At 39.3% G+C, this 72,089-nt stretch overlaps 4 protein-coding genes and 1 long non-coding RNA gene across 5 annotated transcripts in view; 2 read left to right on the top strand and 3 right to left on the bottom strand.

Moving 5' to 3' along the window:
* The window catches only part of LOC114663225 (tapasin-related protein-like), a 19,354-nt gene extending 14,306 nt beyond the window's left edge, over window positions 1-5,048 (top strand). Inside the window, exon 6 of the mRNA XM_028816977.2 lies at window positions 4,281-5,048. Within this exon, the coding sequence (XP_028672810.2) occupies window positions 4,281-4,287 (7 nt within the window). The 3' untranslated portion in view covers window positions 4,288-5,048. The remainder of the gene's footprint in view (window positions 1-4,280) is intronic.
* Window positions 5,049-19,438: 14,390 nt separating this feature from the next.
* Window positions 19,439-24,251, top strand: LOC114644315 (killer cell lectin-like receptor subfamily B member 1B allele B). Its single transcript, XM_028792456.2, has 4 exons — window positions 19,439-19,487; window positions 20,086-20,240; window positions 20,798-20,907; window positions 23,455-24,251. Exons 1-4 carry the CDS (start codon window positions 19,439-19,441, stop codon window positions 23,573-23,575), a joined length of 435 nt encoding a protein of 144 aa, XP_028648289.2. The 3' UTR covers window positions 23,576-24,251.
* Window positions 24,252-26,894: 2,643 nt separating this feature from the next.
* Window positions 26,895-48,899, bottom strand: LOC114661805 (uncharacterized). Its single transcript, XM_028815004.2, has 8 exons — window positions 48,811-48,899; window positions 46,693-47,034; window positions 41,073-41,369; window positions 38,320-38,595; window positions 36,657-36,725; window positions 34,301-34,360; window positions 28,820-32,608; window positions 26,895-28,788 (listed from the first exon to the last, which is right to left on the bottom strand). The coding sequence occupies exons 1-7, from the start codon at window positions 48,842-48,844 to the stop codon at window positions 32,199-32,201; spliced, it is 1,488 nt and encodes a 495-aa protein (XP_028670837.1). The 5' UTR covers window positions 48,845-48,899; the 3' UTR covers window positions 26,895-28,788; window positions 28,820-32,198.
* Window positions 48,900-55,096: 6,197 nt separating this feature from the next.
* LOC127529821 (uncharacterized) lies at window positions 55,097-65,298 on the bottom strand. Its single transcript, XR_007936442.1, has 3 exons — window positions 65,202-65,298; window positions 62,581-62,622; window positions 55,097-57,485 (listed from the first exon to the last, which is right to left on the bottom strand). It is a non-coding gene; the product is annotated as an uncharacterized LOC127529821 (long non-coding RNA).
* A 1,465-nt stretch (window positions 65,299-66,763) lies between these two features.
* The window catches only part of LOC127529813 (uncharacterized), a 13,192-nt gene continuing 7,866 nt past the window's right edge, over window positions 66,764-72,089 (bottom strand). The window contains exons 3-4 of the mRNA XM_051934717.1: window positions 70,515-70,805; window positions 66,764-68,028 (exon numbers count right to left, since the gene is read on the bottom strand). Coding sequence (XP_051790677.1) covers window positions 67,736-68,028; window positions 70,515-70,805 — 584 coding nt within the window. The 3' untranslated portion in view covers window positions 66,764-67,735. The remainder of the gene's footprint in view (window positions 68,029-70,514; window positions 70,806-72,089) is intronic.

Raw genomic sequence — 72,089 nt, forward strand, 5'->3', positions numbered from 1 at the left:
ACCAAGCTGGACCCCCTCAACACCCTGGCTGCGCCTAGAAATTCTGTCCATAAAAGTTATGAACAGAATCGGTGACAAAGGGCAGCCCTGGTGGAGTCCAACTCTCACTGGAAATGGGTTTGACTTACTGCCGGCAATGCGGACCAAGCTCTGACACAGATCGTACAGGGACCGAACAGCTCTTATCAGGGACTCCGGTACCCCATACTCTCGGAGTACCCCCCACAGGATTCCCCGAGGGACACAGTCGAACGCCTTTTCCAAGTCCACAAAACACATGTAGGCTGGTTGGGCGAACTCCCATGCACCCTCCAGGACCCTGCTAAGGGTGTAGAGCTGGTCCACTGTTCCGCAACCAGGATGAAAACCACACTGTTCCTCCTGAATCCGAGGTTCGACTATCCGACGGACCCTCATCTCCAGAATACCCGAATAGACTTTTCCAGGGAGGCTGAGGAGTGTGATCCCTCTGTAGTTGGAACACACCCTCCGGTCCCCCTTCTTAAAGAGGAGGACCACCACCCCAGTCTGCCAATCCAGAGGCACTGTCCCTGATGTCCATGCGATGTTGCAGAGGCGTGTCAACCAAGACACCCCTACAACATCCAGAGCCTTGAGGAACTCAGGGTGTATCTCATCCACCCCCGGGGCCCTGCCACCAAGGAGTTTTTTGACCACCTCGGTGACCTCAGTCCCAGAGATGGGGGAGCCCACCTCCGAGTCCCCAGGCTCTGCTTTCTCATTGGAAGGCATGTTAGTGGGATTGAGGAGGTCTCGAAGTACTCCCCCCACCGACCCACAACGTCCCAAGTCGAGGTCAGCAGCGCACCATCCCCACCATACACAATGTTGACACTGCACTGCTTCCCCCCTCCTGAGATGCCGGACAGTGGACCAGAATCTCCTCGAAGCCGTCCAAAAGTCGTTCTCCATAGCCTCCCCAAACTCCTCCCACGCCCGAGTTTTTGCCTCAGCAACCACCAAAGCCGCATTCCGCTTGGCCTGCCGGTACCTATCAGCTGCCTCCAGGGTCCCACAGGACAAAAGGGTCCTGTAGGACTCCTTCTTCAGCTTGACGGCATCCTTCACCGCCGGTGTCCACCAACGGGTTCGGGGATTGCCGCCACGACAGGCACCAACCACCTTACGGCCACAGCTCCGGTCTGCTGCCTCAACAATAGAGGCACGGAACATGGCCCATTCGGACTCAATGTCCCCCACCTCCCTCGGGATGTGGTCGAAGTTCTGCCGGAGGTGGGAGTTGAAGCTACTTCTGACAGGGGGCTCTGCCAGACGTTCCCAGCAGACCTTCACAACACGTTTGGGCCTACCAGGCCTGACCGGCATCCTCCCCACCATCGAAGCCAACTCACCACCAGGTGGTGATCAGTTGACAGCTCCGCCCCTCTCTTCACCCGAGTGTCCAAGACATGTGGCCGCAAGTCCGATGACATGACACTTACGGCCACAGTGGTTTTTCGTTTAATATGGCTGGGGCATTTTGTTATGATGCAAAGCTCATAAAACTCTAAAAGAGGCCTGAAATGCAGAATTGAGTCTGCACTTTCTACAGACCTGAACATGGCAGTTAAGCTTCACAAACACAAAGAAACTCTGGAAACGGTCTTTACAGTAACAAAAATAGGCCAAAGCTTACAAATCTTGAAAGGCCCAAATAACAACGATTTCCTTAATATTCAATAAGTTTATAAACTATGATTCAACAAAGTAAGAGCAACAAAAAAATCAAAAGGAATAAAAAGATTAGCAATAAGTTGCCCAGAAGGTGCAAACCAAAATAGAACAGCAACCAAAACAAAAAAAGAGTTCAAAACCTGAAGAAGTAAAAATGAGCACTTAGAAGAAAAACAAAAGTCCAAAAATGAGACAAGCAAGAGGAACAGAATAACTCCAAAGCATCAAAAATCTTATATAGGGCTAAAGGTGGTCCAAAAACTGCCAACTCTCTTAAATTCAAAAGACAAGGTGTAACAGTCGTCTGGAATATGTGTGCGTCACTGTGAGTTTGTACTTTTCCCATTCTTGTTATTAGTGGAATGGCTTAATTTGTAAGGCCGGCCAGTGGTAAAGGGTGAGGGGAGCACCTGGATTGGAGAGCCAACAGACTGTAAGGGGAGGAGCCAACGATATGTAAATGGGCGATGGGAAAAAGGAGAGGAGAAGCGCAGAGCCAAGAGAGAAGTGGACGCCATCATAGGAAAAGGCAAGAGGGAAAGGATGGAAAACATCAAGTGAAACCGGGTTAATTTCAAGGCGAATTATATTTACTTTCTGGTGAAAGGTATTTGGGAGGGGGCCTGACGGACCAACACAAGGAACTGTTAATCTGTACATTTCCCGGAATAGGAGGAATGGTTCCCCACCGCAGACTGAGCTCGACATTCCGTACAGATAATATTTAAAGGACCACAAATACATTATTTTTTTTCCTCTTGCTCAAATTTCTGTATTAGCAGCTTACAGTATGTGTGTAAGTGTTTTGTGCCATGATTTGTCTTGGGTGGGAAGTGCTGCAGCGTGATATTATGTATATAGTGTTTTTTTTATTACAATAAGTGAGTGTATTGTCTTCCAATAATAATTTTTTACTTAACCCTGCTTTCACTAGTGTGTCTCTGTACTCGGGGTGGTGTAGTAGGAAAGTAGTGTTGGTCACTCGCGCCCCAGATTCTTTTTTTTTTCTTTGTCCTTTGCTGCCACTCTAGGAGGGCAGTGCATATTATAATCGTGCCGGTTCTAAGAGCAGTACAAAGGAACGTCAAGGAGACAGTCAATATAAGAAAACCATACAATATAAGACAATACTCATTAAGAAATAATACAAAGCAAAAACAGCAGAAACAAAAATGTGTATAATAGCATAAATCACAACAGGAGTCTCAAAAACAACAGAATGAACAAAAAAAATTTAAACTAAATTCAGGAAGGAAAAATAGCCAAACCATAATACTTAGGGCCTCAGTGTACACCCTTCTGTGGGGATTATTACTGCCTTGTGCCCAGTGCATGCTGGGATAGACTGCAGCTTCCCCCTGTGACCCTTCTCTGTATAAGCAGGTTTGGAAGAAGGTTGGATGGATGGTCAACTGAATGGTTGTTTACGAGAAGTCACGTTTAATAAGTAAAATGTAATGTTTAACACAGTTCCTTTAATATAACTTCATAACTTAAAGTTAAGTAAAACTGAGAGTAACTAAATGGACTTGAAAATTAAATTCAATAGACAACAGATCTAAAATATGAGAGCAGAGAGGGAGGACCTCGGGAATATTAATTTTCTGGTGTAAGGAGATAAAGTATTCTAATTAATTTTGACACAACTTGTATTATGGGTGGCCTGGAAGACAACGAATTGAGGACAGGAAACAGTGGCACCAGACTGTGGCCAGCATCCTTTGGCAGAAAAAAGGAAATGGGCTGGCAGTGACAATGCACGTCATATTGTCAGTGGGGCACCTATAAAGGACAGTATACCCCATAAATGAATGGATGACTTGAAGGGCTACAAATGGAGGCGGCCCATTTCTCTGCTTCCAAAAAATCACCTTCAAGAACTGACTGTTCACTTGCTGATGGATATACTGTATCTATCTACTTGACAAGTGCCAGTGTAACAAGATGGTGTTCACTTCACCTGGCAGTGGTTTAAATGTTGGGGCTGACTGGTGTGCTTGTCAAGTCAGTCAGTGATTCTGATACTGGGATCGCCTATTGTAATAATAATTGAAGGCTTTTTATTCTTGGTTACCACAAATGACAAAACAAGCCAGTTTAATAAATGTTCTTAATAATAGAAACGCTATTTTGAGTCACAGAAAACTTAAGCCTAGTGTATTTGACACAAAACTAAAATTTACAAGGAACTCTGTGATTAGAAGGTAGAAATCTGAACATGCCTTCACCTTTTGTTTTCATGCATAATCCTTTATATCCAACTGTGTGTCCTCCAATAATGTTTTCTAATCTTCCTCCAGGCCAAGTCAAAAATTAGTCAGACATGAACTATATACATGGTGGAGTTTGCTATTAATCTGTTTTTGACTCGTGCCATCTGCCATATTGTTGTCAAAGGCGTTTTTATTAATCCTTTTTTCATGTGGATGGGAATCAGTTCAAGGGGGTGCTGAAAAGTTTTTGGCTTTCCCTATCTGACTAATTTTATGAATAACCTAACCAATATTATATCAAAGCTCATTGTTTTAAATGTCTCTGACTTAAATGTCATCTTTGTAACCTTTTGTTTTTTTTTTCCTGTGCAGGATTTAAATGAAGATGTCACAAAACAACAGAGATTTCATGTGAAAAAATGTTTAATGGCGATGATGTATTTGTTCTTAAAAGGGAAGTTGGTCAAACAAATTTATGATGATATGTCAAGTACATCAGATGAAATGTGCCCTTCCTACTCTACAGTGAAAAGCTGGGATTGTTTGATTTAGGACCGGGCAATTCAGCACAGATGATGAAGAATGTCCAGGGAAACAAATTGTTCAGACAGAAGCTATCACCATACCTGCTGACTTCTGTGCCTCGAACATCTGTTGATGTGAGGAACCACTGCGTCTAAGACCTCATGAATCAAGTAGCCTACACAAAGTGCTAGGTTTGTTTTGGTTTTGATCTTTGTTTGATTTTGACTCTGATTTTTGGTTGCTAATTATTTTTTGATCTTGCGGTTTTGACCTTTGCCTGACCCAGACTACAATTTTGCTGCTTGTTATTATGTCCTGGTCCTTAGTCACTCACAATAAATCTAGACACTTTGTCTCATCACAGTTTAGTAATGAGCAGAAGAAAATATTATTATTTGATTGGCTTCTTTTTGAGTTAAAGGGACTGTGCTCAGAGAATTAATACAGTTTATGACAACTGTTGGAGCTTGAAACTGGCCTATGGACGGTCTGAAGACATTGCTCTGCTGTGTTTCAGAAAATGCCTCCAAGTTACTGAAGACGGACAGCCATGATGTCCTGTGGACTGTATGTACATATGAACAAGAAAGTTAAATAAAGCTAAATATTTTGCCAGAGTCTTTAAAACTGTTAGGTGATTGGAGCAATCAATGCTATCATCAGAGGTAATGAATATAAATGTATTAGGAGAAGCTTCTTTGTTATTATCTTTACAGGAGTGCATTGTGCTGTTTGCATGTTGTGGTGAGCATCTTTGCAGTGTAACCTTTTGTGGTAATCGTTTTATACTTTGGTCTGAGCTGGTTTCCTCAGGTCACTCTGTTAAACATTTCCTGTAAACGCTTCCTCTCTAGTGATAGCCATTATATTTTGTCTTTAATGCTTGTTCTTCAGAAAAAAGGATGGGCAGTTAAGTGGTTTCTGAAGGACTAACTGACCGGTGCCCTGCTTATTAACACCTTGTATCTGGTGCTGCCAAGATACTCCGTCACAGCTCCTCATTCAAATAAGAAGACACAAAGAATGAATAAAGAAAAAACAACAGATGTTTTAGGAAATCCTTATTTCTTCAGCTTAGCAAAGCACATCAAAACTTCTCAAGCATGCCGCACATACTCTTTATAATTCTGGGGGAAAAAAAACAAAATGTCATCATGTTGTACTGCAATTATCCAGGAGACTGCAACAATGCAGTTTCAGCAAAACTGAAATGTTGCAGGAGCATTGGTGAGCACAAATGGAATAATAATAATAATAATAATACTAATAATAATAATAATCCATCCATCCATCCATTATCCAACCCTATATCCAAACTACAGGGTCACGGGGTCTACTGGAGCCAATCCCAGCCAACACAGGGCACAAGGCAGGAAACAAACCCCGGGCAGGGCTCCAGCCCACCGCAGGGCACACACACACACACACACCAAGCACACAATAGGGACAATTTAGAATCGCCAATGCACCTAACCTGCATGTCTTTGGACTGTGGGAGGAAACCCGCACGCAGACACAGGGAGAACATGCAGACTGCACGCAGGGAGGACCCGGGAAGTAAACCTGGGTCTCCTAACTGCGAGGCAGCAGCGCTACCACTGTGCCACCGTGCCGACAATAATAATAATAATAATAATAATAATTAAGATACACTTATATAGCGCTCTTCTGTGAACTCAAAGCACTATACATAGCCAGACATACTCATAACATAACATAAGAAGACATTCATGGTGCTCTGTAAATCTTTGAAAAATCATTTTCCACTCATCTTTTTGTTTTATATACAAATAATGAATAATTCTTAAATTTACTTAGATACAAATATTTCATTACCTGAATGTATTTAATAAAACAGAGTTACATGTAAAATGGAAGTGACTTAAAAGTTTGATTGGTTTATATTGATGTCTGTAAAATGAATACATGATATTAGTGATAATCCTTTTTGGAAGTTAAAAGAACAAAAGTAAAACTAATCTGGTGCCCAGTGGAAGATTTGGTGAACAAATACATCCGTGTTCGACATTTTGCATGACATAACCTGCTATAGACTTTGTTTTTTTACTGAAATTAGACATAAGTTACTCTTGGTAATGACATAAGATAGAATAATGCAATTGAATGAACAGTCACATGAGTTTTGACATGGAAGTGATGAACACATCAGTAAAAGTTGAAAAAGATAAAGCAATTGAGGCGATGGGAAAAATGATGATGTTACTGTGTTCAAAAGACAAAGAAGAAAAAGAAGAAGAAGACATTTCATTCATGTAGCGTTACTCAAAGCTCTTTTTCATAGTGTGTTGAGAGCCACTTCCACCACCACTGATGTTCAGCATCTTCCTGGATGATATGACTGCAGCCATTTTTGTACCAGTACACTTGCCACACGTTAACTGTTAGGTGGTGAAGGGGCGAGAGAAACAGGGGATTATTAGGGGGCTAGAATGACTAGGCTGTGGTGGGAGATTTAGCCAGGACATTGGCATACACCTCACACTTTACACAAGGGATCTTGTATGGTAATAGAAAGTCAGGACCTCGGTTTTACATCTCATCTGAAGGACGGTGCCATGTTTACAGTACAGTGTCCCCATCACTGCATTGGGGCACTGGCATCCACATTCATATCTCTGGGTAAGACCTGCTGGCCTCATCAACACCTATTCCAGCAGCAACCCAAGCTTTTCCAAGATGGTCTCCCATCCAAGTACTGGCTGAGCTCAAACATGCCTACCTCATCTAAAGTGCATGGCTGCAGACAAAACAAACCCATACTTTTGGCCATAATTCCACTATGTAATGGTAACACTTTGGTTATTATGATCAATTAGCAGGCTATACCCCATGAATATAAGGATATCCAAAGTAACTTGAAATATATATAAATATATGTTTGCATCACTATGAACACAGTAAATTCAGAATGTGATGTCTCAGTAGAAACTTTGCTTGACTTTGTGAGCCAATGCATTATTTAATTACCAACAGACCTTTAATTTTTTGTAAGGTTTTGACACCTCTGCTATATTTTTATATAAATGAGCTGTACTCATTATATACATGAGCCCTAAAATTTTATTGCAGAATCTGAGGGTAATTTTTGCAAAGTTTGGTTTCAAAGTGAATACATCAACAATCAGAACGTTTTATGAAACGAAAAAACCTTTGCTATCCAAAAGAACATCAGAGCAAGACAACAGTTTGTCATTGAACATCTAGGCCAGGGTTCCTCAATCATGGTCCTGGAGGGCCGCAGTGGCTGCAGGTTTTTGTTCCAACCCAATTGCTTAATAAGCAGCGCTTATTGCTCAAGTAACACTTCTGCTTCACTTTAGTTGTCTCGCTGTTTTAAGATTTTGAACCCTTATTGCTTATTTTAGTCTTAACCAACTGTATTCTTGGTTTTTAATTGCTCCTAATTAGCAATAACATGCAAATGACAAGAAACCAGCATTTCACCATTTCCACCTGTGTGTATTTATCATGCACTATTGGGTTTAATTAAATACTTGGATGGAAAATGAAGAGAAAAAAAGTGAAGGACTGAGAATTACTCCTCCATTTTAGCCTTCAAATCATTTGAATGATATCCTTAAACAGGGGAAGAAAATCTAGGAAATGAGAATGGCCTGACATGACAGAGTTAAAGCACCAATAAGCCATGAAATTAAATTATTGGCAAGAATTGCTTTCTAATTAAGCAACTGGGTTTGAAAAAAAACCTGCAGCTACTGTGGCCCTCCAGGACTGTGATTGAGGACCCCTAATCTAGGCAAAGACCCATGCAGGCTTTCTGAAATAATGAGCTCTGGAAGGATGAATCAAAGTAACAGTAGACATGTTTGGTGCAAAGCAAAGAAAGTATTTCAGGAGAAAAACCTCATACCAGTTTTGAAGGATGATGGTGGAAATGTAATATTTGTGGGTCGATCTGATGCCTCAGGCCCAGGGCAGCTTGCAGTCATTGGGTCAACTAAGAATTCTACATCATATCAAAGAGTGCTTGTGGAGAATGTGAGGCCAGCTCTCCAAAAGTTGAAGTTGAACCAAAAATGGATACTTTGAGACAACGATGATCTGAAGCACACTAGCAATTCCATGAAGGAATGGCTAAAAAAGAAGAAATGGCGAGTTATGGACTGGCCTAGTCAAAGCCCTGATTTGAATCTCTTTGAAATATTGAAGGGGGTTTTTGAAATGGGCAGGACGTGTAATAAAACTCTCAACATCTTGCAATAGAAGAACTTTTGCATGGAGGAGTGAGTGGTCAAAAATTTCACCGAGTTGATGTCAGAGACTGGGGAGACAGTGATGCAAAATACCTATGAGAAATAATTTCTGATAAAGGAGGTAACACCAGCTTCTGAGGTCAGTGGGTGGAGTTACTTTTTTAACAGTAGACCATTATATCTATTGATATTTTTGTTGAATAAATAATTAAAAAGGTACATTTTCCCTATTTTTATTCAAGTTTATCATCATTATCTGTAACCACTTTTTGCTTGTTCAAATATTTTGAAAAAGTCAACAATTTCCATGGGGTGTACTTACTTTTTCACATGACTATAACTTAGTTATTTTGGCATTTCAATACATGACTGTCTTCGCAAACAACTGACCCCATTTCCTGAGCTGTGCGATCAGACCTGTTTCACACACACAGAGGCGGGTTGCTCACTTCGCTGTCAGTTTTCATGAGCTATGGCTGTGGAAAAAATAAATTGTGAAACAACATTTCAACACAGAAGAACGTCCTCTGCCAAGCACCAGTGCTCAGGTATCTATTTTGAACATTTGTGAATTACACAATGGGAATAATGGACCAAATAAAGCCAAATAATACAAAACCAAAATTTAAAAATGAGCAGGTTTTGTGTACCAAATACCAAAATAATAAAATGCTTTGTGGTTAATTGATTTCTTTATTATATGAACATGATTTAAATTTACAGCAATTGATTTTTTTTATTATGATTCCTAATTTTCTAAATTAACTAAACATAGCAGTCTTAATTTTCTGGTAAAATTAACAGCACATCAGTGTTAGATTAATAAGCTTTTCAGATAACTTGATTGTTTCTTAATATATCCATTAATTACACACTAAATAAAAGTGTGTATAAGTATATATCAGTATATTTATTTGTATTTTGTTATAATCTAGAAGTGTTTCTCATTGTAAGAGTATATTTATTTCTGTAATTTTACAATGTGAGTGGTGGCAGATTATTTGTCTCGTTCTAAGGCTAATACTTTTATGGTTTATGTGTTTTGTTTTTTATTCGTCCATCTCCATTACAGCAATTTTAACAGCCATTAACAGCTAATGGTGTTATCAGTAGTGTGGGGTCAAAGCTGACCATGGCAGGGACAACGTGCATTGTATTTGTGAACAACTAGAAAATGAGGCAAATTTCGTACTGAATATTTTCTTGAGAAACTTGATCTGTAATCGTTACAGTGATGTCTTAGACAAAGACGAATGCCATAATGGTCTACACCACTGAATTAGTTTAAAATGCAATCCATGTAAACTATGGCTTTGTGCATCTTACTTTGTCTTAACTCGTGCAGAATCATTTTGAAATGTCCTTTTTGGTATCTAATCTGCACTAATGCAGATAGATAGATAGATAGATAGATAGATAGATAGATAGATAGATAGATAGATAGATAGATAGATAGATAGATAGATAGATAGATAGATAGTGTGATATGGACGCTATATAGAGCCCGACCCAACACAGATTGGCACATGTACAACAAAATAAACTATTTATTTTCTTCCCCTATGGGCACACATCTTCCCCATGATCCAAAGATAATACACAGTCCCAGCACTAGTCACACCAGTACAACAAGCACTTTCCTCTCCTTGGCACCACCACCACCACCACCACCACCTCTTCTTCTTCTTCTTCTTCTTCTTCTTCTTCTTCTTCTTCTTCTTCTTCTTCTTCTTCTTCTTCTTCTTCTTCTTCTTCTTCTTCTTCTTCTTCTTCTTCTTCTTCTTCTTCTTCTTCTCCTCCTCCCAATTCTAGCCCTTGAGTAGTGGCTGCAGGCTCCCTTTGTAGAACCTCCCAGAGTGCTCCAGGTGGTAATTGGCCTAATTAGGCTGCACTTCTGGGTGTGACTGCATTCCAGACCACAGAGGCTCGTTAAGCCATGCAGCTCCTCCGGGTGGTGGCTACGGAGCCCAACAGGTCTGAGTCCTGAAGTCCCACACCTGTGGTCCCGATGTAACCCAGGATGGCTGCCACCAAGCGTTCCGGGGGACGTAGAGTGCATCCCATGGCTGCTCCCCTGGATCCAGTGTGGAAGGGGCGTCCCAGCCGGGGGTGGGACCCGGCCGCCCATCACAATAGATAGATAGATAAAAATTACTTAAGTCCTTATATGTCTTGTGGTGCACCCCCAGAGTTCCTGCTTTGTGCCCAGTGTCACCTGGGTAGCTCCATCCCCCTTAATTTAAATATAGTATTGTGATATGCTATTGAATTGCTTGAAGTATTCTGAGAAAAGAGACTCAATAAATAGGGGTGCTTGCCTACAAATATGTGTGGCACTGAAGTTGAATGCAAGTTGTCGTAGTTAGTGCAGAAAAAGCTACTAGAAAAAAGTGAAACAGGTGCACGGCAAACCGGCTATCTTCTGTCAGTTGTCGAAGAAGCTCCCTCATTTTCTTGATTTTAGGGATATTGGTGAGTAGGGAGGATGTTCAGACACTGAAATGTGTTACTCTGCCAAAAACTGCTTCACGGTGATCAAATTAATACATTGCTCGATTTTTCAAAATGATTATTTTTCTGAAGCACAGTGAGAGCACATTAACTTCAAACAATGCAAGGCTCTGAACTTATAATGCAACGTAATTGAATCTTGCAAGGCTTCTTTATGCTTGTGCAAGGACAATGTCCTCCCACATGGTTCTGATCGGCACAATGTGATTTGATCCACAGAAGTCCAGTCTTGGTTTTTAATAACTTCAACTTGTATACTTATACATGCATGCATATATGTGCAATATACATATATATATATATATATTTACATCATTTTTAACATATATATATTGTTCATTTATTCTGTATATTTAACATGCAACTCTGAAAGAAACAATTACATTTGTGCATACAAGTGTAAAATGACTCTAGGAATATAAATGTGAAATTAAATAAATGACACAAAGGTTATATGTTTTGTTCCACTTTTAGTGTGTGATGATTTCAGACTACCATTTGTACATCAAACCTTTCTAATCAGGTCAGTTTAGCTTTGTTACCTTTCATTTAAATTTCAGTGCTGGTTCCAATCATTGTTGTGATGTACGAAGAAGTGCCTTCCACAATGGTGCAGGCTGTGTCTCCAGCACAGTCACACAATGAATGATAAGTAGACTCCATCAAAGATGTGGACTCTATTACCCACTGTGGATATTACAGGTGGACAGGCATTTCATCCGAGTGTTACATATGTGACCACACAACGTGTTTTGAATTGTGGACACAAGATCTGGTGCTTTGGGTGGGCTCTCCATGTTGTTATGCATCTTCTGATATTAAAAAAGTAATGATACGAATGATGGTCATTAATCTGGCCTACAGTAGTGTACTTTGCTATTTACTCATATTACTAATAAAAGAACCTTTAATAACCTGATAAGGAATTAATGCTGTATTGTATTGCATGAGGTTTAAGGTTTTCCACTGAAATGTTATTTTCTAATTTATTATTATGTGTAAATGTTTACAATATCACGAGCTTATAAGTGGATGTGTGCTACTTTAAATTAAATCAGACTGATTTGGATATACAGTATATTAATAAAAAGAGCATTACGAGAGGGCTTAAATATACACAGTTCTATATGTCCTTTATAATTTTCTTAATAGTTTGATGTAAATCTACTGCTGTTGAGGTGGCTCCACAAACCATCCTGGTACTGCCTGTGCCTTTTCTCCTTCACTGTTCTTCATAGATAGATAGATAGATCAATAGCTACATATATTCTAGTTTAATTTATAATGATAAAAAGAGTGAAGAGCTTTCTTCCAAGTCAAAACATATGCATTTTAGAATGGAACCGCAAATTACAGTTGTGTTTATCTGTGCCACTCTTCTCGAGAAAGAGAAACAGAAAGAGAAAGCAAAAGAGAGTTGTTCAGCAAGCACAGTCATTTTTGGGGTAGCAAAGAGTCTGCTAGGAGGCAAAATTGATTTGTTGTCAAAGTGGCCTGAAAGGGGCAATAAATGGGTCAAATCAGTTCAAATCAGTTTACTTATTTCTACACTGTCATCCACTTAATACTACTGTCATGTTTCAACCAGCGTTTTTCCACTGCCTGCAGACCCGGTCTTAGGTATTATGGGGCCCTAGGTGAAAGGGGGGTCCAGGGGCCCCCCTGGAAGCTCTGCGAAATGCGTGAAAATTAGACCAAGGAGACGTTTTCTTGTAACGTTACGAGGTCATCACCCTGCGTCCCTTTTTCGCCCGGAGTAGTTAGCTGCTACAATTTAGCCAGTTTGAACTGTTTCCACTGGGCACCACGTGGCGGTATGTAGTTTTTTTGTCCTTTTTTATTTTTTGGGATATTTGAAACTTTTGGAATGCATTGCGAGGGGAGGGGCGGGCCGGGGGCCTGGCTGCCATCGATCCGGGGCCCTAGGCAGTCGCCTACTTCGCCTATGCCTAAGGTCGGGCCTGCTGCCTGTGGTCCAAAGTCGTGTTTCTTGTCTGTTTTGTCCATTTTTGTTCCATTTATTTATATTAATGTTTCTTTTGTTTCTCATGTGCATTGTTCTTTGTTTTTCTCTGCTTTAATTATATTCCATGTGTTTTGTGGGTGGTTCCCCAAGAGGCGGGGCCACCTGCCAATCACCACCTGGAGCCCCCTATAAATCCAGAGGTCTCCCACAGTTCCTGGTGGCTCATTTCGAATGTGCCAGTGAGTGGAGTGTTCTCTGGTGTTTTGTGTTTTTTTTGTCATTCCCTGGATTTTTGATCCAGTGCTCTGTTTTTATCTTTGCCTTGGGATTGGGACTGCGTTTGCAGTGGACTGCCTTGCCTTCTCAGGCCATTCCTTTTGTGGTATAAGGAGCGTTCTTGTGCATTTTTGTTAAAAATAGATCTTTTATATTATAAAAATTATTCACAACCCCTTTTGTTTCTAGTCAAGGTTTGATTATAACCCCCCGAGGGTAACATTGGAAATATTTATGGGGCTTTTGTGCTTTTTGGACTACCAGTTCATGACCACTATCTTAGAAGTTTGCTTGCATAAAGAACACACCAGTGGTGTTTTGTCCACTATTATTGTGGTGTTCCACCTGTGTTTATCAGTGGAAAATATGAATGATTGACGTCATGGACTAATAATGAGCTGGGAGTAGAATTCATATCCCAATAATCAATGCGGTGATGTGGCAGATACCATGCAAAGCCTACTGACTTTCAGATTTGAGTTCTTCTCCAGCTCATCACTAGAAGATGACATTAATTTTTCTTACGTGAATGATCTTCTCTGGTGATTTATATGACAACAGCTTCATCTTTTCATGCCATGAATTTTCAAAGCTACTACATGAAAGAGTAATTTTTACTTTTAAAAGACAGAATATTGTGGCTGTTCCATTTTGTGGAAAATTACCTGATGTACTCCTTAATTCTGATTCTATAGCAGAAACTTGGCTATATCTGAGTGATTTGGATGAGTATAACGGCATTAAAGAATGAGAAATTATTAATTTGATCTGTAATTTTGAAAGATGGCTTTTTCAAACATATGGGAGACTGGAGTTTTTCATGGTGCCTTCAGCATAATGAGAATATGTCTACATGCATAGATATTTGTACACATAGAGGGGTAACACAGAGCTTACTCTTGGGCCAGTCCACGACAAGATAAACTCACCCACACAACCCTCACACACGGGCCAAATTAGAGTCACAATCCACTCACCTGTAATCTTTGAGCTAAGAGAGAAACAGGACCACCGAGACTTGTGTGTTTATTTTTATCTTTATTTTTATTCCACAGATAAGCAAAGGAGAAGAGCTTACTTTACTCTTTTGGGACTGGGCATTTTTGGCCTTCTGGTGATAATAACAGTAAGAGTTCTGGAACTAAACAGTAAGTGTCAATGCAATCAATATACAGCTTGCACAGGTAAATTAAACCATAAAAATGAGTTTGTTAAAAATGAACCTGCCTACTCCACTATGAGGCAGTGGGGAGACAACATCAGCTCAGCATCAGAACACACATTATTCAGTGATACTATCATGTATTCTATCATATTCTTATCTCTTTATAAGTATTGTTTATTTAAATTATTGCTGTTTTATATTTATATATATATATATACACTAGCTGTCTCCCACGGCTCTCCCCACGTAGTAGTGAAACAGGACAAACTTTAACAAATCAATAAACTAACAGGTATCACTAGTTAAGTGGAGGCAAAGTGCGCTCCAAAACACAGAGGTAGAGCAACTCGAATGGAGGCTAGAGCATGAGTGAGGAAGGCCCTGCCTGGCTCCCTACTCCTGACATCATACTTCCCTCTCGCTTTGGCCCGCAGCCTCTGTGTCAGAATAGAGCAAACATTTCACTCCTGCAAGCGAACTATGATTTATAGCGCGCAAAATCAACCGGAATGTTCAAGCAAAATCAACCTGAATGTTCAAGAAAATTATAGCAAAAAACTCGATCTAAATCTGTTAAATCCAAAAAGCAGACAGACAAACAGACAGATAGACAGACATTGGATTATATATATATATATATATTTATAAATATAGTAGGATAGTAGGAGGGGAGGAGCATGGTTTATTACCTGGGTGGGAAACCAGAACAGAATGATGTATGGATGGACCAACAGGACGAGAAAATAACTCTGTGTCTAGCCTGTATAAAATAATGAATGGAGCAGCAGAAGATGAGAATCGAGAGTTGTTCCAACCCCCATATGCTAGGTGGCAATGGTCCTCATATGGGAACCCCATTGGGATGCTTGGGGTTTGGAGTCCAGAAGCGCAGCCTAGTCAGGTTCCCTAGCTACCATTCAGAGGACCCTATTGGGGGAGGACCTCCCTACTGTTTCTATGGCTTGGAATTGCTACCTGGAAGACATGGCGTGACACCAGAAACATTCCTGGGCCCGACATAAAAGGGGTCACTTCAGTTGAGTTTATTCATATATTGTGTGCTGTACCACTGTGTCTGTGGCTTGGGGTTCTCTGGCGCCCTCTTCTGGCCACTATATATATTATATATTTACAGGTATATATATACCGGTATATATATATATATATATATATATATATATATATATATATATATATATATATATATATATATATATATATATATATATATATAGATAGATAGATATTTACAGTATATATATATATATATATATATATATATATATATATATATATATATATATAGATAGATAGATAGATAGATATTTACAGTATATATATATATATATATATATATATATATATATTTCCAGTACTACAGTATTTACTAAAATGCTAATATGTTTTCAGTAGATTCAGCACTGAATTTGCACATTTACAAGATACTATGTCATTCATGATACTATGTCATTTTTAAACTTCAGTATTTGAAACTATGTCAAAAAGTATCCGGATTTGAATTAGAGTAATAATTACATAAAAATGTAAATGGGACTCTTTTGACATCTATATTTCATCTACTGGTGGCTATGAAAACAGCAATATTGGAATCGTACAGCAAGGTCGGCACCAGAACAAATTTAATAGGAGTGATTACAATGCAAATAAAGCCCATACTATTTTCCATTATTAAGGAATATATTTGTAGTGTGCACAAGGAACAGATCAATGCAAACAGAACTCAATCCTTCACATCATCACTCAGCAGGACTTCACAGTAAATGCAGGCTGTAGCGACGCGACACATCAGACATGTACGAGGGCACTTGGTAGTCTTTGCTTTTTTGCTATACAGTATGTTGTGAGCTCATTTTATGATTTTATTCTACTATTGAATGAGTTTCTAACTTGCACAACCAGTACTAAACACTTTCTTGCACTGCATTTTGATTTGCCTTCTGTGGTTATATTTGTTGTTGGGTGAAACTCAACCGCAGATATTGGTACACTGAAATGATTGTTGTGGTGAGAAACTCTCACTGGGTTTACACTAATATAATATATAATGATCTATACACAGTAGTTGTTACTGAAGTTCCTGTACAGGTCATGAACAAAAAGATGCAGACTCTTGAGTAAATAAAGGACACATTCGCTGGGAGACAGAATTTTGTAAATATAATTTAAATTATTATAAATATATAATTGAAATCTTGCATGTTCAAGAGTGGATATATAAAGGAGCTTGCCTTCAGAAATGGACTGGATAGATAGATAGATATATTCTAGATATTTAAAACAGAAACTTGTGAAGAGTGCTCTGGTCATCTTCATTCCATTTTACAGAATTTCCTCTTTGTGATTTTTTGGGATGACAGTGTTCCAAGATCCACTAAACATATCTAACTACTTAACAATTGAAAGGGCATGACAAGGTGTAGCAGTGCTACCATTGGAAGGACTCCATTTCCCAGCAGCCGCGAGGGTTATTGTCATCATTGGATGTCTAAAATGGGTTCAGGGGCTGCTGGGGACAAGAAGGGCCAGTGGGAGATTTGAAAAAAGGCTGGCGAAGCAGCAGGAAGGAGGTCTGTGTTTCTATGTATCCCGGTGTCCTATCCAATGTAATCTCTGTGAAGTCATTTATACCCTGGATCATTTCTTGTAAGGATGAATAGCCTGTCTCGTGCCTGTCTGTCGTGTGAATAGTGGTGGATTAGTTGTCATGCATCTTCAGAGGGAGCACTCCCACAAATCTCACCCCAGATCTCACCAGTAGGACTATTTAATTCATTTCATAAGGAAGCTTTTCCCGGGATCGTCATCATCATCTTTATTCCATACCATTTCATCTGTTTCTGCCTCATTGGAACTGTGATAAGGACATTGTTGTGAATATTTATTGTCGGAGTTGATTGTTGTGTGAAATATTTGTATTACCGAAGGGGAAGAGAAAGTTTGTCTGATTTTCATTGCAGACAATTGATTTACCACTTAAAATATTTCGCACATTTGTTTGATTCATGTCAATGTCTGTGAGTGTGTGTGGGTTGGGCCAAGGCTGGGTGCGTTCCTCGAATCCCCAACAATAAAATAAAGAAATCACTGTCCTATTGATGGTGTGAATCTGAGTGGCACCGGACCCTTACAAAGGCATGAGGTGGCTGATTTTTATCCTTTCACAAATAAGCAAATACTAAAACATTATGGCAGCATGGTAGTGTTTCAAACTTTTGGGTCTCTTTAAATGCATAAGCAAAGTACAGATAAGAACACAGGGGTGGGTTAAATGTGGTAAAAATTATGAAACCATGATTTGAAAGATTTCTCAAAAATATTTGTATAGCAACTAAAATTGAACATATTAGGTTTTAGTTATGGCTCAATTCTTCATCAGACAGCAATTATTGCTGCTGAGGCGATCACCGCTCAAGTAACGTTTCCGTGTTTCCTGTTGAGGGTAGCATCACACTACCCAAGTTCTCCCATCAATTTCCAGTCATAGCCTGTGTTTACATAGCCTTAGAGGAGAGTGAGTGGCTCTGGTGGGTGGCAGAAGTGTAATGTGACACCCTTAGCAGATCAATTAAGGGCAGAGCTTGAAGTTGAACTAAATAACAGCAGGTGTCTGCTTCTTCTTACTCCTTATAATGCATTATAAATTTCATAAAATTACTACGGAAAGGCCCCAAGGTGATTCTAACATGCTGAAATACATACGACATTGTAGAATGGGGGTGGTGTGGTCCCCATTGTTGGTAAGAGTAAAATGTAGCTGTAAGCATCCATTAACTTCCTTTCCTCCACCGCAGAAACAGGGAAGTGCTATTACGGTCTACCTTTGCATAGCAGCCCACTTCACACCCTGGCCATAGGACGCTGTGAGTAGCCATGATGATTGGGGTCTTTAGTCCGAGGAGTGGAGTCTTGGGTGTTTGAGAGAGTTGAAAGCCAACAAATGCTCAACCAGAAGTACAGAGCACACAAAAACAAGGAAAGAAGATAAGTGGGTGTTTCAAAGAGAAGATCGCCTATCCGACATCCCATGATTGTCATATCACAACAGAATGGAAAAGAGAAAAAGTTGGACCGATACTGAGGCTGACCCCACCATTCCTACAGCCACAGGTGCTGCCAGGCAGCATGTCAAAATATGGTGAGCTTGTAGTACTTTGGAAACTGTACAGAGAACTCTTGAGGCAGTCATGTAATTTATCATCGTCTGCAATTCCTACTCCTGCAATCTGACTTCAACAGGTCAACATGAACCAGCAGTCACTACCTTGACATGAAGTCATGTAGTGTGATACTGGCCTAACTTGCTTTTCAAGATATCAAGCCTTAACAGCTTCTATTAGTCATAAACGGCTGAATTGACTGCTTTTAATTGCTTCTTGTATTCTTAGCTAGATGGCAGTTAACAATGAGGTTCGAATGACAGAGGAACCCACAGATCACCATCTAACTTGGTCCTGTTTACACCCATGTATCTTCATCATGAAGCATCTGTTTTGATAAAATATTTAGAAAGACGTGGAAGAGAAATAAGTGAGGGGCTAAGAATAATTCATTTTTTGCCTGATTGCAAATCCCTTGGATGATATCCTCACAGAGTAAAACTCTATAATATAACAACAACATGACATGGTAATCTAAACACACTAACAACCCATAAAATTAAATAAGGTTTGTTATCAGCAAGGATTAGCTTCTAATTAAGCAACTAAGAGGTAACAAAAACCTGCAATCACAGTGGTCGTTCAGGTCGGAACTGACCTAATTATGACTAGAGAGAAACAAGAGCCGTTTAGAAGATACGAGCGTCCACATACCTCAGTGGACATGAGCCTACATGGATGTGCAGAGTGGAATGGCTGTCTCTTTATGCTACATCTTTGAGGGTGTGATATGCGTTTTTTTCTATTTGGGGGTATATGGCATGTGCCTGTCATGATTTTTGCAACAAAAGTGCATGGATGATTTGCAGCTTTCCCAGCAAATCTTCTATATTAGTATCAGAATAACACACAAATAAGAACATGCTTATGTGGGATGGATGAAGTGGTCCTTGGACTTCCTTTCCTCTAAGTGAAGGAACTCAATTATGCTGCTCTCTGGACACCCTAGCCATCCATTCCTTGCCGTGTGAAAGATGGAAAGGCAATTTTTGATTGAAATCCATAATTTCAAATTTTTTGGTACAGACTTTATGCTCAAACTAAGACGTTATTTGAGGACAGTTGTATATCTAAAGACAGAATTTTGATTTTCACTGTGTTGTCTTCACACTCTACATTCTTTTACATACAGTTCCCTCTAGTGGGCAAATGTTATACACACCTTTTGCTGGCAATGAATTGCAATGTCACCAGATCGAGTCATCTTAATTAAGAGACTATAAGAAGATACAAGTAAATGAGCATCCACCTAACTAAGGCTGTGAACAAGCACGTCTGCAAAAATTACTTTTTTATTCATTTTTTTTGCTTCTTTTTGCAGGAACAAAAGTAGTTAACTTCTGTCCAGAGACATGGATGCAAGTGAAAGCCAATTGCTACTTCATATCAGTGAGAAGATCAACCTGGGCAGAGAGTAATAAGCACTGCTCCTCTCACGGGGCTCAGCTTGTTGTGATTGAGGACGAGGAGGGGCTGGTGAGTCAGCAGAGCAGACAGACAATTAAACAGAATTGTTGTGATTTGTTTCTATTTCATTTTTCTTGGGCCTCATTGAAATGCATGGATCGATTGAAACATTATTTATGGGGTTTTAATACCCAATTAATTCATTTTTTGCACCGATTTTGCAATCCAAGTCTTCCCAAAAATGTTACTTGTTTTTTACCATTATGTCGCAATACCATTTTGTTTTTCTTATTGGTGTTGCCTTATTCTGGCAATGAACTTAAGTTGTGAACTTTCAGTAATTCTTGTTTCATGTCCTGAGCTTTGTTCATTTGATACCTGCCTTCCTGGTTATGACCCTTTGCTTGTTATTTTCAGCTTTGCGACATCTTCTGATTCTCTTTCTTTTCAAAATTGCCACCATCCTGTACAGTCAGTACACACACTCGTACCTCTTTAGTCTTTTGCAAAGACGACAACGCATGAACACCTTTCAGTAATTCAGAGATGCCTCTGGCTCAGTGCTCTGTAACACACAGTTGCGTTTGAGTCATGAGAAGTCACCTTCAATTCCATTGTCTCTGCAGGAGTTTCTGTTTCTTCAGTGCAGACGCTTCCTAACGTTTTGGATTGGCCTAAACAGGAGTCCACAGGAGGAGTGGAGATGGGTGAACAATGAGCTCTTCAATCACAGTCGGTGAGTAGCTTGACTTTTTCACTCTTTATGTTTTCTACTTTTATGGAAGAAACAGCCCAGTTGCCTTTTATACACGTAATTTACACCATACAATTCTTTATTCTATGAAGTAATAATCTTATTAAGTAGACCTGAGCATTTTAACAAATATGAGTTGTGGAGACAGAAGACAGAAAACTTGAATTATATCTTTGGAAATGAGACAATAATAGTTGGACCTCCAGCCAGGAATCTCTGCTCCATTACCATTTTTTTTACTTAGCAATAGAAATGCGTTGCACAAACAGCAACACTCAGCCAAGTAACACCACATCTGTTCTCTACTGAACTTTGTCTCAGACCATCATTTACTCAGAGCGAAGGTCAAACTGATGATATCTCTTTGTGACCTCGGAGCTTTCGTGTATCCAGAGCTGAATGGGGTGCATCTGAAAGTGAGGAGGAAGTGACGTCAGTTCCACCATTCTAGAGTGGGAAATGAAGAAAGAGCGAATAACTATTTCACTTCTCCAGAGGTTCTCGGCCCCTTGATAGACTTTCCATGCTCACGTGCGTGACTTTGAAAATATTTAGTTTAGTAGATTGATGTTTTACCTCTCTGCAACTTTTACTAAGGTGAATATTTCATTATTTCTTTTTCAAAACTGTTTTTCATTATAAGAAAGATGATTTCCAACATACAAACATGAGAACACGTTAAATGACATTTTGAGTTTTGGATGTAATAAGATATTGTGTACAGTAGTCCTCCTTTTTGTATGACAAGGATAGATTGACATTCTAGAACAATTTCAACACATATAAGAAATCCATCTTTATACCGGTAATATAGCTCCTGGTGCAACAATAAATATTTCATAGCAGATCTTTGGCAAATGTAGGAGAAATATCTCCACCTCACAGAAAAACAAGGATATGAGAGGCCTAATTTAGCAACCATTTCAATAATAAGTGTGAAAGAAAGTGTATTAGGAGGAGTGGTGACTCTGAGGTTAGGGATCTGCACTGGCAATCGGAAGGTTGCCAGTTCAAATCCTGTAAATGCCAAAAGGGACTCTGCTCTGTTGGGCCCTTGAGCAAGGCTCTTAACCTTCAATTGCTGAGCGCTTTGAGTAGTGAGAAAAGCGCTATATAAATGCAAAGAATTAAAGAGCCTCCAATTAAGGAGTGTGGTGGGAAAATATATAAATAATTAATCAAACCTTCCATCTGAGATCTGTAATTAGTCTAATGAAGTCAAATACTCAGACAGTGTCGGGGTGTAAAATGCACCAGAGGTTCTCACCTTGAAAGAAGGCTCTAGGAGTCAAAGGATAGGCAAACAGAGTAATTAGCTTTATTGCGATAAAACAATAACACGCACTCAACCGAATTAAGTCAAACTGAGCAGAGCCCTGAACAAGCCGAAAGTCACAGTTAATATAATAATTTCTTATCATCCTGACCTCGCTCAAGACAGCTTATTTGTTGCTTATTCTGACTCCCAAGTCCAGCTGGCATCTTTCAGACCCTCACCACCAATATTGTTTTGTGTTTTGCCATTCATGATTTTTTTTGCTTCCCTTATTTCCTAGCTGGCCTTCAACCTGCAGGTGTTCCCCCTTCTCTGACCTCTGGCTGTCTCCATTCATCATTCTCCCCCTTCTCCATCTTTTTAGGTTATTAAATATTTGGTGGTTTCTCTCTGAGCTCAATTAAAATAGAAATATGGCATATGCCTTTATTTAACTATTTGCTTGGCATACCTGATTTGTGTTAAAGTTCACACAAAGTTTAATGCTTATAAGTTTTATATCTACTTATGCTAATACATGAATACATGAAAAAAAAATGAGGAGGAGACCAGTCAAAACCAGCAAACAAAACACAGAACCAAACTGAGAATCCAATTAGGAAACACAAAATGGAAGCCTATCACTTGGCACTACTTGAAAACAAAGGAAGTTCTACTATAACGTGATCATATGATGCATCTTTATGGTCTTTTCTTTCATTTACTGCATAATTAAAAGAAAGGCCAAAAAAACAAACTGTGGTCAAATGAATAAAAGTGTTACAAAATACAAATAATTCAATTCCACATGATACAAAAAAACTTCATTTAGCATGTTAGACAAAGATCAATGGTATGATCACAGCTAACTTATAGCTAACCGAATTAACTTTATACGCAGGATGGGCTCAGGGGTATGTCTATCATCAGGGCATTCTGGGTGCGCACCCAGGGGCCCATGATGGCAAGGGGCCTTTTAACCAAATCAAGCTCGATGAATTGAGTGCGTGTCCACATGACGAAAACCACCAAGGTGTAACACAACCCGCTCGATAATACAGTAAAGTTGTGCACACAACAAAAGTAAGAGTGGGAATCACCGCACTGCATTAAACAACTGGTTGTCAGTGCGCTGAGTTAATAAAGACATGATCAACTCTTTGTTGAGAAGCTCTATTCATTAAACCACCCAGGGGCCTGTGGGGGTCTTAATTTGGGCTTCACTCATCTGTCAAACTTGTTATGTTCACAAATGCAGTTTTTTTTTTTTTCAGGTGGACTTTAGGTGTCTCCGCAGGAGGGCACTGTGCCTGTGTGGCCCAAGAGTCAATAGAAAGTCTCAACTGCAGCAGTCAGCATCACTGGATCTGTAGGATGGCCGTGGCAAACTACTGACCAGAACTTAAAGAAGGAGAGTGGCCTGTGCTCCTTTGGAACTTTGTTCTGAAAAATCGACATCAGAAGATACTCAGAAGCGATGTCATAAGAAAGGAGGACTGTAATGTGTAAAGTTATAGTTTATTACATTTGATTCCTTAATAAAAGAACCCCATGAGAAAGGCCAATCTAAAGACGATTCTTGAAGCATTCAGCAATACCACAAGTTTTTGAAATTATGATTTCTACTGTAGGGGACCACAGCATGTGATAAGAATGACCATTGACCAGCAACTTCCAAGTCTAAAATGATTTCAGTTAAAAATGAGAGGTCACGTTCAACTTCTCTGACCTGTTGAATTGCAAGAGAAATGATGTGACAGCAGACATTGAAGGATTACTGATATAAAAGTGTTGTAGTCAACACTGCAAAAAAATGAAATCTAAGCAAGTGAAAAGCATTTATATCGTGACATTAAATCTTGTTTTCCTTATTGTAAGAATTATTGACTTATCATAAAGGTTGAATTTACGATTATTTAACTTACTTGTCAAGTAACCCCATTGGCAGATTTTTTTTTACTAAACAAAAGCACAATTCCTATTTAAAGTTTTATTTGTCCAGTTTTTGCCTGTGCGTTTTTTGCAGTGTAAATGACAACTGCACAAGAGCATCAGCTTGTGAAACTGTAAATTGTAGGGTTTATCAGTTCAATTTTGATTCATTTCATGCTTATGGATTATGTTAAAAGTAAATTTTGGAAAATAAAATTACACTTTATAACCTGTCGGAAAGTTAATTACAAAGAGGCACAAAGGTCAGCTGTACTGCCTGATTACTTTGTAACCTTTCTGAAAGTTTCAGGTTATGTATGGTGTGTTAATGTCATCAGGGATCATCTGGCATCCTGACCAGGTTCAAAAACGGATCCCTTCCCAAGGAAGGAAGGCCAGAAAGATGAAGGGATTGGAGGAGCTGGCCCAATGCACTGGAGGGTAGCATTCTTATGTCACTGCACCTGCTTTTCAACCCACAGGCATGCTGGGAAGTGTAGTCCCAGGCTGCAAGCCTTGTGATATACCATGCCTACCACAAGGGGGAGCTGCAGGGAGGAACTATCCCTGCCTTCTAGAGACTTCTGCCAGACCCAGAAGTAATTCTATTGGATATTGGACAGACACCAGGAGTACTGCCAGGATCTGATTTAAAGAGGACCACTCTCCCTAACTTGAACAGAGTCAGAGTCAAGAGGCAGAGAACAAAGCTTATAGGAGGAAGAAGAGTCGGGAAAAGAAGATGATAAAGGAAGGATTCACCATTCATTTACATTACCTATTGTTAGGAAGGTATTTGGAAGACCAAAATCTGTTATTTGAAGCTGTGACTGTGTGCGTGTCGGTTGTGTCTGGGGTTTGGAGCTCGATACTGACCCCTGTCTTGCACAGACATTATAAAATACTTTTCAATCCGATCCCTTCATCAAAAGGTGAGTGTCCTCACTTTGATTAATCCAATTAAGAGTCTCCACGCCCAGCTGTGTCAGTACTTACTAAACAATGAGTGTCCATCTACAAATCCCTAAACTTTGTCTTTCATCATCAGGTATAAAGTTCTCATCACACAGATTGTCCATTCATGTCCTGCTTTATTATTGTGGGGCTCACTAGATTTATAATGGGTAGTCCAGCTGTCAGGTACTCTAAGTTAAACACACACACTCACAGAGAAACATCCACACACATCACACACTTCAGTACTAATTATGAGTGACACCTGCACAGCTTATCACTCCTCAGTCTTCTACAGAGTGACTCACTAGCTTGGCGCTGAGCAGACCAGACAGGTGCCCCCTCGACACTGGAGGCTGATGCCCAATATTTATTACCACGTTTGCCCTTCTCGTATTGCACACTATTGAAAGCGTCCCTCCTCAGCCTAACTCTAGGAAACACTTTGAGCCAGGTGCCCATTAATTATTATTTCAATCACTCAAGATGTTTAGACGTTTAAAGCAGAGTACTATTTATTAACAGCCAACTAGTCTGGATATAAAGTCTGAAAAAGTATACCCTTGTTTCAAAGTCACAAAACTTTACACCTGCAAAATGATGATTATGAAGGATGAGTTATGAGAAAATAGTAAGGAACAGTTTATCTCTTTTTAAGGAGAAGACTGATGATCACCTCAGGTGTGCTAAAATCAATGGGCTGGTCTCAGAATTTTTGGAGGCACACACCATAAGTCCATCCATCCATCCATTATCCAACCCGCTATATCCTAATTACAGGGTCTTGGGGGTCTGCTGGAGCCAATCCCAGCCAACACAGGGCGCAAGGCAGGAAACAAACCCCGGGCAGGGTGCCAGCCTACCGCAGAGCAAACACACACACACACACACACACACACACACACACACACACACACACACACACACACACACCAGGGACAATTTAGAATCACCAATGCACCTAACCTGCATGTCTTTGGACTGTGGGAGGAAACCCACGCAGACACAGGGAGAAGATGCAAACTCCACGCAGGGAAGTGAACTCGGGTCTCCTAACTGCGAGGCGCACACCATAAGTCAAAAGGGAAATTTTTTAGGGTTATTTGGGTATCTTTAGTTCTAGAAATAAGAACCTCTTAAAGACTGGAGGTGGGGTGGCCAATCCAGCACTGACTCATCTGTAGAATGGCCAGTAGGGGGAGACGACTTGTAGGGTGAGGTCTCTAGGACTCTGACTGTGTCTGCCATGTCCAACTCCTCTTCAACAATCTGGCTGTGGATCTGAAATTAGCTGATGGGCAGATACTGCTATTTTTCTTTATGTTTATTGGTTTTTACTTTGTTTTCGATGAATTTGAACAAATCTGTATCCTTATACAGTATGTGATAGTTCTGTATTTAGTGAGCGGTATATTTTTGCCTTGAGAGTTGTCTCTTGGTCACTTGGTGAGGAGCGCTGTGCATGGACAGGTTATATCCTATTATTGTATTGTATTTCTGGGGTGGTCATCGAGCTCTGTGAAGAGGATCACTTGTGCTCTGTTGTGTGTGTTGTATTTACCCCCATTTTTTGACACCCATTACATGCCCAACCTACCTGGAATTGCCCTTCATGAGATTTCTTCCATTTTTTTTTCTTCATAGAGAGTCAAGACTCGGGGGCTATCATAAAACAGGGCCTGTTAAAGCCCACTGAGACATTCCTTGTGTGATTTTGGGCTATACAAGAAATACATTGTTGATAGTGGCAGTGTCATGGCATGAGCGTCAGTGGTTGAAGAATTATTATTTAAAGAAATGCAGATCACAGAATTTCAATAAAGGCTTTATTTCATATAACACCTTTCTAATGGTGAACACCATAACAAGGTTCTTTACATTTTCAGATAAAGTATATATCTGTTTACACAATTTTTTTTTTCATTACAGATGGAGCATTTGTATTTAACACAAACAGTCAGAGGACGTCAATCAACTGGCAAGATTGTGGTTCAGAGTCCAGCTCCTCACTGGAGTTTAATTTCAAGCCATCTTTCCAGCAGGTGGAGTTAAACAAAATGGGATTACGCAGAGAGACAACAATTCTACGTTATTACAGTACCTGCATTGGATTGATGTAAACATAGGGTACCTTTACTTCAATAATGATATTTCAGAAGGATATCACAACTGAATGAACACAAAGATGAGACACATAACATTAATGTCACAAAACATGCATTCAACTGGAAGCGTTTGTAAACCTTTTACTGAATACTTTTGATCTCCTCCTATTGATTTTGTCAAACGTGACCATTATCAACACATAAAATGAAGAAATCATGTTTAAACGTGTGAAGAAATAGGCCCTGTGACATTTAGCGGACAGTAAACCCAGGCATGTTTCAAGTTTAGTGTAAAAAAAGTGAAACAAATGGCTCAGCTAAATGTTTACTAAAATCAAAAACTATAATTTATTATTTCTAATATACGTTCACACTCAGTAGGCTTTGTAAACAAGTCCCTCTGAATCACATTTAAATCAGGTCATGACAGAGGTAAGAATGGCTGCATAATAGAGTTGTGTGGATGCTGATGTTTCTGAAATGTGCACCCGATGTGTAAAAAAGGACCTCATGTTTGTCCGAGTCGTTTTTTATAATGGAAAACATCCAAAAGAAAAAGCTGTCCAGTCAGACTTGGGCAATTCATAAAAGTCAGCTGAATAACTGCTTGAAAGTGTGTAAATACTGATATTAATATTCAGATGGTACCACCAGAGGGTGTAACTGAACCCTAAGGTTCAAATACAAGTTGTTTTATTGCACACAATACCTCAACAAACTTCCGAATCCTCTTCCCAGGTAATAAAATACAATAACAGGCTCTGCAGTTCCTCCTCCCTCGACTCGCACAAAGCCTCATCTACCTCATCCCGACTCTTAGTACCTTATAGGAGAAGATGCTCACTGTAATTATGGACCCAGGAGTACTTCCAGTGCCACAAAGTGGAACCTTGGATGCACTTCTGAGTCATACAGATGTCCCTTAAAAAAGAGGGTAAGGCTCCCCAGAAGTTCCCCCTGGAGTCACTCAGGAACCCTGACAGGGCTCTCCCACGTGACTACAATTCTAAATCTGGCTTGCGAGTAATCATATGGTAGTTCCCCCAGTGGGTAGATACCACCACGTGTAAACAGAATGTCTGCACACACATTCTGTTCTTCTGAACAGGTGTCCTGTCCTGATAAGGAACCAGCACCTATCCCTGCTGGTACACCATTGCAACCTTGACCTCTGGACACCAATTTATCTCATATGATACTCACAAACTGAACAGTTAAATGGAAATTCATGGAATGATAAGACCCTGTGGACATTAAACTGTTCAATAATCTCTCAGTTGTTTAGTGAGAATGTGATCCTCCTTTATTATCTACTTTACTTATATATTGTACCTGCAAAAATTGAATTTCTAAATAAACTGCAGTTTGTGTTAAGACATACACAGGTCGGTGGAATTTGCAGAGAAACAGACAAAGTCACACGTGTAAAATCCTATCAATAATTAATCAATTAACCGACTGTTATTTTCTGCACATAGCACCATCTCCAGTTACGTGATTAACAATTCCATACATAAACTTATGAACAGTAGGCCAAACCAGAGAAACAGTGAGTTCCAATTAAAAATTCATATTAATTTCAGGGTGCCACAGCTCCTAGAGTCTACAATTACATTCCTGGTATTCTTCCTAAATCCCAAAGACATACGTTCACATCATATCAAGGTCAAATTCAAAAACTAGCCTGGTGTGAGTGATTGTAGAGGTGTGTACCCTGTGATAGACATGGGTGGGTTACTGTCTTGTACCCAAAGCTGCTGCAATAAGCTCAGGCCTCCTGTAACCCTGGAATGAATGAAGTAGGTCTAGTGGGTAGAGATGTTCCACTCCATCAAACAGGAAAAGGTGTGACTTCTGGAGCAAACTAGAAGTTTGATCTAAGCAGCTTTCTCTCTGTCTATCCATCTTTCTCAATTTTTGTTGGTTGCACTTTGCAGCAATGATAACTTCTCATCCCTAAACTCACAACTCCAAACATTTAAAATCTCTTTAAAGTTTCTGTGTCACCCTTGAACTTTGAGACCATCTGACCGTGCTGCCCTCCATAGATTAATGAATTACTTCCCTACACCAGGCAGTAAAAATTACCCTCAATAGTTTTGCTTGTGTTTGTTGATGTAAAATTGAAAGCGAGATCCCACAAAGGTCAAGTAGACCCCTACATCCACGCTTACACTTCAGGTAAAGAGAAGTCAATACTGCCCTGCCTAGAAAATACTAGGTGGCAGGTGGGAATATATGGAACAAGAAGTCAAAACATACTTCTGAGATCCATCCTACTGTATCTATCACCTAAATCGAAAACAGAAACCAAAAATCATAGTCAACAATCGAAAACCAAAACCAGTACACTAAAAGTCAAATAAAGACAGGCAGTCAATAAATCTCAGGGTTTACCTGCAATTTTGGATGACCTTTATAACGGTGAACTTGTGAGTCACAGGTCACGACTTCCGAGGCCACGCCATTTAACAGCAGGCCATCGCATCATAGCAACGAATCCACAAAATGACACAAAGTGTCCGTGAAATACAAACTAGTATCAGAAAGACAACAAAAATAATTTTAACAGCCTTAGAAATTACTCAGACTACAAAGAAATGTTCGATTTGTTATGTTACGACATTACCATTTACCTATTACACCAATGAGACATAGGTAAGGTTCACTAAAATACTAATCACAACTCATACTCCTTAATTTAATAGGTCCTGAATAATACGCAGTACTTGTCACACTGCTGCAGTAACTGGATAAATGTCCTGAGAAGCAGCATCTGTTTCTTGTATAAGAATCATTCAAATATTACAAAATATAACAAATCTGTTCCTGCCTAGTGCCCTACTCTTACTGGGATAGGCTCCAGCTTCCTTGCAACCTTACTCAGGATATAGTGGGTTTGGTAAATGGATAGAAAACTATTCACCACGGTGAGAGCCAAGTAACCTAATAGAAGAAAGAGAACTTCAGATGTTTAACTGGTAAATGTCACATTCTGTGCAGAGTCTCACCCCGAAGGTTTGCACTTTTTTCTGTTTTATTTTCTCAGCTTTTTTCCTGTTATGTTTTGTATATTGCTAATTATTCCGTAATTGTGCTTTTTCAGATTCTAGTTTCTGTTTTGTCAATTCTGGTGTGCTTATAATTAATTGTGTCATTTTTGTTTGTTTAGGTGTGAGGTGAGACCCTTCATTGGTTAGCTGCCCTCAGATGCCATCTTTAGGCTTTATGGCGGTACCTGTGGGCTATTTCAATAATTGTGACTAAAGAGATTCGTAGCCAACAAAATGAAAATGGAATAGAGAATAGGAGCTTAAAATCAATCCAAAAATGAAGAGCGAAGAATAGTCAGGAAAGATGTATTGATGGTCAGTGTCAGAAAGAACAAGAATTATTCGTCAAACCAGAATCACTAGACAGAAATCAAAGCCAAATACCAAATGAGCCAAAAGCACTAACTGCCACTTAAATACCCCCACCATAACTATGCCAGAATGGTGAAGAATTGTTTTGTGGATTTTATTTTAGAGAGTACACTGTCAGCTTTTCATAGTAATAATAATTCTTTACATTTATATAGCGCTTTTCTCACTACTTAAAACACTCTCCACACAGTTAGGACCCAGGAAGCAAACCCACAATCTCCTTACTGCAAAGCAGCAGCACTACCACTGCGCCACCTGTGAGGATTTCATAGGTAGTGTCACGATCCTCCGCAAAGTTTCAAAACAGATGTAAGTCCCAAAAGATGGCAGAAAAACCAGCTCTGCAATAACCGCTGTTCTGTACCAAAAATGTCACCCTAGATAGCCAAGTCCTAAACTTGAAAGGCAAACAAACACTTTACAGGTCACAAATATCAAATGCAAGGAGGGGAAAACTGAAAAGCCTCTGGCCCCAAAGTAAAACAAAGTTCCTTTAACAAATGAAAGTAGCAAAAATAAAAGCAAATAAATCCTATAAACAAAAAGCCAGAAATCGTACCTTAAGAGAGCAGGGGATTAAAACCAGACAATCCTAAAAAGAAACAAAGCATAATTGAAAAGGATGGGAACAAACTTCATTGTCAAAGTGAAGCACTGCTCTGTTTTCAAGCTTATGAAGTCATGGTGGTAGTCACCTGGCTGCAGCATCATTGGGGGGGCACCACCTTCTTTAGCGCAGCATAAAGACAATAGGGAAAATATTGTAAAGGACTAGGCAGAAGAAAACTAACACCGTACATAAACACAGAATAATTAATAAACAAAATATTCTCCATTACATAAATCATAAATAAAAGTCAATAGCTACAACATAGAAAATAACAAGAATATTAAACAAAAAGACACACACACATAAGGTGTCATCTCATAATCATTATGTCACATGACCTGCAATCGACATAGCGATTGTTAAAAAAAAATAAAAAAAACATCACGCCAACCATGAAATTCTGCTACGAAAAAAATCAACAGCCAAAACTAAACAAAATAATAACAGTAATTGAGAACGCAAATACTGTAATAAAGATGTTTTCAGGACAGCGTTCATGTCACCTGGAGTCACTTCCACAGTGCGGTAGCATGAACTTTGTGCTGCTCTCTTTCACGACCTCGGCTGTTTTGTAGTTTCGTTTTTTGGATTTGGAAAGATTTGAGATTTTTATTTAAATAAATAAAATAAAAAATTTCATAATATTTAATTTGGGCTTTGCATCTTAATGTTTCTTAGTATTTTGAATTTTGGATTTCATTTCTGCTTTTGTGTTCTCTATTTTTTCAGTTTTTTTCCCCATTATTTATTAAAATACTTTTTTTCATTATCAAGTGTTGTTGTGGTCAGGGTTTTTCAATTCTTGCCCTCTCCATAAGTAGCAAATCATAACAGTGAGCTGGTGAGTTGTCTATAATGTTATGCTTTATGTCATAGGGTGGCCAGCTCCCCTTAAAATACATAATAAGCTTAACTGAGGAAGCAGAAACCATTATAAGGATCAGAAAATCATCAGAAGTGCCTGAAGCCCCAGTGCAGAATTACGGGAGACTTCACTTGGGCAGCACACTGAATTCGGCCGATTTCTTTTTAAACAGGGTTCTGCTCAAGTGAATCAACGCAAGGGTAACTTGGCATTGAACACTCACTGCTTCCTCCTCCTTGTCAGGCACAAATGTTACGCTGCTAAGCATCTGCTCACTTAATACACAAGGCACATAATCTTGTGTGGAATCAAAACCTTTTTTGGTCATAGTGGGCATGCCACTCTGATTCACATATTCTTCGGCAGATTCCATTTCTTGCCATTCTTCTCCTTTCTTTTTGGTCTGCCAGGTCACCTCTTTAATTTCCTGTTGCTCTACAGTAATACGGCAGCTTAGGGTGACTTCTTGCCCCACACGGATTTCAGAGGGAACTTCGATGTCTGACATGGTGAAGTTGTGTTTTCCATCTATTTGGCCTGATAGAGAGAAAATAAAGATGGGCATTAGTATTCCCAGGCAGGTGCAACTTCATTTTGGAGTGTAGATATTTGTAGAAAAACATGAAAGCATTAATTCAGAAAGAATGGGACAGCAGCACAATCAACTTTATGCCAATTGAACCAACATCTGTAATACCATTTTATTTACATGTTTTAACTTTCTTTGTTTAGGGTTTAACATGTTCAGCTTTCATTACAGCCATACTATTTGTTTAGAACAAACTAGAGTAAGACATTTATTTAAAAAATAAATAAATAAATAAATAAATTGCTGTCATCGTTCACAGCCTTATATTTGGTGATCGTGCAGTGACTGGTGGACTGTAATAAAAACAGGCGTTACTGACGCTCCAGGCAACAGAAATCACAACCAGGTGATCATCTGAGATCATCTTTGAAAACACACAATGTATACTAAATGAAGACTTGTAATTTGACAAAGGTAGACTTTATGGGAATGAGGAAGTATCTAGAAAACACAGGATAGGAAAGTAAAATCTCTGGGGACTCTCCTGTAAGTCAAAATGCAGAGCTTTGTTTCAAAATGCCAGTAATTGAAATTTAAAATAAGAAGTAGGCTAAGTTTGGTCCAATCTCAGATACTCGCAAGTGTTTTTGGTGATCGGTGTGACCCTGGTGCATCATGGGAAACCCTATGGAAATGGATGAGGCAAAACTCATGTAATAGTGGCGCCATCACCAAAACAAAATGGCACTGGAAAAGATGGTAAAAAAAATAAAAATTCTAAACCGAGGCTCTAAACAAAATTCCTATTCCTTGGGTATGAAAACCATCAAAATGACATCAAGATGGGTTTTCCAGCTTCAGGGATCCTGAAGAAAAATCAAAAAGAACCTCAAATCATAAGAACTACAACTACAACTAATGGATTTCTACCTATGGAATAATTTCAGCACACTACTTACTGCAAGGTTAGTGATTATGTGATTTCTTAAGTAATGTGCAAAATATGGGGAGTCACAGAAAGTTGCGGACCCCCCTAATTAACCTTTTGGACCCTATGCATGCCTGAAAATTAAAATGGGGATTAAATTTAAATTAAATTAAATTGTAAACATACAATACACAACTCATTGTCCAGGTGTACAATGTAGGTGGACTTAATTCACTGGTGGGGTGGGCAGGCAGCTACCTGGGGTTAGATGTTTGTGTAGCATTGACCATTCTGGGATAGAAGGAGAATTGAACACATCCTTAATAAGCCTCAAAAAACTTCAAAAGAAGTAGACTTTAAGAGAGAAGTATAAATAGAAGCCATTCGTTGCCATTGCTGCTTGACTGTGCACATCTTAACTGATAGCATTCTGTGTATCTCGTTTATTCCATAATGTGTGGTACTGTCTTATATTCCCCAGTACCAGAGTAAGGTTTCAGTGGTCAGAAAACACCGTAATAATATCAGGACCCTGATTACCAGAGAGTATTTCACAAACTAATAAGCCACAATATAAAAGTGGATAACCATTGAATGTAAAATTATTAGAAATAAAAAATAAGACAAGTTGTTTATAAGGAAATTGTGACTAGGATGATATGGAACTGTGTGTTTATATTCTATTAAAGGGTTACATTTGGTAGCGTGAAATAAACACCAACCCCTTACAAATTTTGAAGACCAAGAAGATAGCTCTTGAGATGTCACTTACTTGGCTCAGTGGTATTTCTCCTCATCCACCTGATGTTTTCCAGCTGTCTTGGTAAAGGCCCTGAGGAAAGATAGGGAGGTCTGAAAAATTAGCCACATAATTATTGATCACTACAGTCATGACCCATAAGAATCTCTGATTATGCCTAGCAAGTTAGCAAGAATATTTGAGTAGTAACCAGGAGAAAAAGGCAAAATCAAATCCTAAAAAAATTAGTCAAAAACTGAGAAGTCAACCACACTGTAACCAAGGCCAAGTCATGAGTTAAAAACCAGAGAAGATAAGGTAATAGCATTGAAAGCAACAAAAACAGTTGTTTTAAATCCACAAACATGGATAATGAAGGGCTTTGAAATACAGCCATTTAAAATGTCACGCTGTTAACCGAAGGTTACAAACACTGAGGACTCACCCCTAACAACACAAGAGGCTGCTATAATGATGGAATGTCATGAATAAACACAAATGGTGGTAAAATGGCCCTTAAAAAATAACAAAAAGTAAAATAAAGTTTAATTAAAATAAAAATAATAATGTTGGATTCACATTCTGGGATTCAAGAAACCTCCAAAATGAATGCTAGATCTTGTACAAAATGGAGGATTTTCATATTTTCAGGCTGTAAATTTTAAATGATAAATTGTTCCTGTGCCCAAGAACGCTAATTAGTGACAAACTAATCTATCCAGTTGTTGACAAACTATGTAGACTGAATAAAGCAAGCTTTCGAAAAGGATACATTTTCATCTAACGAATTCACATTTTATTTTGAGTATTCAAAGGAGCCTTAAGAGAACATAAAACTCTTCATGCCACATTCATAGACTTATATTTGTCATTCTGCTCGTCAAGTGCAACATCATGTTTGTAACTCTACACCACCATGGAATTCCAGGAAAACTAGTGCCAACAACAACAGCCCTATATCAGAATTCAAAAAGTCAAATCCTCATTCAAGGGCAGTACAAGTTCATCACTAGAGCAGGAGTTCTCCATGATTATGTACTGGCTCGATTTCTATTCATCATCACAATCACATACGTCATTCACAACTTAGCAGACAAATTCAGCTTTGTCACACACCCAAGAAATAGCTGAAAGTTCAAGCAAAGGTTTAATGACTTTAACTATACCGACGACATAGCTCTTCTGGGAAGTGATAAAATGAGAGAGCAGCAACACTTAGAGGAAACTTGCCAAATAGTAGGACAGGTTGGGAACAAAATAAACACAAACAGTACAAAGCTGATGAAAATCAGCCCACTCAGCCCAATCACTGCTCCCTTAAACAATTAAAGAAGAAAAAATCAAGATTGTAAAAGACTTCATATAACTGGGATCAACGGTTGCCATTAGTTTTTATACTGTGATATTAGAACTCGAAAACCCCAAACTTGGATACCCTTCTGGAAGCTCAGAAGTATTTGACAAAATCAACACATACCATTACATCAAAAGATCCAAATATTCAAAGCCTGGAGCCTGCGCATCCTTCTATATGGCAGCAAAACAAAGGCACGTAATGTTAAAGCTAAGAGAATGCTAGACAGCATTTTGACAAAGTACTATAGGATCATGCTTGAAATAACTCAAATGACGCAATCTACAAGCTACTAAGAAGCAGTCTCCAAAATCATCATTAAAAGACATCTCACATGTGTAGGACGTATGCTATGCCAAGACTCAAAAGAACTCATCAGAAAAACACACCCTCTACCATCCATCAGAAATAATCAAAGTACCTAAACAAGGACTCCAGATAAAACGGTATTGGCACTACATCACCAACACCATTAGCGAAACAGACTGATTGTCCCCAAGCTTACTAGAATAAGACGTTCAAGACTGGGAGAAATGGCTCAAACTTATTCTCAACTGCACAAAGTCTGCCAGTTAATGGACGGTGAAAATGTGCAGCGGCACTGTAACAACGCATTGTAACTTCACCCTCTGCTGATTACAGTTGGTTGGAAGAACAAAAAGAGAATACCTAAGCATGAAGGTTATTTACCAGCATATTTGATCTTTTCTTTGTAGAATTGCCTCTTTCTTTTTTAATTACTCTCCATTTAAGCTGTTCCTAGTTGCAAGACACCCCTGACTTAAACTGTTTGCTACTTTAAACATCCAAATGACAAATACCACTGCAGCATAGGTACAAATTTAGTAAAAGATAAATATGGATCCCAGAATCCTTTCATAGAGTCTAAAAACAAATAAAAATATTTACATTTGCCATGGTAGTTTGACATTGTTAAGACTTAAATAAATCTACAATTTTAAACATTTCCTTAGAGAAGAAATATTGTTCCCAGATAACAAAAATTAGGTATGAAATTAAGAAAATGTGGCTTACATGCTTTATACATCACAAGCACTACTAAAATGGGTAGCAGCAGCAGTATCAAGTGCCCCTGAGGTGGATCTGTTGGAAAAACACAGAAGAAAAAGTCCATTTTACACACTTGAGTCTTTAAGGCATGTGACCAAAGACTGAGAAGCAAACTAATACACATTTTGAGAAGACATTGTTATCTAGATGTTCATGAGTTCCTAGACAATGACATGTGGAATCCTTGATCCAAACTCTTTGCTGAGTCACGTTGTGATGATTCACCGCTTTATCAAGATTTTTGTTCTTGATAGATTCTACCAATGCAATCAGAGCAACTCCGAAAATAAACATAATAAATGGATATAGAAGTCAATTGATAGTAAAAATAACGATAACAGAAGTGTTTATATTCAGTATCGCAAGTAAATAATCTGTATATCAGTTTTCTAAGCCCACTTAAATGCATTAGAGGATCAGTCAATCCTGAAACACTGGCTACAATGCAGAAACCAACTCAGTTCATCATATCACACAGACTTTTGTCATGCATGTGCATTCAGGGGTTTCCTGGCAAGCTCAAATGAGTTAAACACTGCCATCTTGGGGCGAGAGGGGGCACTGTTTGATAGCAGTTTCCTCTCCTGTTTCCACAGCCAAGAGAAGCTGCCCAGTAAGGGCATTCAAACCCATCCATGACGTCCAGAAACAAGCCGTGCCCCTTCCGGTCAATCGGCTATAAAAAGCAGTGGCCTTAGTAGGTCGCATTTCATTCTGATCCAGGCTTGAGGCCTAAAGGAACCACTGATGATGGTAAACAAAATGTTTGTAGTGGTTGAGTTGTTATTCAGAATCTCTTTTGTTGTGCCCTTGCTCGCTGTTTTTGCTTTTGTTTTCCAATTAAACGGGGATACTGGGGTGGCACCCCAACAATTCTCTGCACTCTAAAAGGCTTCCGATCACACTGTACAGCACAGCTCAATACATGGTTAAGCCAGATAATATTAGAGTTCATTTTCTATAGACATATTTTTTTCTGCATCATTAATCTAGTCTGCGGTGGGTTGGCACCCTGCCCAGGATTGTTTCCTGCCTTGTGCCCTGTGTTGGCTGGGATTGGCTCCAGCAGACCCCCGTGACCCTGTGTTCGGATTCAGCGGGTTGGAAAATGGATGGATGGATTAATCTAGTAGTAGAATAAGAAGATTAAAAGCTGGACAAAGAGGAATGATTGTTATGGTCCAAAATGAAAGAATTGTATTAAGGGTTAGGTAAACTGGTAACTCTCAATTGATTGTGTGATTAAGTATGGCTTGTGATAGTGCAGGACACTGGGGATGGTTCCTGCTTCGTATCCAAAATTGCCAGTATAGGCTCTGAATTCATTTCATTTGCTTGATTTAATATTTGGAAATTGTATCTAACATTATGTCAAAGAAAGGTGCAGAGCTGATTTGTCACTGAGATCTCATCACAGGCATTCCAAATCCATTTTGCCCCTTAGCTGTAATTTCCGTTCTTCCTAAACTGTTACAGTCTAGATTTCTAAACTGCACAAATGTATGCATAAAGCTACTGAAAAATAAAATTCTATAGGCCTACATTTGAAGAAAATGATTATAGTTCTCTCAAGCACATAACTCTTCATATTCTTTATTGTCTTGTTTAGGAAAGAACCGTTTCTTACCTTCAAGCTGAAATGTGTTATTTCGAGTGCGCACAAAGTCAGTCCCTTGCATGGCCTCACATGAGAAGTTCGCCTCTCCCGACTCTGTGCTATTCACCATGAGGGACGCTTCGCACACACACTCTCTCACAGCCTCACAGTTTTTTGTACTTATTATCGTTTCGTTTTTCTTCCAGCTCACACTAACGTTGCTGAAGTGACAGCCTTCCACCTTACAGGTGACATTTTCCTTTATGCCTTTCTGCAGAGTGGTATGTGAAAAGGTCATATTCGGCTCTGTCGGAAGACAAAACAGAAAGTTGTGATTAAAGTACCATATTTACATAACATAAGGTTAATTCTACCCAGTGTATATTTCGATTTTACATGTTAATGTATATGATTTTATGTATCATTTCGGTAAATATCTTGATATTCAGCATCCACATTTCATTTTTGCTTTTGTAGTGATTAAATGTTTGCACTGTTCCTCAGAAATAACTAACTCTGTTCTCACAAAAACAAAAGAAATTTTAGGGACAATTGTTAGAGCTGTGAAAGCCTTAGAGGTGTGCAAATTCAAACTTTGGTATCTGTGCATCACTTTACCCTGATAATCAGGAAGTTCAGAAATATTTATCCTTAAGCTGCTTCTGTCTGTACACAAGTGTTTGTGTTACTAATTTTATAAATAACAGTGGGCATCTACTGTACAAAAAGTACCTACAGTCATATGAAAAAGAACCCCTCTCAGCCTGCATAATAATTGACTCTCCTTTCAACAGTAAAGATAACAGTGGTATGTCTTTCATTTCCTAGGAACATCTGAGTACTGCGGTGTTTTCTGAACAAAGATTTTTAATGAAGCAGTATTTAGTTGTATGAAATTAAATCAAATGTGAAAAACTGGCTGTGCAAAAATGTGGGTCCCCTTGTCATTGTGCTGATTTGAATGCCTGTCACTGCTCAATGCTGATTACTTGGTTGGATGAGCTCGTTAAGCCTTGAACTTCATAGACTGGTGTGTCCCATCAAGAGATATAAAGGTATTTAAGGTGGTCAATTACAAGTTGTGCTTCCTTCCCTTTGACTCTCCTCTGAAGAGTGACAGCATGGGATCCTCAAAGAAACTCTCAAAAGATCTGAAAACAAAGATTGTTGAGTCTCATGGTTTAGGGGAACGCTACAAAAAGCCATCTCAGAGGTTTAAACTGTCAGTTTCAACTGTAAGGAATGGAATCAGGAAATGGAAGGCCACAGGCACAGTTGCTGTTAAACCCAGCAGGTCTGGCAGGCCAAGAAAAATACAGGAGCGGCATATGAGCAGGATTGTGAGAATGGTGACAGACAACCCACAGATCACCTCCAAAGACCTGCAAGAACATCTTGCTGCAGATGGTGTATCTGTACATCATTCTACAATTCAGTGCAATTTGTACAAAGAACATCTGTATGGCAGGGTGATGAGAAAGAAGCCCTTTCTGCACTCACGCCACAAACAGAGTCGCTTGTTATATGCCAATGCTCATTTAGACAAGCCAGATTCATTTTGGAACAAAGTGCTTTGGACTGATGAGACAAAAATTGAGTTATTTGATCATAAGAAAAAGCGCTTTGCCTGGCGGAAGAAGAACAACCGCATTCCAAGAAAAACACCTGCTACCTACTGTCACATTTGGTGGAGGTTCCATCATGCTGTGGGGCTGTGCGGCTAGTTCAGGGACTGGGGCCCTTGTTAAAGTCAAGGGTCCGATGAATTCAACCCAATATCAACAAATTCTTCAGGATAATGTTCAAGCATCAGTCACAAAGTTGAAGTTGCGCAGGGTTTGGATATTCCAACAAGACAATGACCCAAAACACAGTTCAAAATCTACAAAGGCATTCATGCAGAGGGAGAAGTACAATGTTCTGCAATGGCCGTCACAGTCCCCTGACTTGAATATCATCGAAAATCTATGGGATGATTTGAAGCAGGCTGTCCATGCTCGGCAGCCATCAGATTGAACTGAACTGGAGAGATTTTGTATGGAAGAATGGTCAACAATACCTCCATCCAGAATCCAGACACTCATCAAAGGCTATAGGAGGACAGCGTCTAGAGGCTGTTAGATTTTCAAAAGGAGGCTCAACTAAGTATTGATGTCATATCTCCATGTGAGTGCCCAAATGTATGCACTTGTCTAATTTTGTTATGATGCATATTACATATTCTCTGTTAATCCAATAAACTTAATGTCACTGCTGAAATCCTATTGTGTCCATAAGGCATGTCATATATAAAAAGGAAGTTGCTACTTTGAAAGCTCAGCCAATGATAAACAAAAATCTGAAGAATTAAGAGGGGTTCCCAAACTTTTTCATATGACTGTATATTATGTTTCCTCTTATACTCCCTTTGCTTCAAATTAAAAGGTTCAGCTCCTTTACTTTCCTTTCATAGCTCATACCATATAATCCTGGGATCATTCCAGTTATTCAATTCTGGTTCATTGCTTATCATTTTCGTAACACAGAGACCAGATTTGCACACAATAGTTTCAGATGATGTTACCCCAGCAATAACTGGCACATTGTGGCCAAGCGTCCATAGCGACATTGCTTTTTGAAGCTTTGATGTCGGCGCTTCCTATCACTGTGAAGCAGAATTCACCAAGCATTGGATTGTTCACCCACTAATAGGGAACGTGAGCTGGGTTTAGACCATCATGGGACAGTACCAAGACTGACATTTTAACTCATTCTCACTAGGTAAGGTCTAAGGGGACACTTACTACAGATCTCCTGTGACACCTCCACCAACTGTCCATCTAGAGCCTCGTGCTTCACTTCACATGAAAAATTTACACCGATGTCTTCCTCACTTGGTGTGTAGTTGTGTAGGTTCACTGCAGCAAAGGTGCCATTTTCATTTGCCAGCCCCTTAACATCCTGTTGGCCAGGTAGATATGTTGAGTTCCTCCGCCATTTGATGGAGATGATGTTAGGGTAGTAGTCTTCTGCGTGGCACTCCAGCACATTTGGCTGATTTACCACAACAAAGGGCGGCTTCACAGAGACTTTAGGAGCGACTGAAAAGAAAAATATAATTGAAATGATAAAATACATCTCCTCAGACGCACCCACCACAAAAAATTAGTGCCTACATGTTACTTTCACAAACATTAGGCCACATTCATGAAATGCGGAAGCAGAAAGTGAATAAGCAATTTCATAGTTTTTGCTACGATTACATCATCCTCCAAAGGAACTTGATTATATCACAGTGACAGATATTAACTTTGTGTTATTATTTTATTAATAATGCATATCTTTATTGGTACTTTTTAGCCTTGACATTCATCTTGGGTTCAGGGATGGTTCAAGAGCACCCTCCCCTTTGTCCACAATATATGTGAACTGTATATAATCTCTCTTTCTTTCTCTCTCATATACTTTATACATTCATGTGAAAAAGTAAGTACACCCCATGAAACCATGTTGACTTTTTCAGCCTATTTAAACAGACAAACATTAGATCTTCATGAAAATAGTGCCTACAGATAAAGGTGATCTGCTTTAACAAATGACACATCCGAATTATATGGTGCAAGCATTATCATAATCTAAATGATCAAAAATGCAAATTTGTCAGGTAAGACCACCCCTACAGTTATCACCACATCAATTAAGAATGAGAATCAAGTGTCCCAGATGAGGTGCAAATGATTAGAACTTCCTTAGGTAGTAAGGAGGTGGATCCAGTTGTCTTATTTAAATTATAGATATTGAGGGTCTGGTGCTCTCTTGATGTGTGAGGTGTCATCATGCAAAGATTAAAATAGCTGTGGATATCTGTGAGGTTGGCAAATCATTTAAAAAGATCAAATTGTTTGAAATCAATCATTCCACTGTAAGGAAAATCAAATACAAGTGGTGTAGATTTCATACGGCTGCTAATTTGTCCAGAACTGGCCGGCCCAGCAAATTTGGCAGCCCAAGAAATGACTGTTTGATACTTAAAGAAGTCTCCTCGAACCCCAAAATTTTATTATGGGATCTGCAGGTAACTCTTGCAACAGCTGATATCATTTGACCTGCATACGAGGTATGCCAAGAAAAAGCCTTTGCTGTCCAAAAAGAACACCAGAGCAAGACTACAACTTGCCGTTACACATCTAGGCAAAGACCAGACCTTATGGAACAATTGGTGACAGATGGATCTCTGGAATCAAAGATAGAGAGACAGAACATTCTCAGTTATGATGGGAAATTGTGACTCCTCCTCTGCTGCAACTGCATGTGGAATACCTCAAGGCTCCTCCATCTTAGGTCCTATCTTGTTTTCCTTCTACATGCTCCCCCTTGGGTCTATTTTTCAGAAATACCACATATTATTTCACTGTTATGCAGATGACACACAGTTATACCTTTCACTTAAGCCAAGTCAAGATGGTGCTTTGCAGCTTATTTAGAACTGTTTAAGCTGCCGTTCACCGTCTAAAGGACCCTTCTTCACTTCTCATGCAATCCATTGGGTGGAGTGGTGGCTCTGAGGCTAGGGATCTATGCCGGCAATCAGAAGGTTGCTGGTTTGAATCTCATAAATGACAGGAGAGACTCTACTCCATTGGGCCCCTGAGGAAGGCAGTTAATCTGCAATTACTCTGTCCTGGGTATGACGTTAATCTGCATCCAGCCCTGCAAGAAGGTGCTCCAACTTGCAGGGAAAACTCTGGGTGTTTGGTAGCAGGATTGACACTCCATCCACTGTAAAAAACCTCACACTGCTCAGTGTGGTGCTGAGGTGTCACCCGTTGCACGGCTGCACTTGGATCTCATGTGTGATTGTGTGGCGAGTGCGGCAAAGCACTGTAATCAGCGCGTGCTCCCAACCTCTCTCTCCTCTCTCTCTAAGGGACATTAAGTGTTGGATGTCGCAGAATTTTCTTAAATTAAACCAAGATAAAGCATATTTTATCATACTTGACAATTCTGACTTTGTCAGATTTATAGCAAATGACTAGGCCTATTACCAGCTATTGTGGAGAGCCATGTAAAAAAACCTTGGTATTATTTTTGACTGTGCTCTCAAATTCGACAAACAAGTGAACTCAGTTTTTCGCTGTAGCTTCTTTCAACTAAGTAATATATCAAAACTTAAACATATTTTGTCTTTTAAGGATCTGGGAATAGTCATTCATGTTTTTATTTCCTCGCATCTTGACTATTGTAACTCTCTCTACTTGGGTATCTGTCAGTCAAGAATGCCATGCCTGCGGTTGGTTCTAACTGATACCAAGAAAAGAGGGAGCATCACTCCTGTGCCCACATCCCTGCACTGGCTGCCTGTTAAATACTGAGTTGAATTTAAGGTTTTATTTGTTTTGAAAGCTCTCCATGGCATGCCTCCAACCTACATACATCTCTTGCCTTGTCAGCCTGCATTCTACCTCTCGAGCTCTATGGGCCTCTCATCAGATGTTTGAAACTGTTCCACGCTCTCGGCTGAGGTTTAAAGGTGACCGGGCTTTCTCTGTAGCTACTCCAAAATTCTGGAATAGTCTTCCATCTTTTATTAAATCATCCCCTACATTAGATATTTTTAAGTCAAATGTAAAAACCTACTGTATATACTTGCGTATAAGTCAGGTCTTGAAACCCAAAAAATCAGACCACAACTTATACGCCCATTCAAAAATCTGACACTTGCCTCCTCCAATCTCTCATCAGTTTCTCAGACACATCGAATTTTGTTGCAGCATCACAGTTATCAATTTCTTTCTCTACTTCAACGATGTTTCATTTAAAATCTTCTGATCGAACGCTCCATCCAAAAATGATCCTCTTATGATAAAGGTGTATGATGGTGTGTGATACAAAAAACACAAAACAGTGCAAATGTTACTTTGGAATAGTTTGGGTATTACCGTGTGGTCACGTAGGCACAATACATAGGAATAAAAAGGCTGTATGCTCCGTGGTTACTCTCTGAGATGGGCGTTCAGCGTATGTATCATAATCTCTTGGACCAATAGCGTGAGTTTTACCAATTCGACTTATACGACCAACATTATAAAATACAAGTAATGGCGTACTGCATGATAATGTGCAGTTAATACACTTGACTTTCTCTGTATGTTTAGCATTTGTTTGCTCAGAGGTTGATGCGCTTGCCGCTTCCTGAGCAGCTCGTCTTTTCTCCACCCTAGCGGCCCGCTGCTTCTCTTCTTTCGTCGGCATCTATTCGCGTTAAAACTGATTAAGTTAGCTTTTGTGTTGCAATTACTTAGTACATTTTCTTTAATTTTTCACTTAAGCTGGCACTTAAGTCTTCAATCTGCCTCAAGAATGATTAGCAAAGGTGGTAGGGAATAAGAACGGCGCCCATACGCATGCGCCACATGGCCGCCCTGTTGCGCGCTTTCGAGTGTTGATTCTACAATAAAATAAAATAAAAATAAAAAGAGTAATAAAATCATCATCCTGAAAGCAGATAGTAGACATCACATAGTATATGTGTACCAAATTTCAGGTCAATAGGTGAACCGGTTTGCGAGCTACAGGTGATTTAAAATCCTGGACAGACAAATGAACAGCCACGGTAGCGTATTATATAAGAAGACCATAAATTATGCGGTAAATTCAAGTCCCAACTTATCAGCAGGAGAACTTAAACGCGACTATATACGGTAATTATTTTGTCAGGCTTTTGAGTTATTGAAGGCTTTGTGGTCAGCCGTCTGTTCTGTCTTGGTTTGTTTTGTATTGCTATCAGTTGATGGTGGTTCTCTCCTTCTATTGCTGTCTTAATCTGTTAGTCATTTTATTCCATGTAAAATGTAACTTTTTTACTCTTTTATTTTGTTTAAATATTTTGTTTGCCTTAGTTAATTTTATTGTGCAGCACTTTGGTTGACACTTGTCTTTTAAATGTGTTATATAAATAAATATGAAATGAAAAATGAAACGATGGGTTATTTGGCTGGAAAGCAAAGACAGCCTTTCAAGAGATGAACCTCATTCCAGATGTGAAGCATGATGGTGGTGGACCTGTTCTGGTTTGGGGTTGTTTTGTTGTCGCCGGGCCTGGGAAGTTCTCAGTCATCGAGCCAGCTATGAAATGTGCATCGTATGAAAGTGTTCTTAAGGAGAATGTGAGGCGGTCTGTCTGAATATTGAAGTTGAACTGCATATGGGCCTTTCATCAGGTTGTGTATTTGTAGGTTCAGTAATAAGTTAAATTTATATTGATCTTGAATGTTAGTGGGTGGGATTTTAGAGGGGGAAAAAGGAAGTTCTGAAAAAAGGTATTTTGTCCTGTTACCAAGAGAACCCAATGAGAATTTGACACGATTTTACAGTTATTAAAAACTAGTCAAAAATCATTTATCAATGTCTGTGTGTCATCAATCGATATTATACAACACATTAATCATCCAAAGCACACTTGCAACTCCACTAAGGAATGGCTCAAGAAGAAGAAATGGAGGGTTACATGGTAGTCAAAGCCCTAATTTGAAACGTTGAGATAGGATTTGAAATGGGAAGGACATGCAAGAAAACCCACAAAGTTCTTGCAACTGCAGGAATTTTGAAGCGAGCAGCGGTCAAAAATATCATCGAGTCAATGTCAGGTATGCAAAATACCTAGAAAAAGGAATTTTTGCTAAAAGCATCTTCACCAATTTCTAAGGCCAAAGGTGGACTTACTTTTTCCTCTGTAGACCATTACATCTATTGATAGTTCTGTTGAATAAATGACTGAGATGTCAACATGTCCACAACATTTCCTTGTGTTTTTATTCAAATATATGACCTTTATCTGTACACACTCTATACATGAAGATCCACTGTTTGTCTATCCAGATACAATATGTTGAAAATGATTTAATGATTTTGTATATAAGATTAGATCAGGCAGGTGGAGGGTATAGTCACAAATATTGTAATGTTACAGGAAGAGAAGAGGGTGCCTTTGCTTGACCCCATCTGGAGTAGCACACAAAGTAAAATAAGAGTTAAGCGAAGAAAGTTCATATAATGATGAACAAACAAATATGCGTTGAATCCATTTTAGTTTTCCAAAATTTACAAAAGGTTCATGTAAGTTAAAGATCAAAAATCAAATGACATCATTTAGTGAAACTTCTCATGGATTTTATTTTCTGCTCTCTACATACTGTATGTAGTTTTGGATAAGGCCTTTCAATGTGTGTGTGTGTGTCTTTCCACACACACACACACACACACCCACACACACACACACACACACAGGCTGAAGTATAAAGTGGCTGCTCTTAATCGGTCATTTCCTCCATATTAGCATTATCTGCTACTCAGGCTCTGGCCTGAACCTTAATGAACAGCATCATTGATCAAGTGAAGGGCTTCACGGAGGGAGTCGTCCCTTACCTGTAACGTTAAGTTGCACCTGTCCGGTTTCGCTGTATGGAGCCTCATGCACTTTACATTCATAGATGCCTTCATCTTTAAAAGTGACGTTAAAGAGGGCCAGAGAGGCATTTCCATTTTTCAGCTCTCCTTTTGACAGCTTCACCCTGCTGGCTTGTTTCACCAGCTCTCCCGACTCGTACTTCACCAGCAATTCACCTTTGTGCTCCCAAGTGATGATTACAAACTTCTGGTCATTTTTATTGTTTGCCTCAGAGAAGGTGCAGGGCAGCAGCGCATTAGTGTAGAGCGGGGTGCTGATCTGTTTTTGGGGAATCGAGAACTGGAATTTGGCAGCTGTAGCTAAAAAGAAAACAAAGCCACATACCTTATGCATTTAATAACAAGATAGGTTATACTGTAAGAAAGTTAATCATATACATTAAAGATCTTCTTGAAATCACAACTTGCAGATGGCCAGATAAATTGCAACAAATATGAAGTGCTAATCTATTCCATTATTTAGGACTTATCCATTGATGGTTCACATGTTCAGAGTGTTTTCTTAAAAGAACATTTAGAACAGAAGGACTAAGAATCAGAACTTCATATCAATTCAGACCTGAATGAAACAGTTAAACATAATCTAGTAAGATTGTAATTTTTATAACTTTCTTTATCTAGGACAAGGTAGATAGATAGATAGATAGATAGATAGATAGATAGATAGATAGATAGATAGATAGATAGATAGATAGAATTGGGTATAGTAGGCAGGATTAGATAGATAGATAGATAGATAGATAGATAGATAGATAGATAGATAGATAGATAGATAGATAGATTATTAAAGATGAAGTACAGTAATCATGAAAAAATTTGACCTCAAGATTTTGATGAATCTCGATCTTTTAGACATCTTTGTGTCCGAAAATACAATATTTTGAATTATGTCTGTGTGTGTGTAAACTCGATAACTCGAAAATCCAACAGGACAGAAGGATGAAATTTGGCATGTTGTTGTTACACCAAAATTGTAGATCTGTATTAACTTTTGGGCCAAATCCATCAACCCGAAGTGGTAATTTAACTGAACACATACTCAATTTTTTTTTTTTAATTCATGCTGCTGCAGAGTCTGTAGTATTCAACTTTACTTTTATAATAAGTGTTCAATATCTTATTAATTTGATTTGGTTTATTGTTGATGGTTCTTTAATGTACATATTATAAAAATATAATCATTGTCTTGCGGTTTACTCCTCAAATTTCCATCCCCATATCTGAGTGTACATGAAAGTCGAGGGGAGACCACTCCTGATTTTTTTAGTACCTAAGGTGCTACCAGGTATGGCATGAAAGACCATGTGCATAAAAAAAATGCATAAACATAAACAATATAATAATATAAATCAATTGATAAACATGAGCACAGTATAAAATAAAGCAATAGAAAGGCCAAAGGATAAAAATCAAGGAAAATGTAGATGTGACAGGCTATAGGCAAGTTCAAAAGAAAAGACAGCTAGGCACTATACACTAAATAAAGCTAAAAACAGAATATAAAACAAAGCTATTTACATGTGAACGGCTCCGTATAAAACACTTGCATAGATTGAGACGTGTAGGTCTTTCTTTTCATTTCTTTTTTCTTTTTTTTTTAATCAGCTCTATCTATTACAGTATTGTGGGGGTCTTTATCGCTGCATGAGGCATAAAACTTAAGCTGCTCCGCCGATACACCCAGGAATGAATCGTACACTGTCTTTTAAAATATATTTGCAATTACTAAAACAATTAAGAGAAAAAAAAAAGCAAAATGTGCAAGCATTCTCGTTAGTGACCTGTAAATCTCAATTGCATTATAAGCTCTTTAGATATCTACATAAATAAACGCAGCTTATCGCCGCGGGACTTTAATGAAATTCTCAGGCCACTCGCAAAGGTTCATTTCCAAAGCCGCCCATTAAAAACAATTCGGCCATTCAGAGAGACACAACGGGATGTTCCGCTGTCACTGTCTTCTTGTAACTCGCATGCCCGTTAAACGTGTTAGTTTAAAGATTACCAACAGTGGAATCAAACGACAAACAAATACTATAAAGACGAAGGTAACGTTAACAATAAAATCCAATGTACCTGCGAACAAGGCGGCCAGCACGATCAGCTTCATGTTTGTTTTTGTGAACCCACAAGCCTGGCGAGTGTGAACAGCGCGTTTATTTTTCCGGTTTGAAGAAGAAGGAGAAAAACAAAAAAAAAAGCAGAAGAATCGAAACTGAAGGTGGGGGCCTCATATTTCAGGACATGTTTAAGCTCACACATTCTGATGCAATAGAACTTGATTTAATTGAATGTGTGCATATAACTATATGTGTTTCTGACCCTGATCTCTATTAACGCCACATGTTACAATGTTTTAGGAGTTTATTATTCAATTTTTTTTTTTCCTGGGTATTTAGGTTTAACTCCCCTCTCATAGATCTTTTTGGTTGAATTGACTGCTGTAAATTTCCACATACAGCTTGCATGTGGGTCACTGAGTGTGCTCGGATGGTCAAGTTGAGTCCAGGGTTTGCTCCTGCCTTGCACTTAATGCTGCTAGGATTGGTTCTGGCTTCCTCCATCTATGTAACTGGTAAAGTAGTTTCATGAAAAGAACTGTTTAAAACTTTTTCAAGACTACTAAAATGTTAAAAACTACAGTTACAGTTTTTTCTCCCTTGCTTAGATGGTTTGATCAAGCCAGCAGTGCAGGTCGTCAATTCTTAAACCCCTGTAAGCAAAAGCAGCAAGCACCTCAGCACCACAGAACACCATTTCACATGACATATACAGGAGTTTCAACTGCTGATTAACTTTTTTTTTCTAAACACTAGACGCAGCAGTCATCAGTATAGTCACAGAAATCAGTTGAGAGTATCAGGATGAGCAAAGCACAATCACATGCCCCCCAGCAAGCAATCTCAAATCATTCACTCAAAATGGCTGCATTCCGCAATGAATTTAGCAATCATTTTGAATTTGCTAATACATGAATCAGCACATACTCACAGGAAAGTGGACAGTGGAGTGGTAGCTCTATTTCAGCAAAGTAAGTGCAAAGAGAGAACCAGGAAGACAAGGAGGTTGAGTAAGAGCTCTGACACAACTTGAGAGAGCCGATGGGAGAGAACTGTGAAAACAGAGGACTCTAATGACACACGAGCAACAACTGCTGATCATGTCCTAAATCGTGGCCTGCCATGGGTGAGGCCAGCCTAACGGTACAATGTACATGTGCAACATCAAAGTTTCGGACATCATGAACGACAATAGCTAAGTCACCCCACTGCAAATGTATGCTTGTACCTTCCATGTATAAAAGAGTAGAGTTTACCTCTCCAAACCGGTCACAGTAGTAAATGTACTCAGTTGACATACAGTGGGTACGGAAAGTATTCAGACCCCCTTCAATTTTTCACTCTTTGTCATATTGCAGCCATTTGCTAAAATCATTTAAATTAATTTTTTCCCTCATTAATGTACACACAGCACCCCATATTGACAGACAAAAAAAAAGAATTTTTGAAATTGTTGCAGATTTATTAAAAAAGAAAAACTGAAATATCACATGGTCCTAAGTATTCAGACCCTTTGCTCAGTATTTAGTAGAAGCACCCTTTTGAGCTAATACAGCCATGAGTCTTCTTGGGAAAGATGCAACAAGTTTTTCACACCTGGATTTGGGGATCCTCTGCCATTCCTCCTTGCAGATCCTCTCCAGTTCTGTCAGGTTGGATGGTAAACGTTGGTGGACAGCCATTTTTAGGTCTCTCCAGAGATGCTCAATTGGGTTTAAGTCAGGGCTCTGGCTGGGCCATTCAAGAACAATCACAGAGTTGTTGTGAAGCCACTCCTTCATTATTTTAGTTGTGTGCTTAGGGTCGTTGTCTTGTTGGAAGGTAAACCTTCGGCCCAGTCTGAGGTCCTTAGCACTCTGGAGAAGGTTTTTGTCCAGGATATCCCTGTACTTGGCCGCATTCATCTTTCCCTCAATTGCAGTCGTCCTGTCCCTGCAGCTGAAAAACACCCCCACAGCATGATGCTGCCACCGCCATGCTTCACTGTGGGGACTGTATTGGACAAGTGATGAGCAGTGCCTGGTTGTCTCTACACATACCTCAGTGCAAGACACATGACAGCCCGCATGGAGTTTGCTAAAAGACACCTGAAGGACTCTGAGATGGTGAGAAATAAGATTCTCTGGTCTGATGAGACCAAGATAGAACTTTTTGGCCTTAATTCTAAGCGGTATGTGTACCCATTGTACATTCATTTTTTTCCTTAAACTGTAGAAAAACCTCTATCTGGCAGATGAGCCAATGTGTTCAGTATTGGAAATCAGCACCTCAGTTTATAATCTAATTATCAGTACATCCTTTATTTCTTGTTTGTCTGAAACTACATTTGTGCATCGTTTGAAACTGGAGACAAGAAGCAGAGCATTGGCTGAATTTTGGGAGGGTGGGGAGGCTGAATGAGTCTGAGCCGAGTCATTTGAATCTGCCATGTGTACAAGGGGCATGTCAAGGAACATTAGAACTAAATAAATAAATAAATAAGGCCTACACAGGCATTCTCTCTCTCTTTCTCTGTCATTTTCCATCCTTACAGAAGTTAGCCATTGTTGTCACCATTGAAAGTGCATATGTGATATAGCGGGTCCACAGCTTAGAAGAAAAGGCCAGTTTTTACATAAATAATCACCACACTCACGGCTTATAGAGGGGACGTGGTAGTGCGGCCAGAGCGGTTCTTGGATGTGACGTGGAGCGGGCATTTCCTTGCTTAAGTGCACAGGTGAGGAATCGTCCGTATCTGTAATTGATTCCAGGAGCTGCTAATCACTACACCTGTGCCACGACTCCATTATATATAATAGGAGTGCGAGTGCGGAGAGGTAGGGAAGAAAGATCAGAAAACGGAGGTTAGAGGAGAAAGAAGCTGGGAGCTGGGAGCTGGTGCAGGAGCAAGCGAGCGAGAGCAGGCTCGCTGTAAGAAGGAGAGGCAGCTGGGAAGTGAGCCTTAGCGGGGTGTTTGGGTAGATGGATTGGGTCACTCCTGCTGAGTTTTGCAGAGGAGCAGGAGTGACCAGGATAGATGGAAGGCAGCGGGAGTCAGAGGCTTGGGAGGTGGAAGTCCCGGTGTGAGCACCCTAGTTGCTGGGGAACCTGAGTCTTGGTCTGGATGAGCTCTACGTAGGCAGGGGGATGGAAGGACATCAGACCAAAAGGAGAAGGTCAGCTGCAGGTAGGGCAACTCCCCTGGTGCAGGGTCCGGAAGGGGAGCCTCCAGCTAAGGAAGGCACCAGGTTTTGTTTTTAAAAGGACTGCTTCCAGCCATTGTTTTAACCTCATTTTAATGGATTTATTTATTGGATTTTAATCTCCACATTTCACCCTGGTTTATGGATTATTTATTTGTTTATGGACATTTTGATGCACTGCACTTTTATTAGGATACTGTTATTTTTAATAAAAGTATTTGGACACTGTTTTTTTAATAAAAGCACTTCTGCACTTTACACCATTCCCCTTGCTTTGTTTGGTGTCCTCATTGTCCAGCTCATCCAGTTACATTACTGATGGTGTCGGGTTCAAGAGGCTCCCAAAAGGGATGTGGGAACATGGAGCAGAACCCACATCGTCACAGCATACAGAAGACAAGACCAAGGCAGACCTGAAAACCACTTGATGTTCTAAAACAAGACAAACTGATTATTATCCAGGTCATATTGGTATTATTGACACCTTCATATTTTTTATTTTGTTTATAGTTGGGCACAACTGAAAATCTTAATCTATGTATGAATAAATGTATTAGTTTGACAACACCCACCTTCTACCCTTTATGTTGACACCTGCTTTGAAACAGTTCAACAATAACATTAATAACATGTGGAAGTTAGGGTGGAGCTTCTGGCCAGGATTCAAGTCTTGGGTACTTCCTGTGTGGAGTTTGCACATGCACTTCCGATCCACCTGAAGCTAAGCAGGTTCGGGCCCAGCCAGTACTTGCATGGGACACCATCTTGGAAAAGGTTCAGTTGCTGCTAGAAGAGGTTCGTGTGGCCAGCTTATACTATTGTCTTTGTGTGGAGCCTAATGCCCCAGTGCAGTGCCAGGGACACTGCGCTGTAAAAATGGCGTCTTCCTCTGGATGAGACATAAAAACCAAGGCCCCGAACCTCTGTGGTTGTAAAGATCCTTGGGCATCCTTCATAATGAGTAAGGTGTATTAGGGTTAGGGTTAGCCAGGCCTAGTCATTCTGCCCCCCGAGTCATCCCCTGCCTCTAACTGGCTAACTATCTCTCACCCCTTGCACCTAACAACTAATACGTTTTAAATGCTGGTGTAAAAATGGCTGCCTTCACATCATCCCTGTACACATTAGAGCTCCCTACTCACTATGAAAAGCGATTTGTGTAGTTCTATATAAATGTAAAGAATTAATCCTAGAAATTTGATTCTGTTCATCTGGACAAAGTTTTTAAGTGGGAGAAATATTTCGAGACTAATCCAAGTCTCTTCCTCAGTCTCAATTGACTGCAGGTTTCCCCAACCTTATAAACAGTACCTTTGCTTAATCACAGAGACTAGCACCATTGACAAAGGGCCAGTTGATCAGTGATATGCAAATTGTCCACTGGTTAGTAGACGTGTGAACCATTCATAGGGGGTTGAGGAATGGCTGCAATCACAGCATTGTAAGATGGCGACAGATGTACCCTTAGGCCCCCTCCTCTGTTCAGAGATGGTCGTTCCTTTTTCACGTAAATAGCCTCCTTGATTCCTCTCTCAAACCAGCGCTCCTCCCTGTCCAGGATGTGCACCTCTTCATCTTTAAAGGAGTGACCACTATCCTGTAGATGTAAATAGACTGCGGAGTCCTGGCCTGACGAGGAAGCTCTTCTGTGTTGTGACATGCGCTTAGCCAGTGGCTGCTTGGTTTCCCCGATGTACAATTCACGGCACTCCTCCTGGCACTTAACTGCGTAAACTATGTTACTCTTTGTCAATGGTGCTAGTCTCTGTGATTAAGCAAAGGTACTGTTTATAAGGTTGGGGAAACCTGCAGTCAATTGAGACTGAGGAAGAGACTTGGATAAGTCTCAAAATATTTCTCCCACTTAAAAACTTTGTCCAGATGAACAGAATCAAATTTCTAGGATTTCCTTACCTGGATTATTGAGCATGCATCGAGACATAAAGAATTAATCATTATTCTCCCCATATCCACGTGGAATTTCTCTGAGTGCTCTGGTTTCCTCCCACAGTTCAAGCACTTGCAAGTTAGGTGGATTAGTATTGTTAAATTCCCCCGCGTGTGAATGTAGTGACATCATAATAGGTGACAATTAATTTAAAGATTATAATTCCAGTCTGAAGACACATGGAAACAAAAGATGCTCCTTGGGTACGGATAAGCTGTAATGCTTGATTAGTCTGTTGTAGGTTATACCAATAAGTAAGCTGTAATCCTGCCCTGTCTTGTCCTTGTTATTTGTGGCACAATCAGCCTCTTTGTGCACCACAGAAACTGAACACCACGGTGCAGTCCTTGTTGCATGCCTTTGATCGTATCCCACATATCACCTGCAGTTCCATATCTAAAGCTAGGCTATGTTTATATCATTTGGGGTAGCTTCACATTTCTCTTGCAATTAATTAGTTCAAACGTCATTTAGCTACAGGCTGATATGGTTGCTCCTTTACAACAGTATTCTTCCGATAACATCAGTTCAGTCACTTCACTCTTTTACTGTATATTCTACACTACTTCTTTCCCCCCTCCATTAATTTCCAGGGAAGTGACCTTTTTTTTTTAGTACTTTTATGGTTAGCTTACCTAAAGCAGATGGAGAAGGGTGGTATTTGCATGCTTGCAAGAGCCCTTTTCTTGATGTTGTATTGGGGATCCGAGCGGCTGACGGACAAGCAGAAGATGCAAATATACAAAATACCACAGTCAAGGTAAATGTGAATCAGTAAACTAAGAAAATGCTCCAACTTTCAAATCAGTTAACTTAGTTGCCAGTTGCACCTGAATGTCACATCATGCCATTTATATTCTGACTCGTTGATATGGCGGACTACTTCGAAACTTGTGGAACTCCCTATTGCCGTACCCCAAATCTCCATTGTCCCCTTTTCTCTAAACTCTTTCTCTGAAACCCAGTGACGCATGCTAGTGAAGTGGAGATACAGGAACACTACAGCACACTTGAACTTTCATGTCAAAGTAAGTAAAACTCAAGGACTACATCTGCAAAAACTTTATTTGTATAAATTGGAACTACAGAATTTACCAAATTAATACACAAAATGAAATGATCTCATAGTTCGTGATTGTAAAATAAAATTAAACAAAAAGTAACACATTAAAAACATACATTAACCATCTTTAATCACACACCTGAAGAAAAGCTTTTTTGATTTAATATGTAAAAGTGCAAACATTTCACAGAATGTCAAACAAATCACCAACAAAAAGACAACTTAAAAAAAATGTAGAATAAAATTAGAAGCAACATAAATACAGAAACAACATAAAGATGGACATACAGTGAATAATTAATACAGTATACTAAATACATTGAAGGTAATATATAAATAAATACATACTGTATGTTAATTGTCATGATAAATAAAAAAATATAAATATATATAAATATATTACAAAATGAAGAAAGATGGTCCCTGAATTATTTAAAGAGCATGTTGCTAATTTAATTTATTCCAGTAGGTCTCACTGAGGTTCGCTTGAACCTCTGAGAAACATTATCATATTCCAGACCGTTCTCTCGATGGAAGATGTTCTCATCTACAGACTGATAACTTAGAGGCAGTACCAAAGTGAGAGGCCCAATTAAAAGGATGGACATTGGATGTTTAACAGAACTTCTCCTAATGTTGTTCCTGTGCTTCAGAATTTTCATTTGGACAACATTTTTTCCCAAATTCAGTAGTGAACATTGAAAAAAAGAACAACAGAGGGATGAGCTTTTAGATGTCACAGTCTAATCTTTATATAAGAACACATGAGAAATTATTGATAGCCAATTATGAATATATTATAGCAGTGTTTTTCAACTAGTGTGTTGCAGCATAGTGGTGAGCCGTGACATTGAAATAATAACGTAGTACACACGAGTCCGAACCTGAGAAAGACAAGCTCCACAGGTGGTCGAGACCTGTCGGAGGAGGACACAACTACCTGGAGAAGCTGACATAAAAGCAGCTCTGTGATCCCTGTTGCAGACACAGCACTTAAAGCCACTTTGGACACATCTCGTGGTTGCTAAAATCCATCTGGTTGGGTGTGTGATCTCCGACGAGTTTCACAGGGCCATTGTGTAGTGGGCATACAAGTTGCCTCTGAGGTAGAGAGCGGTAGGCAAAGGGAATAAGCAACTGGGAGATGCACACAAAGTGCTCACTAAGTACCATGTCTTTGAATGCTCATGTTGGAGCTCCCTTTTTACTGGTTTCTCCGGTAGTCTAGCCCCTTCGGACAGTTAAACATGTATATGATATAATGTTTCTGTGGTTAGTTGAAAATCGTGGTGTGTCTTGAGATGTTTTTGCTTAGAAAAAATGTTTTGTAAACACTGTATTAATGCTATAACTGCAACTAGAAAGTGAACAAATGAATAAGGGATTGCCGTGTAAGCAATTCTAATTTAAGAGTCTGTATAAGTATTGCTCTCTGCGAAGGACTCTTATCTTGGCCAGGGGGTTGTTTTCAATCTGGTGTTCCATACTATCAGAATACTCTTCCACAACTGAATAAACTGTGCTCAGAAACATGCATTTGTAAATTCCCCTAGTGACGAATTGTAGCTTCAGTTTTTGTATCTAAAAGGTGCTGAGTAGTAATGCAAAATGGCAGTAATGGCAAAATCATGGAAATGTTCAGGACCTTTGCAGAACACAGTGAAAATCACTGAAGTCAGTGGGGAAGAAGGAACTGAATTAGTTTTGAGTGAACTATAATGATGTATTGGTCTTTTTGTGTGTTCATAAGGGCTAGGGAAGCAACTGCCATCTCTGCTGGACTGATTTTTGTGGTTTACAAATGTGACCTGAGCTGTGAGGCAGCAGTGCCAACCACTGAGACCACGTGCCTAAAGCAACAAAAGACGAGACGGTACAATAGTAAAAAAAAAGAAAAATACAACAAATGGTTACGATTCACTTTAAGTAGTAGTTGAGGACTACATAATGCTTGTTACCTTTAACACGTTGCACCAAATGCAGCTCACATGTGCTACTGAGCTTAGCATCGACAAAAATTTAGCAATTTCTGAAAGACTGAGACAGATTATTCCAACCAGAAGGAATAATGGAATTGCTGGATTCGAGGACGACGCAATGACACGTGCAGACTCTGAAATCCTCAAGTGTAACCTGGTTAAGGGTTTACATGGCACCTTGATGAATTGGTTAACAGGCACAGAAATCTACAGTATGTACTGTATGTGTTAACCTCATATCACAGTTTCTTTAACCGGAATAAGAGTTTACATTGAATTTGTGATACCAGCACAATTATTAAAGTGTATGTAAACGCATATGTTTTAGATAACACAACTCTTAAGTAGTCTCACATTCCTCCTTCTCATTTCGCACACAATGGTCAGGGGTTACATTCTGATCACTTGGTTCCTCCAATCTTAGCAAACTTGTCTCTTCCTTCAGAAGGGCAGAAAAATGCTTACAATTTTCAGAGGTAATTGCGATCTCAGACAAGTTTGGCTTGCTTCTGTCATCTGAAAAAGAAAAAAGAGAACCGTCAACTTCAAATAATCTCAGACATCATAACTTAGAAAATCCAAGAAGACATGGTAGTACTTTCAGTTGTGTGTGATGTTTAAGACCAAGTCTGAAAGTGGTCAGTGTCTTTAAAAAGCATTAAAATAAAACATATCAAAGATATGCTTTTTTTAAATTGTGATGTAAGTTCAAATATCCAACATGAAATATACGAGAAGCAAAGACAGCTATAGAGACAAGAGGAAAGTGTTAGAAGGAGTAGCGAAAGCTGATAATTGTTATGCTTTGAATTTATGGAACCCTAACTTGATTTTGCATTTTTGGAGCTGTAAACACATTTTAAATGCTTCACCTCAGGTTCTTATATAGTCAGGAAGCATACCATTAACCAGTCACAATAAAATATGTTTAAAAAAAATGCATTTACTTAGCAACACAATATGTACATCCTATTAAAAATTTGAAAAGTGTGATGGACCCTATCACCACTACAAAAATAATCTACATTCCTAAATTAAATTCAAATGAATTTGTCATCGTTAAACTTGACAGTACAATTTAAAGACTTCATTGTTACTCGCACTGGTTTTAAAATATATGCCAAAAACACAGCATACAGTACAAAAAAAACAGACATTACCCACTAAAAAACAAAAATGTTAGAGGATCAGACTACAGGTAGGGTAGGTCCTTTGACCCCGAGGTTTCAAGCTTGTATCACTTTTGTGGAGCACACTGTATAGACCTTGTACCAAATTCCCATTGGTACGTGACCGATGATGTCCGAAGCTTCAATTATCACTGAAACACTGAGAACTGTATGACTGCTTCAAAGTTTTGTGTTATCCCATCTGCTATTTAAAAGGGGTTGTGAAATGACCAGTCATATTTTATTCAAAGAGTCCAAAAGTGGAATAAAGCGACCGAGAGTGTGAAAACATTAAGATCCATTATCAGACAATAAGATAAAAGCTATGATATACTGTTCTCATGTAGTGAAACTTATAATGTGTCACTAATACTGTAGGGTATTGTTGGCTGAGGCTATGGATCTGTGCTGGTATCCAGAAGGTTGCCGGTTCGAATCCCCGTCACTGCCAAAAGAGATCCTACTCTCCTGGGCCCTTGAGCAAGGCCCTTAGCCTTCAATTGCTCCAGGGGTGCTGTACAATGGCTGACCCTGTGCTCTGACCCCAAGGAGTATGTGAAAACTAACAAATTCCTAATACAAGAAATTGTATAAAGCGAAATAAAGAACAAAAAAAAAAGTCTTTCCTGGAGGGCCGCAGTGGCTGCAGGTTTTTTGTTCCAACCCAGTTGCTTAATAAGAAGCTCTTATTGCTCTAGTATCTCTTCAGCTTCATTTTAGTTGTCTTGCTCATTAAGATTTTGAACCCTTATTGCTAATTTTAGTCTTAAACAGCTGTATTCTTTTTAATGGCTTTTTAATTAGCAATAAGATTCAAATGACAAAAGAAAGCAGCATTTTTCCATTTAGCGTGTTTCCATTTACACCTGTGTGTATTTATCTTGCTGTATTGGGTTTAATTAAATACTTGGGAGGATAGTGACGAGAAAAAAGTGAACGACTGAAAATAACTCATACTTTTTAGACTTCAAATTATTTGGATGATATCCTTAGGAAGGAAAAAAAATCTAGGATATGAGAATGACTCGACATGGCAGAGTTAAAGCACTAACAAGCCATGAAACTGAATTACTGGCAAGGATTGTTTTCTAATTAAGCAACTAGGTTGGAGCAAAAACCTGCAGCCACTGTGGCCCTCCAGGACTGACCTTTGCCCATCCGTGGCGTAGACCCTAACTCCTTATAACTTTCCCTTCACTTTGCTCTGTTCTTCAAGCACATTCTGTAAACTTTGTTAGGATTCTCTTAGCTCCTCAGTACTACTGTTTGCCAAACTATGATGGAAAAATATTAAACTTTCACATTGTTTCTCAAGAAAAATTCCCTCGAACGTAACAGGTATCACATAATTATGAATCACTGGTGGCTTACAATGAAATTGTAATGGTTGCTGTCATTGCAACAAATTACATTTTTAGAACAACACACTTAAACTTTATTTTATAGTAGACTAGGGGGCTTCGCCCCCTGCTCACTTTGCTCCCCAACCCCAACCTGTGCTACATGCCGTTGTGAAGAAAAGGGGTTGAACACACACCAAAGAGACATGGTCGCTACTCCGAAACCTCTCTTAAACTGTGATACAATGGAAAACAAATAACAGTTGTTTTTTTTACCTCCTCTTTGCTCAATCAGTTGCTGGCTTGCTGCTGCTGACATGCCACGTGATCTGCATCTCATGCAGCACTTTGAACGTTTAAAAGCCTGTACAGCAGCTGTCCTTTTGTCTCACTGCTTTGCCTCTCTTCTCCCCCAGACATCCTCAAACACTATTCGATCTCTTTTTGCTGTTCCGTTATTTCACTGAGTAATATTTTCCTTTTTTTTTTGCACTAATGCGATCCTTACTCTCATTTTTTGAGACTTTCGAATTTTTCTACTTCCATTTTCTTTAACCTGCTCTGCATGTGTATCACGGGTCTTGCATCCAAAGGTTGTAAGTATGACATGACTTGTCGGTCTCGTGGGACGTGAAAGTATCTCTGTCTCTCTTTAAAAGATCACGTCTTGTCGCAGGAAAAAAGTCTTGTATCGTCGCAAGATTTTTTTTATAATAGAGAGGAAATTGCTAGACATACTAACGTGTACATTTATTGCAGTGTTTAAATGACAACATGATTACTGTAAGATCAAAATTCACACAGAGAGCATTGCTATGCGTTTAGTGCGCCTGCCTGGTTGAAACTAAGCAATCAATATGACAGTTATGTAGTGTATGTGCTACATAGAGGTCATGGCTGCTATGATTTCTGTAAGCCACCAGATGTCACTATTTCCAAAGCTCAGAAACTTCTATTCTTTTATTCCAGCACAACCAGGAAGAAGCCACAAAAGCTTCATAGAGCTTTGTTCCTCTACCACTAATTATAGGTAAATAACTACATACAGCACATGTATCAGACAGAAAAAGTGACTCAGTTATAAATGGTTGGTAAAACTGAATTTGCATTGCAAACTAGTAGAGCAGTTGTTTAGGAAATGTCTTAAGAGACTTGTGTTGAGACAAGATATATTACATGAGGTAGTCAAAATAGTTTGGAACCCCTCCTGTGGACCAGTTATGATGGTATGTAAACTGAAGATACCAGATTTCTTGTATGTTATACAATCCTGACTCACCTGAATAATAAAAAAATGCTCTGTCAGTGTCCCTTTTATAGACTACAGCTCAGCATTTGACACGGTTGCACCCTCCAAGCTGACCATCAAACTACTAACTAAGGTCTTAGGTCCCTCTCTGGATTGGATTTTGGACTTAATATCTGGTGGATTCCAGCAAATAGGAGTGGAAGCATCACTTACTCAATGTTGGTCATTATCACAAGCACCCCATAGGGTAGTGTGCTGAACCTCCTATTCACCTATGACTCTGTGACCAGACGCAGCTCCAGATCCATCATTAAATTTACTGATGACACCACCATCACAGGTCTGATCACAAGAAATGGTAAGACAGTTACAGAGTGCCAAGACAACAATTTCGCGCTTAATGTCAGCTAAATCAAGGAGCTGGTTATTGACTTGAGAAGGCCGGCCACTCTCACATCAACTACACATTGCTGTAGATAGCGATGATGACTCTAAAGTTCCTTACTCCGATGACCTGAAATGGACACCACACACCCCGGATAAAGCCAAAAAATCTATGCTCTACAGGCACACTTTGGGACACACTGGCAGCAATACATCCTGGCAACATGTATGTTGAGCTCAAAACTTCAAGTAACTTTGGAGGGTGGTGAATCCTTCTCAGAGAAACCATATTCATGCTCCCTGAATTGGACTAAGCAGCTTTGGGAATATTTTGCTATGTGCATACAATGCTCCTAGTTTAATTTTCTCATTTTCACATCAAATGTAGGCAGCTCTATGCAATTTAAAGGGATAACAAGGGTCAGCTGTTTGAACACTTTGGTTAGAATTAGGCCTAATTTTAACCATGGCTTTCCAGTATAAATCTAAGTAAATATGGCCCGTACCCGCAAAGTAATGCTTTCTACACAAGGGTTCTGCAGGTGCATCATACTAAGATCAATGTTATCGTCTAAGAAAAACTCTGTCAGAATGGTTAGAAGACTATTTTTAAGCCTCTGAGGCTACAACTGAAGCACAGCAAGCGTTAAGATTGTCCAGTTTGAGAATGCAGTCAGTCCTTTCGGACAAGTGGTAATCTAAAACAGTTTAAAATACTTTGCATTCATTACCTACCTTTGCCTCTGTTTCTACAAAATGACAGTATAGTGTAGTCACAGAAGGTGGCTGACTGGCAAGAGGTTGTTAGGGGTAAGGATGCCTCCAGGATAGCACAGGGCATGACTAAAGGTTACAGTAGGCCTCGACAAAGGCAGCCACACTGTCATGAAGCCTAATGTGAGAGCACATGGGCCACTCAGGGAGGGGTGAATCTTCCATGTGTGGATTGTGGCCCACAAGTAAAACAGACAAGACCACTAAAATAACACAAAGAGGTACACTCTGGGTAGAAGCATGGGATGCTCCGTCCAGATCCAGAGGCTATTCTGGTAGGATTTGGCATAAGGTAGCAATCTGCCCAAGATAAACTGCAAACTGAATCTGTTCACATTCACGTGCAAACACTTCCACATTTATTAACACACATTTTTTAGGATGTAGGAGGAGAATCAGAGTGAAAAGGAAAAATAATATGCAGACAAGACATAATGTGTCAACTCCACAGTGCCCGAGTCGGGATTTGAACCAAGAACTCAGAAGTAGTCAAGCAACAAACAAATCACTGAATGATTCTCCAGTAAACCTTTAGAAACCAACAGAAATGCTTACATTCCATCCTAATCAAACCCATAATACTGGAATGTAGGCAATATTATTAAAAAAGTGAAGCAATAAGAAAGGAGTGTGGTAGGCTACTGTGTGGTGTGGTGCTGGGATATACAACAAGATGTTCAAGAGACATCACTTACAAAATTCTGTCACCTCTGTTGCGTTCCTTTCCAATCTCCATTCTGTGGAGACATAAAAGCAAATGAACATAATAATGAATAATAATAATTAATTGAATTAATTAGTCAAAGTACTTTAAGTATAGTGTAAAGAGGCACTTCAACCACCAGCAATATGTATCAGCCACCTGGATGATGCAACAGCAGTCATTTATACATCAGTATGCTCACTATACATTAGCTATTAGGTTGAGACCACACACCCTAGTTAAAGCCAAAAAGTCTCCCCAGTGCCTTTAATTCCTTTACCATATCTTCATTTAGGCTCTACAGGCACATGTTGGGGAACACTGGCTGCAATACATCCTGGTAACATGTATGTTGAGCTCCGTGTGATGGAGATAGTTAACCAATAAGTAACTTGGATGATTAGAGGGCTAGAATTTCCAGGCCATGGTGGCCAATTTATCCAGGACGTTGGCGTTCTACTCTTTTCGAAAGACAACAGAGAGTCAGGACCTTGGTTTTACTTCTCATTTTTAAAGCTCATTGTCCCTGTCACTGGCACAGGGGCATTGAGATCCGCACTCAGACCACAAGGTAAGCGCCCCCTACTGACTTCACCAACACCTCTTACATTATCAGCCCTAGGTTTTTCTAGACAGACTCCCTTTTCCAGTACTGGCTGGGCCAGAAACACACTTAGCTTCAGGTGGATAACCTGTTCTGAAGTGCAGGTGGTATGGCTGCTGGCATAAGCTCAGGAAAACTCTGTTTTCACAATTTAGTTAATTAAAAGCTTATCTTTTTTTCTCTTCTGTAGCATTTCATTTGAATAGTCTGACATTGTTGTGTCAACTTTGCAAACAAGAAGTGTTAAAGTTAAAGTTTCCAAAGTTGACACAACAATGCCAGACTGGATTTAAATGGCATTTTTGAGCCTCAGGCAACTTACAACTTATTATGATGTAAGCCAAAAAATGTGCATCCGACCTTTCTGCACATGCTGAGAAAATTACACACACGGTAGCTCTTCCTCTGAACATTCATTATTAAATCAGAAATACATTCTTTAACAATAAAACTTCAATGAGCTACAACAAATATATATGATATTTTTTATTTTTAATGGAACACTGTTTTAGCCAGTAGTGGCAGTGACATATGCACCTTCAGCAGCTTAAACATTATTTAGACATCATGTTTTTATCTTTATAAACAGGATAAACTTTACTATAACTTTAGGAAAGTTTAAATGCTGACCAACAATAGATTACCCTACAAACAATAGACACCAAGCATACGCATGTAGCTGGGCACTTCTTTCTCCAAACCAGGCAACACATTTTGGGATAATTGTTTGACTTGTTTGAAGTACTAGAGTGTTGTACCATGTTAGCCATTATGAATGTAGTGAGAAGTCAAGCAAATTGTTTGCATCTTGCCTGAAGAAGGGGCCTGAGTTGCCTCGAAAGCTTGTAATATTGTAATCTTTCTAGTTAGCCAATAAAAGGTGTCATTTTGTTTGGCTTCTCATTTGACTTGTTTGAGAATTGAGATTTGGTGCCACAGCCCACCTACCAAGTTGTTCTGCCTGCATAAGGTAAAGTCATCCCTGATGGAGGATCGCAGGAATCGTGGGGTAGAGGGGTCCTTTCATTGGATTGGCCGGCCCAGCGCTGACTCAGCTGTGGAATGGCCAATAGGGGGAGGCAGCTTGATGGCCGAGGTTTCCAGGACTCTGACTGTGTCTGCCATGTACAACTCTTCTTCTACAATCTGTCTGTAGTTCTGCAACTAGCTGATGGGCAGATACTGCTGTTTTTCTTTATGTTTATTGGTTTTGAACGTTTCTGAACAAATCCAAATCCTATTATGTGATATCATCTACTGTTAAATTCTGCTCCGTACTTGTACATTTTTTTATTTTTATACTGTATTGAGGATTTGTTCTGTTCTGTGTATTGTATTGTATTGTATTGACCCCCTTCTTTTTGACACCCACTGCACGCCCAACCTACCTGTAAAGGGGTCTCTCTTTGAACTGCCTTTCCTAACGTTTCTTCCATTTTTTTCCCTACAAGAGTTTTTTTTGGGAGTTTTTCCTTGTCTTCTTCGGGAGTCATGACTGGGGGGCTTTTAAGAGGCAGGGCCTGTTAAAGCCCATTGTGGCACTTCTTGTGTGATTTTGGGCTACACAAACATAAATTGTATTGTATTGTAATTTAAAGTCATGCTGAGCTGCTTATTTGGAAGGAGTTGGAAAGGGAATTAGGGTACAAATCTATGTAGAGGACAAGAAAGGCCAGGGTCAAGGAGTGGTGAGACAGATGGCGACAAGAAAGGAGTGGTGTGGTGTACATCTCCACCAGATTGAAAGCGGGAGAGGCAACAGGGTCCTTATGTTTTTTTTGTTTTTATTTTTACTTTTCATACAAGTTCTTTTTCTCTTTATGAAATAAAACCATCAACCTTAAGACCCTTTGGCTTCTGTGGCATTATAGCAGGTGTGGAATCTTTAATTACAATGTGTACTTTGTTTGTACAGCAAAAAGGGACTTAAAGAAAAATGTGTCAATAAAATCTCAGTTTACAGGGGCAGATTTAAAAATCAAAGAAATGTAAAAAAAAATCCAACTTACTTTTTATGTGTTTTGCTGAGAAAGAATACACCAGGAGAAAAATCACCCCGAAAAGTACAGCCAAGGATATCCATAAAAGTACATTCCAATGACTAGGTTGATCTGTTAGAAAGATAATAATAATAATTATACATTTTATTTATTTGTAGGTGCCTTTCTAAACACTCAAGGACACCGAACAATAGTTAAAACACACATTATAAACACAACTAAAATACAAAAATTAAAATCAGACAGAGCAATTGTAATTAAAGAGAAAAAGGTACACATTACAAAGTGAATTTCTTCTACATATGCCCTTAAATGTACTAAATTGCACAGTTACTGTTGAGTTTGTAGCTACTGGCCTCTGTAAATTGAAATCTGGTCACTGTCCACCTCTAACCTACTTCTCTTTTAATAAAAAGAAAATCCACCTATGAATTTATGAGAAGCAAAAACAGCTACAAAATTTAAAAAAGGTTACTTTGTGAGTAATACATGAATATGTACGATTGAATCAATGAAGATCTTTCTCACTACTCAAAACACTTCAGTGTGAGCCGCTTCAACCACCACTAATGTGTAGCATCCACCTGAATGATGCAGCGGCAGCCATTTTTGAGCCAGTATGCTCAACACACATTTAGCTGTTAGGTAGCCACTGCAGTGATTTTTCAGTTCTGATAAAAATTGTAGTCTTAGTTTTTATTTTATTTTTCAGTTTTCAGTGGAGTCAACAATTTTAATTTTTATTTAGTTCTGTGTTTAAAACTTTAGTATTTATTTTATTTAGTTTCTGGCCTTTTTACATAATATTAGTACAATTTTTTTTTTTTTTTTCTGTTGTAAGACCACTAATGCTGGCCTACACATATTTCAATTGTTATGTTTCAGTCAACAAAATACACTCACAGTTCATAATGCCATTTAATGCAGCTTGACTATCAATGATCAAACAAATTAAGTGGTCTAATGAGTACAGTCAGCAAGATCAAATTTTTCAACCCAAGAGACCAGTTTGTGCAAGCACGTTACTGTTAAGCTTTAAACAAGCACTCATTTCGAGAGATTTGTTCATGTTGCAACGATGTCTGTTGCACAGGTAACCACACAGTGAAAATATTCGCTCAACGAGCGAATACAGGCACACAGACGAGGTCCTCAGCCATTGGTGCCAGCAGACTGTATGTTGACAATTTCTGTTGCCAGTACTGAAGTGCAGTCCTGGTGCCAGAGAAGTGTTGGACTTCCACTAAGTTCTTATCCAGCTGGTCCTGCACTGAAACCCCGAGGCACTTGTTCTTCTTCTACCACCGCACATTTGCTTTTATTATCATCTTAATTAAAGTATTTCCACACGTTACTTTCTCGCTTTCTACCTGCAAACATCTGTACAAAACTCGCCATCGTTAACCACACGTGCTTACTGCTTCAACCCGACAAACCAAATATGGTCAACAAACGAATAACGGCCCTTTATGAAAGTTGGGCCACTTGACTATAGTAAGCCCAAGGTACAAGATCATCACATAGCGAAAAGCGCAACGTAACTGAATGCTCACGGCGACCTACAAACAACCCCTCTGCACGACTGAACAGGACTGAACGAAAATGCGATTGCTGTTTTTTTTTTCATTTTTACTCAATTTTCATTCTCATTTTAGTTTGTTTACAAATCACTAATTTTTATTTTTACTTAGTTTTAGTTTCTCTGTTTGCTTTAATTTCAGTTCTCGTGCTTGTAAAACGAAAAACAATATTTTTAGTCCTAGTTCTCGTTTTCATTATGAAAATATCACTGGTAGCCAGTGACAGATAGGGGATGATTAGGGGGCCAGAATGACCAGGCCGTGGTGGGCAATTTAGCCAAACATTGGGATACTATTTAAGAAAGTGATCTTTAATGACCTCAGAGAGTCAGGACCTCAGTTTTACGTCTTACAGCACAGTGTCACAGGGCATTGGGATCCACATTCAGGCCATAGGGGTAAGTGTCCCATGCTGGCCACACCAACACCTCTTCCAGCAGCAACACACGCTTTTTCTACATGGTCTCCTATCCAAACACTGGCTGGGCCTGAATATGCTTAGCTTCAGGTGGATGACCTCTTCTGAAGTGCATGTGCTATGTTGTTTATTGAAATAAAATAGAATAAAATAAATAAAACTGAGTGAAAAAAAAACATTTAACTAAAATTAGAACCACATACTCCAAAACTAATTCGGATAAAATTAAAAATGGGTGGAGACAAAAAAATTGGTCGTTTCTTATTTTTTTTTTACATAATTCAATTACCAGTAGCCGAATGTTGATTGAGCTACTTTATAAGTTAGAAGCTGCCTTGGCTAATCTGCACAACAGCGAATCCCATACTAGAAATTACATGGTTTTGAAGATGGCCTTACAGCAAAGAAAGAAAATGAGGAAACTACTGTCTGGTATAAATGAGAGTTTGCAGAGCTCACTTAAAGAGATAGAACTTGAAAAACTGAAGAGCACACACTTTTTTCCACAAAGATGTCTACAAAAATTAACACAGACAATTAAAAGCCTATTTCTTGCCTTGAGTTGGAAAGTTGATATGTTCAACGAGTGGTGTCTCAAAGTCTTCCAATTCAGCCTTACATACAAATTGTACTTTTTTATCTTGTCCCGTGGAGGGTGTCTGGATTTCCACTGTAGTCTCACACTCCTTCTTTTCCTTGCAGAAAGTTTCATTTAAACGTTCATTGCCTTTATTCCAGCTTACAGTGACTTTGGAAAACTGGCACCCAAGCAGCTTACAAGTTGCATTCACTATTGTGCCCTTCAACAGAGTTTTTGGTGACCAATTAAAAACTGGATCTGTGGAGGAACAAAGCAAAGAGGCATCTGAGGTCGATGAAGCTCATTCAGGTGGAAAAGAAATTTATTTAGGATCAGAGAGTTGCGTTTATAACATAGAAACTGTCTATTTAACATTCAGGGCAGCACAGTGATAGCACTGCTGCCTCATAGTAAGGAGACTGAGGTTCACATCCCGGGTCCTCCCGACGTGGTGTTTTTATGTTTTCCCTATGTCTGCGTGGGTTTCCTCCAGGTACCCCAGTTTCCTTTCACAATGCAGAGACATGCAGGTTAGTTGGATTGGCAATACTAAATTGACCCTAGTGTGTGGTTTGGTGTCCAAGTGTTCACCCTGCGATGGACTGGCACCCTGTCCAGGGTTTGTTCCTACCTTGTGCCCTATGCCAACTGGGACAGCAATTCAGGACTAAGCAGGTCAGAAAATGACTCACTGACTGACTGTTTAACACTCACTAACAGACATATCGCCATCTTGAGGCAGCTTACCTCAAAGTAGGCACTGCAGTCTCCAGCACTCGTATATGCAACGCAGTGTTAACAATCAAATACAAAAGAATTTTAGCAACAGTCTCCATTGATACTATGAATAAACAGAAGAGAATGAGTTTGTTTCACATTTACTGTTTTCTTTCTTTCAAATAAGGCATACTGTATCACTAAATCAAAGCGGGAAAAAAAGTTTTAAAAAATTAACACACAAATAAAACTCTTCTCTGTAAACTGTAGTGCTAAATTGTACTAAATTAAATTTTAAATGGGAATACGAATTTGCAAAAAAATCTAACAATTCAAAACAAAAGTAATTCTTATATGATTATGAAGTACAGCAGTGGCGTAGCTAGGGGCAGGCGGAAGAGGCAGTCCGCCCCAGGTGGCACTTTTTTGGGGGCGGCATTAATGGCCGAAAGGCTCAGTACAATTCGTGTGTAAGCAGCAGGGTTCAGAAAAATATCACTTATGAATGAAAAAATTCAAATTCTCTTATTTTTATCCACAAATGCTTTAAAAATAATTTTCAGACTGTCCTTCTGTGACGGCATCAGACACAGCAGTTGAAATTTATGAGGCAATAACAAAAATAAACCTAAACATTACACTGATAATAATTTCTGGAAGATAAACAACTAATTTACAATTTATAATTTAGTTTTCGTTATCAATCCGAATGCATTCTTGCTTTGCGCAGAAAACATTCCCACCTATCACTTGTACACTACACTGGTTCTGGTTTTCGTAGCGTAATTATATTAAACTAATATAGGGTGGTCCAGATCTAATTATGCAATTTTCATTACGCTATAACTTATTAAGTTTATTACATAGAGAATTCACAGCACCTGCCCTGCACATAGAGACTTCACTTAAAATTCTTTTTGTTGCCGATTGATGGCAGCACCTGCCCTACTTTCCAAAATGGCGGGGAGACGGTTGTCAGTCGAACAGTTGCACAATTAGATCTGGACCACCCTGTAATTAGAACACGGCCTATCAGTGCATCTATATTATATTATTGTCTAGCTGATGCTTATAAATAATGATATGTGAAAAATTATTGCTGTTTCTCTATATATGAAAAGATCTATGCAAAATTTCTTTTAATTTTTCTCTATACGTCATTTTAATTTTCTATTTAAATAGGTTAACATATTCAGATATGTTGGAGGACAGCAAATTGAAGCACGAGCGGCACGAACTTGAGCTACGCCACTGAAGTACAGTAAGTGTGTGTGTGTGTGAAGGTTTTGGGGCGGGAACAAGGGGGATTTCAAAGCAAGTATCACTTTCCCCCATTATTGTGTACATCTCCACATAGCTGTGACTCAGTGTCACCATGGTCCGAGTGTAAGCATTTTTGGGAAATAGGTGGATGGGTTAAGAAAATAGATGGAAGGATCAATGAGTCAGGTACAGGGCTTGATTGATCATTAAGCAAAATAAGCACATGCTTAGGGCATCAATGGGGGTGGGGGATCACAGCAGAAATTTTCTATTGCCGAATTTACTGTGGACCATAAGGTGCAAAACTGGAAATGGTTCAGCCGAACCAGCTTCCATAAAATGAAAATATCACATGCACATGTAGGTAATAAAAATACTAATAAAATAGTAATAATAAAGGTTAATGATATATATATATATACATTTTGGGAATACAACAAAATTAGAATCTGGTAATTGCCCCACGGTCCACTGAGGCCCACACGTCCATTCTGGTCTTGGTAATGTCTGCTGTCCCATTCAGTCATCCACTGAGAGCAAGTGCAGCTCATATATTTGAGGGCACCAAATTCTTTTAACTGCTTAGGGCCTCTAAAGGTCTTAATCTGGCCCTGTTTAGGTAGGAATGGATGATAGTCATTTTGGGACTACAAGCACTTTATTAATAAAAGCAAGCTGCAGTCTGCCTTGTTTAGATGTTTGTGCTCAGATGGATTGCAATGACCTGTTAATGAACTCTCAATTAACATTGAGACATCACTTACAGCAGATCTCGAGAGTTATATTCTTCTGCTCTTGTGGTGCATACTTCACCCGGCAGTAGACGGGCACCTTAATGTCCTCACTGGTAGGGGTGTAGTTGTACTGGATCACTGAGCTGAAGGTACCATTTCGATGGTGGTAAATCAGTGGTGGTCTCTGAGCAGGAAGCGGATCAAAGTCTCTCATCCACTCCATAGATATGTTTCCAGGGTAGAAATCTTCTGCTCGGCACTCTAGTACACTTGTCTGATTTATTACAAGCTTAGACTGCTTCACGGAAAGCTGAGGAACCACTGGAAAAGAGAAACAGCTGTAAGAATTCAAGAGTCATGTTGGTTAAGTACTGTGTACCCAATCTCCTCATTGATGGAAAGACTTTGTCCACACAGACACAAATACTGCAATTATTGGAACAATTCAAGCCAATGACAGAGCATGAAAGCATGGCTTTAGATTTTTATTTTATATTTTTTGTTTGTAGGAGATATTTAAAGTGTAGCCACAAATGAACAAAAGCCTACAGCAGCTTACTGTCAGATCTCCCAAGAAATTGTTCTAATGTGTTATTCCACGATACTTTTTTAGCTATTTTGCAATAATTTTTGTGTTGTACACATACATGTACAATCAAGTGACAAGAACTGAACAGATGTTATTGGTATATATTGAATTTTAATCAGGTTAAAGTTTATTAAATTTAGTAAGGCCTGAGTTTGTAGCATGGGGTCTGGGGCGGGAATCAGACCAAGAAGGCTCTGCTGTGTTTCAGTGGACACATTCATTTATAACAATCAACCCACACAAACTGTTGTACTTTGCTGGTGGTGCCTTAATTCTTATTAAGTAACCAGAAGTAAAGATGTCACCAAAGGGCAGTAAAACAACTGAATACCTGGATATCACAGGCAACCAAAACCTGAAACAAAAATCAAAGTCAAAAGGTTCAAAAGCAAAAGGACGACTCGGAGAATCAGGTAAGCAAAAAAGGATTTCAGAATAAAGGTTTTAGAAATCCATGAACTCGTACAGGGTAGAGAGCAAATGGAGACCCTATAATCCCACTGAGTCATAAGCAACGTGTCATGGCCTCGGAGGACACGGTCCTAACAATGCAGAAGTGATTGGAGTACTAGATGGCATCACTCACTAAGAAACAAGTACAACAGTGAAAATGGTCTAACTATATTGTGGAATCAAAAAATATACGCACAAATTTTAAAAACTGACATCATAAATGGACTCCTTGGGTCAAGAAACCCCAAGAACTAGTGCCATTATATGGTATGGGGGAACTAGGAAAAACACACAAAATAAAAAAATAAATAATCAGAATTCCCAACACAAACACACCAATAATTCAACTGGAGCTCCTAAAAAGCGCTTTACATAGACAATGGGGGAAACTCTTCAACCAGCACCAATGTGCAGCACCCACTTGGATGATGTGACAGTAGCCATTCTTCTACCAGTACTCATACCACACTTTAGCTATTAGGTGGTGAAGGGGCGACAGAGGTAGTAAAGCCAATAAGGGACAAGGGAGGATTAGGGGGCCAGAATGGACAAGGTCATGACGG

This window comes from Erpetoichthys calabaricus, chromosome 12 (genome assembly GCF_900747795.2).
Source record: "Erpetoichthys calabaricus chromosome 12, fErpCal1.3, whole genome shotgun sequence".
Classification (NCBI taxonomy): Eukaryota; Metazoa; Chordata; class Cladistia; order Polypteriformes; family Polypteridae; genus Erpetoichthys; species Erpetoichthys calabaricus.

What these genes read in the sequence shown, in the direction of transcription:
- LOC114661805 (XM_028815004.2), bottom strand. Translation starts at nt 48,844, where the DNA reads ATGAAGCTGATCGTGCTGGCCGCCTTGTTCGCAG. An exon ending in GCTGGCCGCCTTGTTCGCAG is followed by an intron (nt 47,035 to 48,810) that starts GTACATTGGATT and finishes TTTTCTTTTTAG; the next exon opens with CTACAGCTGCCAAATTCCAG. An exon ending in GGTGTCACAGGAGATCTGTA is followed by an intron (nt 38,596 to 41,072) that starts GTAAGTGTCCCC and finishes GTCTTCCGACAG; the next exon opens with AGCCGAATATGACCTTTTCA.
- LOC114644315 (XM_028792456.2), top strand. Translation starts at nt 19,439, where the DNA reads ATGGATGTGCAGAGTGGAATGGCTGTCTCTTTATGCTACATCTTTGAG. An exon ending in TTGAGGACGAGGAGGGGCTG is followed by an intron (nt 20,241 to 20,797) that starts GTGAGTCAGCAG and finishes TTGTCTCTGCAG; the next exon opens with GAGTTTCTGTTTCTTCAGTG. An exon ending in GAGCTCTTCAATCACAGTCG is followed by an intron (nt 20,908 to 23,454) that starts GTGAGTAGCTTG and finishes TTTTTTTTTCAG; the next exon opens with GTGGACTTTAGGTGTCTCCG.